General features: G+C 44.7%; 2 protein-coding genes across 2 annotated transcripts; both read right to left on the bottom strand.

Moving 5' to 3' along the window:
- Window positions 1–18,093: 18,093 nt before the first annotated feature.
- On the bottom strand, window positions 18,094–35,735 carry LOC123941567 (zinc finger protein with KRAB and SCAN domains 8-like). Its single transcript, XM_046004875.1, is given in 7 exon segments — window positions 18,094–19,526; window positions 24,703–24,796; window positions 26,200–27,273; window positions 27,570–28,163; window positions 33,523–33,577; window positions 33,912–34,059; window positions 35,401–35,735. A coding segment is annotated over 1 exon segment (810 nt). The 5' UTR covers window positions 27,216–27,273; window positions 27,570–28,163; window positions 33,523–33,577; window positions 33,912–34,059; window positions 35,401–35,735; the 3' UTR covers window positions 18,094–19,526; window positions 24,703–24,796; window positions 26,200–26,405.
- A 2,123-nt stretch (window positions 35,736–37,858) lies between these two features.
- On the bottom strand, window positions 37,859–54,543 carry ZKSCAN8 (zinc finger with KRAB and SCAN domains 8). The gene is made up of 6 exons (XM_046004865.1): window positions 54,358–54,543; window positions 47,653–48,173; window positions 46,905–47,043; window positions 44,689–44,780; window positions 44,261–44,384; window positions 37,859–43,736 (listed from the first exon to the last, which is right to left on the bottom strand). The coding sequence occupies exons 2-6, from the start codon at window positions 48,067–48,069 to the stop codon at window positions 42,775–42,777; spliced, it is 1,734 nt and encodes a 577-aa protein (XP_045860821.1). The 5' UTR covers window positions 48,070–48,173; window positions 54,358–54,543; the 3' UTR covers window positions 37,859–42,774.
- Window positions 54,544–68,363: the final 13,820 nt, after the last annotated feature.

Raw genomic sequence — 68,363 nt, 5'->3', positions numbered from 1 at the left:
GTAGACACACATTTCAGATTTTCTGGAAAATGATAATGAAAACACTACATTTGAAGACATTTGGAGTTCATCTAAGTCAGTGTTGAATGAAATATTCACAGCATCAAATACTTTTTTAGTAAATAGGAGAACCAAAATATATAAATCAATCCAGCTCACAAGTTAGGGGGAAAATGGGGTGCCTGGGTGACTCAGTTGGCTAAGCAGAGACTGACTCTTGATCTCAGCTCAGGTTTTGATCTCAGGGTCATGAGTTCAAACCCAGCGATGGGCTCCAGGCTGGGTGGGCGTGGAGCCTACTTAAAACAAAAAAACACAAAAACTAAAACCAAGGTAGCCTGCTCATTTATGCACTTATTGGCTTTTCTCCTTTTAGTGCCTCAATTCCCACTGCTTGTGCTTTTTTGGGGATCACCTTTGCTACAAAATGTTAAAACCAGAAGTAGATGAGTGAGTGAATAAACCAACCAACCAACCAAAGGAGAACACAAGAAAGCAATGTTAAAAAATGAAGAAACTGAATACAATTAGGCAGTGATGGAACGCAATGGTAAAGCAGAATGAATACATCAATATAAATTCATGTTTGTTAGGAAAAAAATGTCTATCCAGCTCTGGCCATGGAATGTCCTAGAAACAGTGTTACCCACGTGATGAAGAACACCCCTAACACCCAGATTTTATTCTCCAACAGCATTTGCTATTAACAAGATCCAAGGTTCCTTCAGGAATGGTTGATCCCAAATCTGGGTATAGGGAAGGTACAAGGTAAGCCTGAAACAAGTTATTTTGTTCTCAAAGCAAAAGCGAGCAGTCAAAATGAACAGAGCCATTATTAATAGAGCAAAACAGAGTTAGAAGCAAGACCAAAGACATTCACACAAGCCAAAGATGTGTGGAATAAGGGGTGGATTTTTAATGTGGGACTGAAATACACATACTCAATGAAAAACCGAAGTCCAGGGCACCGGGGGGCTCAGTCGGTTAAGCGTCTGTCCTTGGCTCAGGTCATGATCCCAGGATTCTGGGACGGAGCCCCATGACAGGCTCCCCACTCACCAGGAGGTCTGCTTCTCCTCTGCCCTCCCCCCTCATGCTCTCTCAGTCAAGTAAATAAATAAAAGCTTTAAAAAAACAAATTTCTAAGTTCATAATTATACCAACACAGAAAAAGTCTTAAAATCTCAAGTTGCCATTTAAGGTAAGCAATAAACTGCTTCTTCAGTTTGAAGATTGGTAAATAAAGGAGGAAAACAGTATCAATCATGACTACCTAGAAGGAAGTGACCAAATAGACAGACGTGATGAAGGAGAGCTTTAGCACGAAGAATGCCAGTTACTTACATAGAAGGAATAAAGAGTTATAAAATCATTTTGTAACCCTTAATAAAATGGTTGACCCACACAAGATTATCAAACAGCTGTCATTTGTTGATGGGAAACCATTTGCATAGTGCCAACGTGACACCACAAAGTTAGCTACAAGGGGAAAAATTAGCCATTCAGTGAAGGTATCACACTGTCATCAGGCCAAACCAGTGGTGTTTTTTTTTCCCCCCCAAACCAGTGATTTAATACTGGGCCACCAGGTATTAATGTCTCCTATTATCTAATACTAATTCTAGCCAAAAATGTTTAACTTGAATCCTTCAAGCCTTGAGATCTATTTCCAGTTTATAGGAAATACAAGGTACATGGACAGCAAAGTAAACGATACCATGTGGAAGCAATCAGAAAACTCCAAAGGGTGGGAAACTGGCCTGGGCGCATCAGAAAGTCTGGGGAAAAAATGGGAGAAGGGAACTGCTCTACAGTAGAAAAGAATTAAGAGGCATAATGACGATGAATCATGTCCCTCTGAATTGAACAAATAAGCTTTAAATACATTTTAGAGGGGCACCTGGGTGGCTCAGTCAGTGACCTTTGGCTCAGGCCATGATCTTAGGGTCCTGGGATCCCTAGCCTGCTCCATGGTCAGCCAGGAGTCTGCATCTCCATCTTCCCACCCCACTGGTGCTGTCTTTCTAACACCCTCACTGGTGCTCTCATATAAATACAATAAAAAAAAAGATTTTGGAAAAAATGAGACTATCTAAATTTAGACTGCATTTAGATAACATGAAAACGTACTGATAGAGGAAAGATCATTAACGCAACAAAATATGTGGTTATAAAATAGCACAGAGTATGATCTCTTTTTGGTAAAAGGTACATATATGCATGTAAATACATATGTACATAAAAGATACACAGATATAGAACAAAAAATCATCAATTATAATCTCTGGGTGACAATATCATGCTTTATTTTATGTTGCTATTATGTATTTTCTAACTCTGTACGATGAATATATACTTCTCTGGAAATATTAAAGGGTAACTTTCAGAAAAGTCAGTATAGTTTTATATATTATAGTGTTATATATTTATATATTATATATTTTTATATAGTTTTTATATTATAGTGTTAATATTCTATGTGTTTCTACTGAAGGATCTAAGCATCAAAATACTTGAAATAACATTTGCTACTAGACCATATGTAGAAAATTCAAATACGGGTATTTAAAATCCACCATACTACTGAGGCTGCTCTGAAACAACTTATCACCTTCTAATCATTATTAGTGCAAATGTCACCTTTGTCATGTTCTTTAAAAACCCTTGTCACAAGGAATTAATGTGTCACACTCCACAAAAAAATCCAACTCAGAGGTCATTTCAGTCCAAATTCCCTAGAGAAATTCTTGCCTCACCTCCTTTCTGTGATGGTTGGGGCTCAGGTCCTGTGCCCTTGAACTGGATCGCTGGGGGCTTAACCCATGTGTATAAAGACTCTTCATCTAGTGTCTGAAGGGTCACTGCGTGCAAAAGGATTTCTTGTTCCAGAACATGGGCGGAAACCTAAAGACTAGCAAGTCATTAAGCTTTAAGGATATCAAGCACTTAACAGACATTAAACCCCTGGAGGAGTGCACAAGAAATAGTCTCCCAGAGACTATGAAAAAGAAGTGAGAAACCAGGGCCTTATTTCCCATCCGGGGCACTGAGAAGCCGTCAGAAAGGTAAGCTAAGCAAAGTCTGATCAGGTCTTGTTTCTGTCATGTGTGTCCTGGGCCAGTCTACCCAACGTCTCTGAACTTAGTTTCCACGTATGCAAATTGGGAATGATTTCACCTACTTCTTTGTTGCTGTGAGAGTCAAGTGACCTGTAACGTACGGAGCATGATGCTGCTCGTTCTATCTGAAATGCAGAATGACTTCAGTATCTCTGCTCACCACCCCAGAATCTGCTGTTCCCCCCTCTCCCTCTTTACCCGGCTGGCTTAGCAAGAAGCTCAGTTCCCTGCTGAAACTGGGTTTTCCCAGTGTTCTCTGAATTCCACTATAGAGAAAGTTTTGTTCCCAGCTTCCCACGACCACATTATACCAGCGTCTTCCTACTTGTGCATTTCTGTCTTTCCAGATCCTCCAGCATGGTGACCGCCTGCTCCCTGCTCTCCGGGTGCAGCGCTCGGCAGGATGGTCAGGAACGGCTCCAGCACCAGCAGCTCCAGGGCCAGACGGCGTACAAGGGAACCCGGGTAGCAGAAGTGTCTGAACTGTTGCCTGAAGATCTCCTAAGCAGGGGGCTGGTTCTCTGGAAAGCTGACAGCCTGATCCACGGGGTAGTCCTCCCATTCCATCTTCACCATCGCACGCCCCTGCCAACCCCATCTGGCTTGGAATGACCGGCCAGCGGACTTTCTCGTGCGCACGGCCATCCTGCCTGGCTTCTGCTGGATGCCAGCTGGAGGCTTCTGAGAGCATTCTAGGGAATGGAATCGAAGGGGATAAACGGCAAAAGCTGTGAAGAACCCACACAAGAAGGAAGACCCGTAACCAGAGTGACTAATTTTATTCATTCATTAAATCCACAAATACTGATTAACAGAGGCCTCCCTTGTGCAGGAACTGCTCTAGGTGTTCGTGACCAAAGCAAAGCCCCTGCCATGCTGGAACGTCCGCTGCACTCCGGGCGATCAGCAGACACAAGGACGACCGGTACGCCCGAGGTCAGGGGTGCTACGTTGCTGCCGGTGGGAACGGGAGTTGCGGGGAAGACGAGGAAACCAGCTGCGCGGGAGAAGCCCGCAAATCCCGCAGGAACTCCACCAGCGAAGTCCCAGCCCAACGCAAAACTTACAAGCTTGTCCGTGGGCGCCGGGTCTTCCGTACTCGAGTCCGTCCGTCGCAACTCCTGGGAGAGAAGCCGTGAGGAATCCCCGTCAGCAAACCCGCGCCATTTTCTCACGCGAATCTGGCAAACGGAGGGCGCAGTCGCCCTCTGGCTCGCACACGCCCGCGGCCCGGCTCGGCCACTCCGGGCCGGGTCCTGCGCGGGCCGCCCTGAGGCCAGGCCTCCGCGCCCGGTCCCCCTCGCCACCAGGCTTGTCGGAACCCCCGCCCCTGGGCGCCGAGGGCGAACGCAGCACCGCAGCGCGAGGCAGAGGCCCAACTCCCGGAAGCGGCTGGCGGCTCTTGGAGGCCACGCCCCCGCACGCCACTTCCGGCGCCTCCCGGAACACACGGAACAGACTGCGGAAGCACGCTACGTCGTCGAAAATACGAAGTCGGTGGGCCTAAGCTTCTCTGTCCGTTGTCTCAAATGCTAGAGAATAAGTAGAACCCAGCATCGAGACAAGAAGACTGGCCTTCCGAGAATGTCCTGGGTGGAGGAGGGAAGCTGATTCGATTGTTTAGCCCGCCTGTCTGCTAACAACAGGTTACTCTTGTTGTGTGATCTGTGATTGACCGAAATCAAATGACAGGAACAAACGCCTGGCCTCGCCACGTGGAGACACCTTCTCATCAGCTGATGCACTCTGCGGGTGGTTAGCTTACTTCCAGCGCATGCACTCCTCCCTGTAGCAGAAACAACCTCTTTCTTGGGATGTGCAGACTGCTGGCCTTGAGCAGTGAAGGGCCCGGCTCTCCCGGAGGAAGGCCTGACTGCATTAGGGAGCAGCAGTTCAGGGGGTCCAGTCCAGTCCAGACCCCATCAGGGTCAGGTCCAGTAAGAATAACAGCGCGGTCCAGTAAGAATAACCCTGCTTCTCCCACGTGCAGCCCCTCCCTTTCCCCGTGCCTTCCCTTTACAGCCCTCCGGCTCGCCCTGGGTGGGGACGATGGTGCATCACCAGTAGCTCCGGCATCTGCTCCTTTGTGTGCACATCTGGCTTCAGCCACTGACGGCAACGAACCTGGGGCCTGCCTGGAAATTTGTGGGCTCCAAGGGCCTCCTGGTAGCAGAACCGCCTGAAATCCTAGTGAGTTTCCGGAGTGGAGGCACATTCCCAGTCTAGACTGCTCCCAAACATGTTCTTCTCTTCCAGATTCCCTACGTGCAAAGGAGTTGCACGTTTGAACGACAGGAGTCAGGGAGTTTGAACGACAGGAGTCAGGGTCACAGGCAGCGACGGCTCAAGGGAAAACTCACTGGACTCGCGGTGGAGTCGGGGTGAAGTCTCTGGGCTCTGGGGGGTCAGGACGTATGTAAACAGAATAACGTGGGCAGCGAACTTAGCTAAGACCGTTACTTTTCCAAGACGGCAGCGGTAAACCGAGCCACGCGGTTTAGGGACGAGTCGTTGCCAAGGCTACGGATGCAAGTCTCTGCCGGGCGCCAGGAGCCGGAGAAATCCCGCGCGCCTGGCCCGCGCGGCTACAAGAACGCGGGGCTCTGGTCTGCGGGGTGAGGCGCCCGCGGCAGCCCGGCCGGCGGAGTAGAGGGCCGCCCCACATCCCTCGCCTCCACTCCGGCGCCCGCCCTCTGTCGGGGATGCCCTCCGGAGCGCCGGGTCTTCGCCCGGAGCCTGAGAGCAGAGCCGGCGGCGCCGCAGGCCCAGCGGACGCGTGCGCGCCCCTAGACGCCGTCGGTCGCCGAGGAACCGGGTCCACGAGAGGCTACTCTTGTGTAGGAACCGGAGGTTTGGGCTTGTCTACGATCTGCGCTCTCCGCCCGCGCGGTCGCTGTCCCCACGCCTGCCTCCGGTTCTCGGAGCCGCTCCCGGCCGCCTGCCCTGCCCCGCCACCCTCGCCGCCACCTGCTCGACGTGCACCCGGTCTTTCCTAGAGGCAGGCTCACGCCGGGCCTGTGCCCCCCAACCCCCGACCCAGCATTACTCACCGGCTCTGCTCGGCCCCTTCCCCCGCGCTCCTCCGCGGGATGCGCACGGAAGCAGGGACCATATCACTTTGATGCGAGCAGCCCGGAGAAACACTCTTTGGTAGACCTTGCTGCGCGCCAACGCGCTCGGAACGCAGAGCGTGGGCCGCCAGTGGGCAGCGCCGCTTAGACCAATCGCGTAGACGACGTTCTTGGCCTCTCCCGGTGCGTGCACCGCCGCCGCTACAAGCTCGGATTTGGCGTGGCGTGGCGCTTGTGGTGTGGGCAGAGGTGGACGTTGCCGCGACGTGGTAGGTGGGACTAACAGCTGGGATCCGTGGATTGGGCACACTGGTGGGTGGGCCTCACCCAACCAGCTGAAGGCCTTAAGAGGAAAGAACCTGTATCTATCCCCAAGAAGGCATTTATGCCCAAAAACTGTAACATGGAAATCCTACCTGAGTTCACAGTCTGCCAGCCTGCTTAGCAGGTTTCAGACTTAGCAACTCCCACAATTGCCTGAGCCAATTACTTTAAAAAAATACCATATTCTATTTTTCTGGAGTACATTTACTGATAAAATTCATCCTTAAAGTCCTAAAAATGCCCATACCCCTTTTCTTCATATACCTTCCCAGTTCTTACTTTTTGTATGTACCCTTAAAATGCATGACATATATGTATGCAGTGACCATTCTGTAAACACATATCTTCAGAAATCTGTACTAGCCAAGTCACCATGCAGAGAGCTGTTCTCTCTACTTTTGAAAATGTTTGGCCACAGAGGTCAAATTATTGACATTTACAGTATGTGTTTATTATTTTCACTTAAGCTAAATCAAGAAATAATCCTACTTTTAAAATCCTCAATTAACGGTTTCCCATGTTTTGCAAACAACCTATCAAAAAGGCCAAATGTAGGGCGCCTGGGTGGCTCAGTCTGTTAAGCCTCTGAGTCTTGGTTTCCGCTCAGGTCTCAATCCCAGTGGTAGTGAGATGCAGCCCCACAATGGGATCCACATTCAGCCAAAGATTCTCTCCCTCTGCCCCTCCCTAACGTGTGCTCTGGTTCAATCTCTCAAATCTTTTTAAAAAAGGTAATAGTTGACTTCTTCTTGTTTCTATTTTCTCTGCCATTAAACATAAACCTCTTCTGAAGCAGTCATTCTCCAGATAAGCAAATTCACATCTCCAGGGCCCAGTCACATAATGAGCTGGAGGGCAATGATGCCAATGAGGTGTGCCCCAATGATGCAGATCTTCATTTTTCAAAATAAAATGGAACTCCCGTTTTTTACATAAAAACCTCTAGATTTTTTAAGTTGGCAACAAATTCAATTCTTAAAAACAATGAATGAGCTACACAAGTGTCCGCAAAACGTATCAACTTTTGACTGCCAGTTTTCATCTCTGGCATAAAATTCATACTGCCAGAAAGTAGTGCATCCGCACATTTCATGGGAGAATTCCTCCAGTTGTTTGAAAATTCCTCAAATATACAGGTCTTCTGTGAAAGCCTATATTTTAAATTTCAAAGTGCCTAACTCCCGGGAGATTTATCCACTTCTGTCTTATTTTTATCCTAATTATCAACTTCCCTCTGGCCTACAGACTTCCACCTCCCAAGTATTTCGTATCTCAGCCTAGAAACAGGGCTGAACAGGGAAAGCACTCTGATGGCACTAAGCATAAACAATTAGCACCAGAGTTTCCCTGGTTGGTATTTATTCACACCATCCCCCCAAAATAGGAATATAGTGAAACACCCAATTCTTATATATTTTCTAATTTATAAGCTTTCTAATTTCTCAAGTCCTAATAGTGAAAAGCATATTTCATTGAAAGTAGAAGACAACACCAATGCTTCTCAGACAGTTTATCCAAGGCTGAAAAGACAAACTAAAGCATAATGAGGACATAAGCATCCAGATGATTGGAGTGGAGAGCGCAGGAGCTGAGCTTGAAACATCTGTTGGTTTTTAGCATAAGAAAGTCACAGGGAGGCAGGAGAAGCATTACAGACTGTGACAGACTGATGTCTCTTCAATCCCACTAGACCAAGTCCAGCTGTAGTGCTGGATGGCCAAAGGTAATTCTGGGATTTTTTTTCTCCCCAGAGATAAACTAGAGGAGAAATATGCATCACTGAGATTTAAAAAGACAAAAAGAGGACACGTGAATAAAGTACAGAGTTGAGGATACAAATATACATAACTCTTTGCCAAAATCTGGGCCTTTCCCCTAAGCTGACAAAGTGCACAGCAAGGACTACAGTTGTGTGTACTGCTTTGGTATCTTCGAGCCTTGTGGGGACCCAAAGGCTTGACCATGGGTTCTCCTGCTCTCGCTAGGTGTGCCCACCCAGCAGGAAGTGCTCCCCCTTGACTAGTTCCACATCAACTAGACTAGCTGTAACCCACCCCATCCTCAACCTAAGAGATCTCACTTCCTTATCTGCACAGAAAATCATTCAGATGACATCCTCCCAAGAATACCAGGGGTCACATCATCCTCGTTTCTACAAACCCTGAATCCCAAAGCCCCTGTTTGTTCACTGTGCTCCCAAGTGGCCCTGAATTGTGTGCTGTCCTTCTGCCCCGGGCTGTGAGTGTGATTGATAAATGGCTGTGAAGCCCATCTCTCCAGCGTCAGGTATCCTGTGTTTGGCCATCATCAGAATACTGGGGTGAGCTACCCCCTCACCACCAGGGTGAAGGAGAGACAAACAAAAAGGGCAAGCTATAGTCATTTTGTTTTGTATTTCTTTTTAAAGGTGTTATTTATTTATTTATTTATTTATTTTAGAGAAAGGGAGAGGACATGCAGGGAAAGGGGCAGAGGGAGAGGTACAAGCAGACTGTGTGGTGAGCAGAGAGTCCAACATGGGGCTCAGTCCCATGACCCCCCAGATCATGACCTGAGTCGAAATCAAGAGTCCAATGATCAACCAACTGAGCTGCCCAATAGTCATTTTAAAACCCACTTTCTGGGGTGCCTAGGTGGCTCACTGGGTTAGGGCCTCTGCCTTTGGCTCAGGTCATGGTCCCGGGGTCCTGGAATTCTGCATTGGGCTTTCTGCTCAGTGTAGGGGACTGGTTAGCCTGAGGAACTTATTTGTAAACCCGGGATACAGGGGCCGGCCAGGCCAGATAGCCATATCCAATCAGTGGGGCCTGCATATATTAACTGTGGTGAGTTGAAATCTCATTGGCCACCTGTGTGTGGGCCGGGCTCAACCACCTCTAGAAAGGTTAGTCTGTGAGGCTGGAGGAGAGAGTAGTAGGAGGAGTTAGAGTAGCCCTTGGGATAGCAGTTAGGGTAGTCCTCCGAGTAATAGTCTTCAGGCGGTAGCAGCACTGCTGCAAGCGGCCTCGCTGCCGGAGCCATGGCACTGTCAGGAGCGGCCTCGTGGGGAGGGGCCTTGTCGGAGTGGCGTCATGGGGAGCAGAGTCTGTGTCTTGGGGTTGTCGTCCTTGTCGCCTCTTCGTTGTCGGGAGCGGCCTCGTCTGGGGAGCTGCCTCGTCCAGGAAGCGGCCTGGTCGGGGTCGACCTCGCTGACTCTTCGTGAGAAACGGCCTCTACCAGTCGGTTTGATTTTCAATGCTTGGCACGAAATAAAGCTCTGCTTGACTTTCGTTTTGCATCAGTCTCGTTCCTTTGATCACGGACCCTAACACTCAGCAGGGAGCCTGCTTCCTCCTCTCTCTCTGCCTGCTTGTGATCCTTGTCTGTCAGGTGAATGAATGGAATCTTAAAAAACAAAAACAAAAACAAAAACAAACACCCAATTCCTGGGACACATGGCTGAATCAGTTGGATGAATAGGTGACTCTTGATTTTGGGTCATGAGTTTGAGTCCCATGTTGGGTTTAGAGAGTGCTTAAATAAAAACTAAAAATAAAACAAAACTAGCTTCTTACCTTACCCTCACAAGACTTTATAAACATCCTATGCCCCACTCATCCTAAGTTCTCCTTTGCAGAGCATGCGTACCAACGGTCTCAGTGGTCCTGTCTAAAACATGGGAGCCACTGTATCATCAAGATACTCAGGGTGTGATGACAGCGACTTGGAGAAGTGCCAACAGACCACAAAGGAGGAGCCTGGAAGACCAGGAGAAAAAGAAGCGTTCACAGCAGACACCAGCACGATGCGGCAGTCTGCTCCCGTGATGTCACCAGCTTCTTCAATGATATCACAATGATATGATGTCACTCTCTATTCCAATATGACTGCCTAGAACAAGAATGGAATGGATTTACCACATTCCTGATTTCTTGAATTTACTACAGAGTGATAGGGTCTGTATTTCTCACAGGTCTCTGAAGTGTTCAGTAAGACCTGATTTATGATTAAAGACTCTCTTACAATTAGGATAGACACACAGACTTCTGTCCTCTGTGGATTATCCGATGACGAACAAGGCTTGACCTCAGAATGAAGGCTCGTCCACACTCCTCACATTGGTGGGGCTTCTCCCCGGTGTGGATCCTCAGGTGCTGAGTAAGGCTGGTGCTCGCTCAGAAAGCCTTCTCACATTCCTTCCATGCTTCTCCTCAGTGTGGCTTCTCTGATGTTCCATGAGTCCCGACCTCTGACTGAAGGCCCTCCTACACTCATTCACTTAGAGGGCTTCTCCCTGTTAGGGTCCGTGATCAAAGGAACGAGACTGACACAAAGCGAAAATCAAGCAAATCTTTATTTCGCGCCATGCATCAGAAATCAAACCAACCAGTGGGGGCCGTCTCTTACAAAGAGGCGACGACGACCAAGACACTGACCCCAATTACTTCCCTTACCCCATGATTCCCCCTACGCCACGATTCCCCCTACCCCACGATTCCCGCTACCTGATGACTCCCGCTACTCGACAATGGCTGCTACCCCATGGCTCCCCTACCCGACTACGGCACTCCTGGTGGCACCGCTCCCTGATGGGGCCACTTCCAGATGATGGCGAGGCCGCTTCCCGATGATGATGCTCTGGCAGCGTTGCTCCCTGGCGAGAGGCCGCTGCCCGGCTGGCAAGGCCGCTTCCCAGCGACACTCATGACGCTTGGGCAGCGCTGCCCCCCGCAGCGAGGCCACTCCCAATGGCGAGGCCGCTCCCCAGCTGGGGAGGGGACCGCTGCTGCTGCTCCTCGAGGTGGCGAGGCCGCTAGCAGTGGCGTTGCTGCTGCTGGTGCTACTTCTCCAGGCGGCAAGGCCTCGAGCTGCTACTGCTGCTGCTCCCAATGGCTCCCCTACCGGTTACTCTGACTCCTGCTATATATCTCTCCTGCAGCCTCACAGACCAGCTTTTATAGAGGTGGTTGAGCCCCGCCCAGACACAGGTGGCCAATGGGATTGCAATACACAGAGAAAACTGCACAGTCATGCTAGTTCTGCCACACACAGAAAAAAACTGCTAGGTAACAAAGAGGTGGCCAATTGAATTTCAGTTTACCCTAGTAGATATATGTGCTCCCCACTGATTGGATGTCTTCACCTGGCCTGACCCGCCCTTGTATCTAGGCTTTGCAAGTAAGTTCCTCTGGGAGGGGTGGGGTCAATCTAAGTTCACTACATAAACACAAAATGACTCCCTCTGGCCAACCAGGCCCTTACACTCCCCAGTGTGGATCCTCACGTGTCCAGTAAGGTGTGAGCTTTGGCTAAGGGATTTACCGCACTCTTTACACCCATAGGATCTCTTCCCAGTATGAATTCTCCGATGAAGAACCAGGCCTATGTTTTGACTGAAGGCTTTCTCACATTTGTTACGTTGATAGCGTTTTATTTCATTGCGAATTTCCTGGTGTGAATGAAGGGCTGATTTATAACTCACAGTTTTCCCACATGGATTACATTGATAAGGTTTCTCCCCAGTGTGGATTCTCCTGTGTCAAACAAGCCCTGAGCTCTGAGCGAAGGTCTTCTCGTACTCCTTACATTTGTGTTGTTTTACTCTTGTGGGGTTGACCTTTTGCTGTGCTGATTTGATTTACCCTCATATTGAAAAGTTTCTCCGCACCTTGCATCCTAGAAAACACCCAACGGATTCATCTCTGCAGAAATCCACTTTGGAGCTGATTCCCTAGTCATATAGTCCTGGTTTTACCTCCTGCTGGAAGAGCAAGTCAATTACTTAAATGCCACATGCCCCATATAAGGGTTTTGGTGAAAGATTAGGGTAAATAATCAAGAACCATCATCTTAATGGTTTTTGACACTCACTGCACCCATGAGTCACAGAGAATACAAATAAATAAAAAAATAAAAGCATTCTGGTCCCTCAGTAGGATCTAAAAACTCAAAATGGCAGGAAAGAAATGAGAATTTCCCGAGAATCTTCAAAAGGTCCCTTCCAGTATTCATCCCCTGTGTAGGGGATCTAGGCTGGCCTCTGACCGACCTCATTCAACAAAACGTGGTGGAAGAAAACCCGTGTCAGCTCAAGGACAGAGACTTTACACAGGTGCACATGCGTCTCTGCGACCCCTGAGCTACCGTGGGAGAAGCATGGACACTCTGCTAGAGAGACTGGCGGAGGAGCGAATGAGAACCTGAGGCCTAGCCGCCCCAGAGTCTCGCTAAGCCCAGTTTTCTGGCCGTCTCCTGCTACGGTATGAGCCAAGGGGGTGAAGTATTTGGGCCTCACAGTCCAGGAAGTCCGGCTAACGGCAGCTCACACTGGGATCTACGCAGCAGAGAATGTGGGAGAAAATATACTGGTTTTCCCTTCAGCCAGCTTTTGGTGACAGGGCAACATCACGAGCAGGGTCATGGTATAGAAACCGAAACTAAGACTTAAATGCGTGGCCTGCGATGGCGTGGCACATGAGCAGTCAGGTGTGGCCTGGAGCACAGGTCTGGGGGAATCCAAAGCTTGCGTTTTGTTTACTACAAAGGAACAGATGCTCCTGGTAAAAATGTCAACAGTACAAAAGGTATGAAAGTGCATAGAGCACTGGGTGTGGTGCAGAAACAATGAATACTGTTATGCTGAAAAGAAATAAAAAATATATATATATAAAAAAAAGGTATGAAAGTAAAAAGTCCAAATCCTCATTCGCCTTTCTCCGTCACCCCGTGTCCCCCTTCCCTCAGCCGTAATCACAGTGGCCTCGCAGCCTGTTTGACGGCGCATCTCCTGCTCTTCCGTCAGCAGCTGTCATTCTGTGGCTGCATTTATAGGCACTTTTCTCTCCCAGTATTTTCACACAAGTGCCAAAGATTTTCACATAGAGACACACATGGAAGCATCATTTATTCTAACAAAAATACTCGCAACTGCTTAAATCTACAACAGGAGAAGACTAGGAAGTTAGTCAGAATGTACGTATGCGACACAAAACTCAAGACCCACTAAAAGATAAAGTATTCTGTGGATAAGAGCAGTATTGTTTCTTCAGGTGGTGTCCAGGCCACACACACCCACCGCAAATGAGCGAAGGAACTAGGACCGTGGCATCCACTGGTTTAACTACAATGTGAGGACAGGACAGCAGAGACGGGTCACCTTGCGCACCACTGTTGCTGCAGGGCTCACCGTGGGCTGGACACACAGTCAATGCTCAGCGGATGTTGGCTGCAAGAATGAATAATGTCTTGAATATTCTCATTAGGTTAAAAAAAAAGGAAAATACAATGTGATGCACGTGTGTGTTAAAATATACCCAGGATTGGGGCGCCTGGGTGCTTCCAGTGGGTTAAGTCTCTGCCTTCGGCTCAGGTCATGATCTCATGGTCCTGGGATCGAGTCCCGCATCGGGCTCTTTGCTCAGCAGGAGCCTGCTTCCCTTCCTCTCTCTCTGCCTACTTGTGATCTCTGTCAAATAAATAAATAAAATCTTAAAAAAAATAAAATTTACCCAGGATTTGTGTTAATCAGGGACTCATGGAATGCACTATTCTGAAGAAAGAAGCTTTTTACTCTCACAGACCCCAGCAACAGCTGTGATACGTCATGCAGGCCACGCAGGAAAGCATGAAGGTCAGTCGGGAGACAGAAGGGGAGAATGGGAGAGGAGAGCATGGTCTAGAGCCTTACTGGAGTACCCCCCCCCCCCCCCCCCGCCAAGAAGGAATAGGGAAAGTAGGGTAGGTATGCCGGGTAAGTTTAGGATTGGATGGGTTTAATAATTTTGGCAGGCTCTGGGCTGTAGGGATGTTCTCTAATGGTCTGCTACCTGACCCTGGGGAGGGTGGTTTACAGCAGGAGAAATAGGGACTTGGTATGTGAGAGTTTGATTAGGGAGATGGCTGGGCATGGGCCCTGGATTGTTTGGTTCGTATATGAAAGGGGTGCTTGCAGGAGGTTCTCTGCTGTCTCTAGGACTCAGCTAGCCCTGGGAAGGGCAGTATCACCAGGACCAAGGCCCCAAATGCCAGAGCGTCAAGAATATAGAAAATAAGAAAATAAAGTCAACACAGCATAATACCATATGACCTAAAAGAGGGACAGGGGCTTGAAAACACATAGATTTTAGAAGTATATATTAGAGGTGCCTCGGTGGCTCAGTGGGTTAAGCCTCTGCCTTCAGCCCAGGTCATGCTCTCAGGGTCCTGGGCAGGTCTTGAGCCCTGCATCGGGCTCTCTGCTAGGCGGAGAGCCTGCTTCCCTCCTCCCCCATCTCTGCCTGCCTCTCTGCCTACTTGTGATCTCTGTCAAATAAATAAAAATCTTAAAAAAGAAGTATATATTAAAGAATGTTAACAGTGGTTAACTCATGGAAATGGAACTTTTATTTTCATTTTATGTCATTCTCTATTACTAGAATTTTTAAAATATAAACTACTAGTATTGTTCTATAATAATAGCACTTTTAATAACTAATTTAAAAATATAATACTAGGATCCACTGTAGTAACTCTGGTAGATCTGGGCATCTCTCTCTCTCTCTCTCTTTCTACATATATATATTTTATTTATTTGACACAGAGAGAGAGAGATCAAACGCAGGTGGAGCAGCAGAAGGAGAGGGAGAAGCAGGTTTCCCGCTGAGCAGGGAGCCCAATGCAGGACTCTGTCCCGGACCCTGGGATCCTGACCTGAGCCAAAGGCAGACGCTTAACCAACTGAGCCACCCAGGGGACCCCCAGATGTGTTTCTACTAGCAATTGCTTCTCTTGGATTTTCTCTGTGTCATTCGTTTTCTCATTTACCTAGTTTTTAAATCGGTTTTTAAAAATTGCTTGTAAAAATAATTTGAGAGCTAAGAGAGCATCATGTCCTTTTAGAGAGGATTTCCTGGTACCTGAGGCCACTGGGGAATCACTCCGTATAGATTAAGATTCAGAGCAGAGCAGCAGCCTGGTGTGTGGTTATAATTTAAGTGCAGTCTCTGGGGTCCCGCACACAAGAGTGAGCACATTTACCAGCACTAACCCCCACCTTGGCAGTCTCCAGAATCCATTTTTTTCCCCTCTGTGAACCTATCAAAATTATGACTCACCCTCTTAGGTACCCCTTCTAGAATCAAAAGATGACCAAGAAGAGATAATCTCCTTCAATACACATTTTCTTCTTGTCCATAATTTTACTCTTGAATTAGTTCTTTGGTGTTTGCCCAGCATTCCCACTTCTCAGTGGGAGAATAGGTCTATATTACTTTATTGCCATTATTGGAAGCAGAATTCTGGATGCATGTTTTTGCAGGGTGAATAGTTATTAGGTGATTTCTGTTCCAACTCCTATTTTAACATTCTTACTTAGGAGGACATTTACATATAACTGATTTGATTAATTCTTCTTCCAAAAGTTGAGACTATACCGCAGGTACTGTTTCCTAAGAAACCGTGGACTTGGAGGTTAGAACTGATCTGTCATAACACTCAGAGGCTGGTAGTTTATCTCATGCTGTAGGTTTAAGTCAGACAACTTCAGCATGTCATTCAGCAGTGTAAGTCTACATCTTTCCTAAAATGTGAGTGAGAAAATACTGCTTTAAGTCCTCAGTCTTTAAGAGTTCTGGGTGGAGGGAGAGGGGAACTGCCTATCACAAAACGCTTTCATCTGGGGCTCAGCCAGGTGTGGCTGGAGGACGCTCTGGGCTGAGAGGCAGACTGTGCCGAGAATGTTCCTTCTTTTTTCTCAAACATCGAAATTTCTGGGAGGTACTAGTATATACCCCAAGCTTAACTTGTTCAAAAATTAATTGGTAATTAATTACTCACCACTAAGACCACTCCATTCTTCTAGTTATTCAATGCCATTTCTCATTCTTGCCTTTTCCTACTCCCTTGATTTTATTCGTTTTCTCATCGAAAGTCATTGGCATGGCCTCCAATGTGTAACCAGGACCCATCACTTCTCATCACCTCTGCTTATCACCTTTGTCCAAGTCACTGTAAGTTTCTGCCTAGATTACCGTGATAGCACCTAACTGTTCCAGTTTCCACTCCTGTGCCTGTATACTCTTCACAAGGCAGCTAGAAGAATCCTTTCAAAGCCTAAGACAGATCATGCCGCATCTTTGCTCAAATTCCTGCAATAAGCTTTCAATTTCACTCAGGGTAAAAACCAAGGTCTCTAAATTGGCCTACAAGCTCACTGCTATAGGCCCTCCCCCTTTATCTCTGCCCTTGTCTCCTCCTGCTCTTTCTCATCGGCTGAACTGTTCCTCCAATATGTCAGCACCTTTGCATCTGTTACACTCCCTTTCTGGGATGTTCTTAGAAAAGATTTTATTTCCCCTTTACCCATAGCATGGTCTAGTATGTAGCTCTTATGATGACACTGCATTTTAAGTAGCAGAATCAAGTTTTGCATCATCAGATCCTGATAAATCAAGTCTTATTTTTGAAGTTGAAGTTTCATTTTACTCCTATCTTAGAGCTCTGCCTAACCCCAAGCTGCCACCCGATAAGAAGGTGCCTACCTGGTTTGGAAGTCTGCAGCTCTTGAAAACCCATGTGGAAAAGGTGACGTCACAATCAGATTAAATTGCCAGATGGGGGGTGCCTCGGTGGCTCAGGCATTAAGCATCTGCCTTCTGCTCAGATCATGATCCCAGGGTCCTGGGATCGAGTCCCACATCAGGCTCCCTGCTCTGTGGGAAACCTGCTTCTCCGTCTCCCACTCCCCCTGCTTGTGTTCCCTCTCTTACTGTGTCTCTCTGTCAAATAAAATCTTACATATATTTAAAAAAAAGATGCCAGAAAAGTCCCTTTGTTCATAAGGAACAGGAACCATTACATGCTTGTGAGATTTACACTGTGCATAACCTGTGGCCCAGCAATTTCACTCCTATGTTCCCCAGAAAAACACTCCCAAAGGTGTTCAGAGCAAAAGTTGGTTAAAACCCTAAACAGCTTTCATTAAAAGAATGAACAAGTGAGTAAGTAAGCACTAAGCAGTTAAAGGATTGGACCTGAATATATTAATGGATTCATAATTAAGTGATTTCTAAAAGCAGAATCACACAGAATGAGACAGAACACACCAGTTTTTAAAGTAAGAGTGCCTGCAGGAGATTGGGATGGGGGTAGAGATAAAGGTAAAGAAAAATGTATAAAAACAAAAGTAAGGCCACACACAGACCAATGATTATGATGCACCATGAACTGAGCTCATAACAAATCCACAATGAGTACCCAAGCTAATTTGTGGACCAGGCCTGAGAAGGGGGCACATCCTATGACAAACTATTAGAGCTCCCTTTTCAGGCTGACTTGATAACAACCCACACACGCAACCCTCAAAGCAGGGTTGCTCCAATGAGCATCCGTTCCAAGCCTTCTATCCACATATCAGACACATAAAAGCAAACAAAGTAAATATGGTCGTTTAGCAAATCACAAGTTCACATGGCCCACCGACGCTTCTATTTTTCTCTTCCCAAAGGGACAGAAAATTCTGCGAAATGATTTACCTAACCACAGGTATTTGCAGCATTTCCCAGATCTATGAACACTATAAAAATAAAACTTGTTGCATCAGAGGAATCAATGTCAAAATCACTTGTAGAAAAACTATTTTAATTAGCATCATGAATTCCAAACTAAAAAATGTAATAAATGATTCAATCACCAAAGATTGTGAATAGTTACAAAGACTTCTTCCCATTCTCTACATTTACTACAGAAAACAAAAGCTAACTGTGCCAAAAAGAGTTAAGTACCCATGGAGATCTGTCATGGATATGTTATCAGTTCAACTTTGCCCACGCAGTGACCTGACAAAGTCTCTAATAACACTTGTCTTCAATTCCATAAAATAATGCTAAAGTGACTGATGCAATTGGGTCAATTCTCTCTTTTTTAGTGATTTCTACACCCAGTGTGGGACTTGAACTCACAACCCTGAGATCAAGAGTCAAACGCTCTTCCAACTGAGCCAGCCAGGTGCCCCAGTTGGGTTTTTTCTTAATGGTGATGTTTTATGTTAAAAAAAAATCCTGTGCCTTTACCACATTATTTCACAATTGACATTTATATTTGTTTTGTATTCTCTGATGTCTGGTAAGAGACAAGTTCATTGAAAGGTTTTCCCACACTCGTCCCACGCATAAGGCTCCTCTCTAATGCAGACCAGTATTTGATAAGATCTGAACTATGAAGGCTTTTCCGTATCACTTACACTCACAGAACTTTTCTCTGTATGGCATCTTTGATACACTTTAAGAATTGAGCTAACGCTGAAAGTGTCCCCAGAGCAGTCGTACATCAGGGTTTTGCTCCGGTGTGGATTTACCAGTACATAAGACTGATTTTGGTGAAGGCCTTCCCACATTTTTATATTTATGGGTTTTGTGGTAACAAGCACTCTTTCCAAATGAAGAGCTCCCTACTTGCTCCTGTCCAAAGTGAACTTATATTTAATGAGATTTGTGCTCACATGGGACGTTTACAAACTGAAGGTATCCCCAACAGTTCTCTTGTATCTGACAAGGCCAGTCCGGTACCTGAAGTCTTTGCCACATTCTTTACTCTGCTGGGACTCTTCTCTGGGATGGCTTCTCTGTTGTGTAGTGAAATCAGACTTGGGTTTACACTGAAGGCCTTTCCAGATTGAGACGGCTTGTAGGGTCTCCTCAGATCTGGACACGCTGGTACTTGCATACAGACTGCTGGTGTTCCAGGGTTTGTATTATTAGGGACAGACACCTGAGATCACTCATTTTACTGAGCGGCTGCTTCTTTTATTAGTTTATTACAAGTTGAACTTGCGCAAGGTGAAGGGAGAATTTCCCACTCCCAGAGCAGGGACAGAAGTGAACTTCAGGGCAAATTCTCCCAAGTGCCTTAGGTCTCTTCCTCAGAGAGATACTCTGCTTGGCTTGAAGCAGTGTATGTAACCTGTGATTCTTCAAAGAGGCTCCTCCCTCACTTGACGATGAACTTCTGCAAAACTCTGCTTTGAAATGGAACCTTGTTTACAGCCAGAAGTTACCGTCTGAAAGAACAGGTTGACATTGAAATTAGCATCTTTTTCCCTAGAGGCTGAAAGAAGTCAAACATAACAAATGAGAGTAGCCTACAGAGAGAAATCACCTGAAACATGGCTTTTTAATATGTGGAAGGTCTAAGTAAGGATATATACTTGCTTTTTCATTAATTTCTGCTCTTTAGTATTTTCTTCTTTTTCCTTTGGGTGATTTTCCTGTGTGTGTTTTATTTTTTAAAGTAATCTGTACACCCAAGACGGGGCTCTAAGATCAAGGGTCACATGCTCCTCTGAGCCACCAGGAGCAACTTTTCCCCTGTTTTGTTTGTTTTTGGCTTTCAACAAAAGATAATTATTCTCTCACAGTTCTGGAGGCTAGAAGTCCCTTTCTCCCTGTTTTAAAAGTTCTCAAATGTTTAGAGCATTTTCTTCAGCTTTTCTTTTCTGTAGCATCTGTATTTTTTAAAAAAAGACTTTATTTATTTACTTGACAGAGAGAGACACAGCGAGAGAGGGAACACAAGCAGGGGGAGTGGAAGAGGGAGAAGCAAGCCTCCTGCTGAGCAGAGAGCCAGATGTGGGGCTCGATCCCAGGACCCTGGGATTATGATCTGAGCTGAAGGCAGATGCCCAACGACTGAGCCACCCAGGCACCCCAGCATCTGTATTTTTTTTTTTTAAAGATTTTATGTATTTATTTGAGAGAGACAGTGAGAGAGAGCATGAGAGGGGAGATCAGAGGGAGAAACAGACTCCCCGTGGAGCTGGGAGCCTGATGTGGGACTTGATCCCGGGACTCCAGGATCATGACCTGAGCCAAAGGCCGTTGCTTAACCAACTGAGCCACCCAGGTGCCCAACCTGCATCTGTATTTTTAAATAATTAACCTAAGGGACTTGAAAAAGCACCTGGCACAGACTAGGTCTCAATAAATGGAAGCTACTACTATGAGTACATCACTTGTGTAAAGCAGGAGAAGTAGAATAAGAGAAAGTACTGGGAAGGAGACATATTTACTCAAGATCTCCTGTGAACATAACACATAAAACAGATTAAAGGGGCCATCACATCTACGAAGGATTTTACTCTCTAGAGAGATTATAAAAATCTCAAAGCTGCAAGGAATATTAGAGAATATTTGGCCCGTCTCCTTTATTTTTATTTATTTATTTTTAAAGATTTTATTTATTTATTTGACAGACAGAGATCACAAGTAGGCAGAGAGGCAGGCAGAGAGAGAGAGGAGGAAGCAGGCTCCCTGCTGAGCAGAAAGCCCGATGCAGGGCTCGATCCCAGGACCTTGGGATCATGACCTGAGCCGAAGGCAGAAGCTTTAACCCACTGAGCCACCCAGGCACCCCTCGTCTCCTTTATTTTTAAGGATGCAGACACTGAGGCCCAGCTAGGTGGTATGAGTCTAGTCTAATAGAGTTACTTAGAGGTTAAAAACATGTTGAAACCAAGGGCTCTTGGATCTCATGGGGCTCTTGGATCTCACCTTTAAAGATTTTACCAGTGTACTACACTGGCTCTTAGAGGCCCCTGTGGTACATAAACAACCTTCATATTAAAACTCATATTACAGTTAGCTGTTAAGAGAACAGATTGTCAGGTTAGACTTCTGGTTTCAATTCCTGGTTTGATCATTTCCTAGCTGAATGACCAAGTTTTTTAATGTCTCTGTTCCTCATTTTCTTCAGCTGTAAAATGGGAGTATAGTAGTATATATCTCATATCATTGTTTTTTGTTGAGAAAAAAATATACATCAGGCACTCAGAAAAAGCCCTGGCATAGACAGCATTCCATAAACACTGGCCATCATGGTAGATATACTATCTCCATGGTAAATTACATTATTTTTTTCTTAGTTACTCATTGTCATCTTTGTAAGGAGTTTTCCCCCACCATAGAGTTAAGAAGGCTGGTCATTTGACCTGCTTGGGCTAATGAACTCTAAGTGGAAACCACATACCCTCCTCCTGAGTATATGCTGTAGAAGCCAGCGTGTGACCCAACCATTGCTTTTCTTTTCCTTCTCAAGCCTGGATCCTGAAGTGGAGAGACTATCACGAAGCTGCCACTGACCCACAGCCAATGCATAACATAAACAAGAATATGTTCTGTACTGTAAGCAACTGAGATTTGGGGCAGTAGCAGAGCGGGGCGGGGGAGGGAGGCGGGGTTGGTTACATAATACAAATCTAGTTGGTCGTGAGTAGCCCAAGCCAACTTGTACAATCTCACAGGCTTCAGCCCGCCAGCCGCCGGGTATGGCCGTGGTCGGTTAACACAGGCAAACAGGAACGTTAACAGCTAAGCCTTTCATGCTTACACACTGGCGTCAGCAGGACGTTGGACAAGAGAAAGTGCCGGCGGCTGCAGTGTTCCCGTCTACTCACCAACAGTGCTAGGCGAGGGTTAGGTGGATCAGCACAGGCGTGGGACCGTGTGATTGCCAAGAGAGCACTAAACGAAAGGGTCCAGTCATTTTATGGACCTGGGGGCCAGAAGGAAGAAGAGGAGGAAAGGCTGGGAGTGGAAAAGTAGCGAGTACTGAGTTAGAGTGGGAAAGTGTCTTCAAGTTCCCTCTACCCCAAGAAGGGAGTCTTGGCAGAGCTGCTTGAGCAAGGCCCCAGGGACAGGCCTCCAGATGGAGCTGCCTGGGCTAGCAGGACAGAGATGCCCAAGAGCACCACTGCCCAGGCAGTCCCGAATCCTTGTGTGCAACTCAGACTGCATGCACCAGCTGTGCCTCTGAGTCTAGTGCGGGACGGCAGCTTACCCCTACAAGGGGCAAAGCATTTCTAATCGCCTATAATGAGGTCTAAAAAATCACGCACAGAAATGGGGCCAGACTCCTCAGGTAAGATGATTGGTTCCACCGAATACCTAAGCATAATGTAAAGGTACAGTAATTAGGAAAAAGTGGTACTCATGCAAGGAAAGGCAAACAAACCAATGGAACATAACAGAGAACCAGAAACAGATCTATGCATATACAGACTATTGATAGATGACAAATGGGCACTGTACCACACAGTGGGGAAAAGACAGTCTTTCCTGTAAGTGATGCAAGATAAACCGGATATTCACGTGGGAAAAGAATGAAATTTAACTACCTCATTCATACATAAAATCGATTACAGCTGAATCACTGTACTGTACACCTGGAACAAATATTACACTGTATGTTACCTACAATGTGATTAAAATTTTTTAAAATCAATTTTAAATGGATTATAGATATAAATGGAAAGGCAAAACTGTATGACTTTTTTAAAGAATTTTATTTATTTACTTGACACAGAGAGAGAGATCACAAGTAGGCAGAAAGACAGGCAGAGAGGGGGGAAGCAGGCTCCCCGCCCAGCAGAGAGCTCAATGTGGGCCTCGATCCCAGGACCCTGAGATCATGACCTCAGCCAAAGGCAAAGACTTAACCCACTGAGCCACCCCGGCGCCCTGAATGACTTTTTTGAAAAAGATTTTATTTATTTGAGGGGAAGAGAGCGAGAGAAAGAGCACGAGTTGAGGGGAGGGGCAGAGGAAGAAGCAGACTCCCTACTGACCAGGGAGCCTGATGCAGGACTACATCCCAGGACCCTGAGATCATGACCTGAGCCAAAGGCAGACGCTTATTTGGCTGAGCCACCCAATGCCCCAAAACTGTAAGACTTTTAAAGAGTAGCGGCGCTGGGTGGCTCAGTGGGTTAAGCCTCTGCCTTCGGCTCGGGTCACGATCTTGGGGTCCTGGGATCGGGCCCCACCATCGGGCTCTCTCCTCGGCGGGGAGCCTGCTTCCCCCCCTCTGCCTATCTTTCTGCCTACTTGTGATCTCTCTCCGTCAAATAAATAAAATAAAATCTTAAAAAAAAAAAGTAAATATAGATTACCCTCATGAACTCAAGGCAGAGAAAGAATTCTTCAAAAGACGTACCAAACAAAAGGACACAAAGAAAAAGATAGGTAAATGGGACTATATTTAAGAAACTAATGCTCATCAAAAGGCATGATTATTAAGAAAATTGAAAGGCAAGCCACAGAGTTGGAGAGGGTATTTGCATCTTCTGTGAAAGGGACTCATATTAATAATATGTAAATAATTCCTACAACATATGCAGGAATCTATACACGAACCTTCCATAAAGAACCCAAACAACCAACAGGCACACAGTGAGCTTGTCTACTCTGTGTCCAAGAGATGGGACCTCATCTCCCAAGACTTGCAGGGGCATAAACAACACAAACAAGTGGCCTGCGTCAGAGTGTGGCCCGGGTAGAGCAGGACATGCAGGAGTGCGAGAGGCCCAACGAGGGCTGTCTCCCAACAATGGCAGAGTCACAAGGTAAAACGCACTTCTCACTGCATTTCAACACTAGCCCAGAGAGGCTGTTTCACACTTTTCAAGCATACATAACAAGGAATCTCATAGTCTGGCCCCCAGCTGTCTCCAGTGTGATCTGTCACTATTTCCCTATGGCATTCTATAACCAGGGGAAACCTCCCTCATTTCCCCCAGACACATACTTTTCTTTTTTTAAAAGATTATATTTATTTATTTGAGAGAGAGAGAGAGAGAGCACATGAGCGGGGGAGGAGCAGAGGGAAAGGGAGAAGCAGATTCCCTGTTGATCAGGGAGACCAATGCGGGGACTTGGTCCCAGGGCCCCAGGATCATGACCTGAGCCGAAGGCAGATGCTCAACCGACTGAGCCACCCAGGCGCCCCCAGACACATACCTTTTAGCATGTGATTCCCAGTATACCTTCCTTCATCCCTTTTCCTGTGGCTGAAGAACTCACTCTTCCTCCAACATTTCTTCCTTCTCTGAGACCTTACCAGCCCTCCCACAAGTGGCTGTTACATCTTCAGTGCCAAGCCCTTTGTACAAACCTAGTGGCTTTATCACTGCAATTACTGTTTTCTATCTTCTCTCTTCTCCCTGTCCCCAAATGGACTTTAAGCCCCAGGAGAGTAGGGAGCTTTTTTCGTTTATCTTCGTATTCCTAGTGCCTGGCAGAAGGCCCAGCCCACAAGAGATGATCATTAATACCTTAATTTGAGCTCATAAGAAGTAACCATGTTACAGGAATCCTGATCTCCTAACACTATGCTCGTCAGTAAAACAATTTTTTTTTTCCCCTCCAGAATGTCTGTCCCTTCAAAGTCTTCAGAATACTCACCGCTTAGTGTTTGGGACTCAGCTGTGCTAGTTTGGGGTGGGATATGGCATCTCTTCAGTGCTGATCCAGAAGAGTCTGTCTGCAAAGCTCCATCCTAGGGACAAACCAAGACAGCTGGGACCAAAGAGGTAAACACTAAAAACACGGATAACAATACAGAAACAGGATGGCAGGGAACTCTCCCTAGGGCACAGCAAGGAACAACCAGTCTCCTTCAACTGTCAAAAGGCAGCAAGAAGAAGGGCAGAGGAATTCACACTCTCAATCCAGTATAGCAAAGACAATTTCCTAGGGTTTTGCTAAGGCCCTCAATTTCTGCCTCTAAGTATATACCTTACTCCCTCTTGCGTGCCCCATGCCGCCGTGAGGTCCTTCTCCTCAATTTGAGCACAATAACCATGACCTCCTCTGTGTTCAGCCCCCGTGTCCATGCCTACAGCTACCTGAGCAGGAGGGTAAGCACCACCTCAGTATCGGAGACTCCATGACATGCTTTTCCATTTGCATCTCGGACTTCAGTGCTTGGCAGCACAAGCTGGTACAAAGCTTCATGGAACCCAGCATGTCCATGGGCTGCCTGGCTGGAAGGGCTGATGAGAAATTCTGGAAACTGAGCATTCCTGTACAGCACAGGCATCCTACTCTGAGGAGTGAACACCATTTCGCCTTCCCAGATAATGCTTCCTCCTGCCTGTCTACACTGTGGACCAAAGCAACCTGCAACTTCTATTCATTTGGTGTTCATCTTCAACTGCACGTGATTTAGCTTCAAGAATCAAAAGAATTTCAGGCCTGTTACCCAGGAGTTAGAAATCACTTCCTACCACTTCTCGAGTCCACCACACTCCGCGTTGTTAGCAGGCATCAAGCTTCAAGGAGTCACTCAAACAGATCCTTGAAAGTCATCCTAAGCCAACTCAGCTCAACAACAGTTCCCAAGTCTGCCCCATCCTCACACCTCCTGAACCTGCAGGTGCCGTACCGTGCTTTGAGAAACACCACAAATAAGGGTTCGGGGCACCTGACGCTTCCAGAGGCTTTTTAGTTCTGTTTTGTTTGTTTTGGTTCAGGAAACTCAGTCAAGTTTAGGTGGTTTATTGGATTAGTAAGTCAAAAGGCCTGGGACTTTGTTGGTGAAGAATGACCTTGAAGAATTATGGACAGGATTCCTACCTAAAAAGAGGCAGTCTATCTTCTGCCAAGGAAGTTACTAACATAATATCTAATTACTCCCGAGAGAACATAGGTACATCTAAGGCAAAGGAAGAAGAATCGACTGGTTAGTATTTCCAAACACAACGAGAATATGTGGTTCCTGTCCCACTAATCAACACAACTTCCAATTTCAAAACTAACTCGGTTTTACCCATGATACTAGTAGCAACAAGAACAAAAGGCTTGTACATGAGAAAAACAAAGACAGTGGTTGAATTACTGACGTCTGCTCTTACTAAGCCAAAGTAAACTACATTATGGTATATGTTTAATTGGCTTTACCTTATGAGTTGTAAAGTGGCAATCTCAGAAGTAGATGTGATTTTAGAACTTTGGCTACCATTCTGGAGTCATTTTCACTGACTTCTCACTTCTTCAAGATTCTGAGGGACCAAGTATCAGTTATAATTTTTACTACACCCTTCTTTTGGTGTTAACTTCTGATTAAAAAAAAAAAAAAGGCCTTTGGAATATCTTCACCGTATAAATCACTGCAGACCCTTTCCTTTGGCATGTATTTTCTGGTGTTTAGTAAGATTAGAACTCCCACGGAAGGCTTTCCCACACTCCTCACACTCATACGGCTTCTCTCCAGTGTGGATTCTCTGGTGATGGATGAGGGTGGAGATTTGGCTGAAGGCTTTCCTGCATTCTCCACACTCATAGGGCTTTTCTCCGGAGTGAATCCTCTGATGATTGATAAGGGCGGAGTTCACGTAGAAGGCCTTCCCACACTCCTCACACTCATACGGCTTCTCTCCTGTGTGGATTCTCTGATGCTTGATGAGGGCTGAGCTCACGCTGAAGGCTTTCCCACACTCGACACACTCATAGGGCTTTTCACCAGAATGAATCCTCTGATGCTTGATAAGGTCTGAGCTCACACTAAAGGCTTTGCCACACTCATTACACTCATAGGGTTTCTCCCCATTGTGGATTCTCTGGTGGATGATCAGGTGTGCCCTCACACTGAAGCCTTTCCTGCACTCGTTACAAGTATAGGGCTTCTCGCCCGTGTGGGTTCTTTCATGCACTGTGAGGGTTGAGCGCACACTGAAGGCTTTTCCGCAATGATTACACTCATAGGGTTTCTCTCCAGTGTGGATTCTCCGATGCCGAACAAGGCCTGAGCTCTGAGCAAACTTCTTTCCACATTCACTACATGTGTGCCGTCTTTCTTCTGAGGGCCTGTCCTCATGCTTTTGTACCTGGTTCGTACACTGGGAAGTTTTTTCTTACTCGGGAATCCGTAACGTATCCCTATCATATATGTTGGCGATCTGTTCGTGTGGGTCCATCCTTACAACAATCTTCCCTTCGGAATTGCCACCTTATTCATACCACTGGCCTTGATTCCTGAAATAATAACAAACAGACTTTCAAATAGTATTTATTCCCTGCTGCTAAAGCAGTAAGACAGGATACAGACATACCTAGAACTCTCAAACATGTTTGATAAACCCAGGACACATCACTTGTATGACAGTCAGATCAGATGTTTTATTTAGTCTGTACGCCGTAACATATCACAAAACTAACAGAATGAACATCTGACTCAGACGTCTATTTAAATTCTACCCTTTATAAAGGTACCTAAAGCACAGAATCTGCAATATAAGTGAATACAAAAATAATACATAGTTCCTACTTACAGAGACTTTTGATCATATTTAACTAAATTGGGACACAAGACAGGAATTGAAGAGATTTGTAGACAGTAGAGCAGATGAAGAAGTATTCAAAGAGAGCAGGCGAAAGAAGCGGAAATCCCACCGACAGTTAAGTTCGGGAAAGGGACAGTACCGTCACTGGCAGCTGAGTTTTCACTCACGAAGTCCACGTGATCCGGGCTGTAAGAGAAACACGGGGTAAAAGCAGCTCTGCCTCTTGCTACGCTGCTGCTGGAGCTGCTGCTGCTGGGACAGCACGTCCCGTGGAACTGTGACAGAACAGACCCCTCATCTCTCCGCAGAATGGGGGCTCCTTCAGCCCTTTCCATCTTGACAGCTCAGACCAAGGTGCGGAATACTAGTGGATTGTCACCAGTCTCTTATCCCCGGGAACAAACCCAATTCTGTCTCCAAACTTGGGAGACGTTTTGCCGCAAACTCAAATTACACATATTATTTCCTCTCTGCCTCTTTCCATTTTACAAATTGTTTTACGTCTCAACAGTAATAAGTGGACAGCATATGCCCTTGATGATGAGAATGACACTTCATCTTTGGGGTCTTCCTCTCCCAAACCTGTAACATCAGTAAAATAATGAGAAACACCAGTCAAATCCCAAATGAGTGGCATTCTACAAAAAAAGTGGACTCCACAAAACTGTCAAGATCCTCAAAGACAAGTCAAGTCTGAGAAACTGTCACACCCATGAAGAGCCTGAGGAGATGTGAGGTGTGACGATTAAAAATAATATAGATCCTATATGGGATCCTAGAACAGAAAAAGGACAGTAGGTAAAAAAATGACTAAAATGTGAATAAAGTATGGATTTTAATAATAATCAACAATGGTTCAATATTTCCCCTTTATTAATGTAAAGCATTAATCGATCCCGATTTGGGCAGAACGCTCGTGAGAATTGGCCGGAAACGCATTAATGCTTTACATTAATTATAATTAATTATAATTAATGCTTTACATTAATAATAGGGGAAACTGAGTGTGGCGTATATAGGAACTCTCTGTACTATCTTCGCAATCTTTCTGTAACTCCAAAATGTCTAGAGTGTCCAGAAACTATTCTGAAAATTTTATTTAAAAATCTGTCTATAGGGGCACCTGGTGGGTGGCTCCCCTGGTGACTCAGTGGGTTAAAGCCTCTGCCTTCGGCTCAGGTCATGATCCCAGGGTCCTGGGATCGAGCCCCACATCGGGCTCTCTGCTCCGCGGGGAGCCTGCTTCCTCCTCTCTCTCTGCCTACTTGTGATCTCTCTCTCTGTCAAATGAATAAATAAAATCTTTAAAAATAAAAAAATAAAAATAAAAATAAACTTCAAAAAATTTGTCTCTGCATAAGGAATAACACGGAGGACATTAGGAGAAGGAAAGGATAAGTGAACTGGGGGAAATCAGAGTGGAGACGAACCATGTGAGACTGTGGACTCTCAGGAACAAACTGAGGGTTTTGGAGGGGAGGGGAGTGGAGGTTAGGTCAGCCTGGTGGTGGGTATTAAGGAGGGCACGGATTGCATAGAGCACTGGGTGTGGTGCATAAAAAATTAATCTTGGAACAATAAAAAAAATAAAAAAATTAAATTTAATTTAAAAAATTTGTCTATGGGGCACCTGGGTGGCTCAGTTGCTAGCATCTGCCTTTGGCTCAGGTCATAATCCGAGGGTCCTAGGATTGAGCCCCACATCAGGCTCCTTGCTCTACGGGGAGCCTGCTTCTCCCCTGCCTGCAGCTCCTCCTGTTTGTGCTTACTGTCTCCCTCCCTCTCTCTCTGTGTCAAATAAATAAATAAAATCTTTAAAAACAATTGTCTATGCAACCCAAAGAAATGGAAAGATATTCCCTGCCCATGGATTCGAAGAACAAATATTGTTAAAATGTCTAGACTACAGGGGCGCTTGGGTAGCTCAGTCGGTTAAGCATCTGCCTCTGGCTCAGGTCATGAATCCAGGGGCCTGGAACTGAGCCCCACGTCAGGCTCCCTGCTTGGAGGGCAGCCTGCTTCTCCCTCTCCCTCTGCCATTACCTACCCGCCCTACCAACCCCCCCCCCCCCGCCCCCAGCTTGTTTCTCTGGCTCTTTCTGTCAAATAAATAAAATCTTAAAAAAAAAAAAGTCTATACTGCCCAAAGCAATCTACACCTTTTTTTTTTTTTTTAAAGTATCTATTTATTTGACAGAGAGCGCTCACAAGTAGGCAGAGAGGCAGGCAGGAGGTGGGGTGAGGGGAAGCAGGCTCCCCGCTGAGCAGAGAGCCCAATGTGGGGCTCGATCCCAGGACCCTGGGATCATGACCTGAGCCGAAGGCAGAGGCTTAACCCACTGAGCCACCGGGGCGCCCCCAATCTACACATTTAATGCAGTCCCTATCAAAAAACCAACTGCATTTCCACAGAAATAGATCAAACTATTCTTAAGTTTGTATGGGACCACAAAAGACCCCCAACGCTAAAAGCAATCTTGAAAAGCAAAGCAAAGCTGGCGGCGTCACAATTCCAGGCTTCAAGTTATATCACAGAGCTGTAATCATCAAGAAAATAGACACATGGTCAATGAAACAGAATAGAAAATCCAGAAATGGACCCATACCTATACGGACAACTAATCTTTGACACAGCAGGAAAGAATATCCAGTGGGAAAAGACAATCTCTTCAACAAATGATGTTGGGAAAATTGGAGAGCCACATGCAAAAGAATGAAACTGGACCACCTCCTTACACTGCACACAAAAATAAATTCAAAATGGACGAAAGCCCTAAATGTGGGATAGGAAACCGTCAAAAGCCTAGAGGAGAACACAGGCAATAACTTCTTTGACATTGGCGGTAACAACTTCTTACTAGATATGTCTCCTGAGGCAAGGGAAACAAAAGCAAAAATAAACTATTGGGACTACATCAAAACAAAAAGCTTCTGCACAGCAAAAGAAGCAATCTACAAAGCTAAAAGGCAAGCTATGAAATGGGAGAATATATTTGCAAATGCCATATCAGATAAACAGCTAGTAACCAAAATCTTTCGAGAACTTACACAACAGCAACAAAATAATCCAATTTAAAAAATGGACAGAAGACATGAACAGACATTTTTTTTTTTTTAAAGATTTTATTTATTTATTTGATAGACAGAGATTGTAACTAGTCAGAGAGACAGGCAGGGAGAGAGAGGAGGAAGCAGGCTCCCCGCTGAGCAGAGAACCCGATGTGGGGCTCGATCCCAGGACCCTGGGATCATGACCTGAGCCGAAGGCAGAGGCTTTAACCCACTGAGCCACCCAGGCGCCCCACGAACAGACATTTGTCCAAAGATATGCATGTGGCCTCGGGGTGCTTGGGTGGCTCAGTGGGTTATGCATCTGCCTTTGGCTCAGGTCATGATCTCAGGGTCCTGGGGTTAAGCCCTGCATCAGGCGCCCAGCTCAGTGGGAAGTCTCCTGCACCCTCTCCCTTTGCCTGCCCCCACCCCAGTTCCTGCTCTCTCCCTCAAATACATAAAATCTTAAAAAAATAAAAAATTAGAACTGAAAAAAAAATACATATGTGGCCAACAGACACATGAAAAGATGCTCAAGGGGCTCTGGGGTGGCGCAGTCAGTTAAGGGTATGACTCTTGGTTTTGGTTCAGGTCCTGATCTCAGTGTCATAATATTGAGCCTTGGATTGGGCTCCTGGCTCTGCGTGGATTTTGCTTGAGATTCTCTCTCCTGCTGCCCCTCCTCCTTGTGCTCTCGTTCTAAAATAAACAAATAAATCTTAAAAAGAAAAAAAAAGTGCTCAACATCACTCATCATCAGGGAAACGCAAGTCAAAACCACAATGAGATACTACCTCACACCAGTCAGACCGGCTAAAATTAACAAGTCAGGAAACAACAAAGGTTAACGAGGATGCAGAGAAAGGGGAACGCTCCTACACTGTTGGTGGGAATGCAAGCTGGTGCAGCTACTCTGGAAAACAGCATGGAGGTTCCTCACAAAGTTGAAAATAGAGCTACCCTATGACCCAGCAATCGCACTGCAGGGTATTTACCTGGAGAATACAAAAACATTGAGTCAAAGAGATACATGCACCCCGATGTTTACAGCAGCATCATCTCCCACAGCCAGAGTATGGAGCCCAAATGGCTACTGACTGATGAATGGGTAAAGAAGAAACGGTGTGTATATATACACAATGGAATATTACTCAACCAGAAGATGAACAAAATCTTGCCAATTGCAACTTAATGGATGCAACTATAGAGTGTACTATACTAAGTGGAGAGAAAGACAAATACTGTATGATTTCACTCATATGTGGAAGTTAAGAAATATAAAACAAAGGGAAAATAAGAGAAAGAGACAAATCGAGAAACAGACTCTTTATTACAGAGAAAACAATGATGGTTACCAGAGGAGGGGGTGGGGAGATGGGTCAAACAGGTGATGGGGATTAAAGAGTGCATTTGTCATGATGAGCACCTGAGGAGGTATAGAATCGTGGAATCACTCTTATACACCTGAAACTATTATAATACTGTATGTTAATTAGCTGGAATTAAAAAAAAATAAAAATCAAAAAATGAGTGTGTTTTTGAATGGGCTAGTATACCCACTGGAAAGTCAAAATGCTCTAAAAAGACAATTAGAAAGTCTTGTTTCCCCCACGATCCTCCTCAGTTTACCACCCCAGCAGTAAGCACTTTTATTAGTTTGTTATGTCTTTGAATGTTTCTTTATACAAACATGTATTTTTTTTAAAGATTTTATTTATTTATTTGACAGAGAGAGACACAGCGAGAGAGGGAACACAAGCAGGGGAAGTGGGAGAAGGAGAAGCAGGCTCCCCACTGAGCAGGGAGCCCAATTCGGGGCTCGATCCCCGGATCCTGGGATCATGACTTGAGCTGAAGGCAGACGCTCAACAACTGAGCCACCCAGGTGCCCCCAAATGTGTATTTTTTAAAGCATCTGGCTGCCTTGTTCCTGTTGTGCAGTGGTATGGAGGATTCCACACAAGTCTGACACAGGTTTGTTGTCAGGTGGACACTACCCTTTGTGGCTTAGGAGCTGAACCATCTCTCACTGACACTGTTGTATCATGTTCCTCTAAGTTACAGCTCCCTCGTACACACCTCTTATCTCCTTTAATCCCACAAAGATGACGTTACAGTCCTTCTCTCACATATAAGAAAACTTAGAAGTAGACAGATTTTTCGAGGTTGGACAACTAATCAAACAGCAGAGATGAAATTTGAACCTATATCTATTGCAGTCCCAAATCCTTCCACTCGGCACTCAAAAACTACTTCTTAATTTATAAACACTATTCCAATAAAAATACCAACTTTTTTAGAAGTAGATTTTAACGTTCACATAGATAAGTAAATAAGCAAGACTCCCTGGAAAAACTGTGAAAAAGGAGGGCAATTGGGGCGCCTGGGTGGCTCAGTGTGTTAAAGCCTCTGCCTTTGCCTCATGTCATCATCCCAGGGTCCTGGGATCAAGCCCCACATCGGGATCTTTGCTCTGTGGGGAGCCTGCTTCTTCCTCTCTCTCTGCCTGCCTCTCTGCCGACTTGTGATCTGTCTGTCAAATAAATAAATAAAATCTTAAAAAAAAAAAAGGAGGGCAATGAAGGAACACTTGTTCTAAATTATCATAAACAGATTATAAAGCCTCAGTGGGAGAGTGTCATACTGGTGAGTGAGACAAATGGCACAGAATAGAAAGTCCAGAAATAGATGGAATCAGAAGCAGAAATTTAGCACTGAACAAAGGTACTAAACCAGTAAGAAAAACATGAGTAGAGCACTCAATAAATGTATGGCAAGAACAAGGTAATCAACTGGAAAAATGTTAAACTGATTCCTTCCTTGGTCTATACACAGGCAAATATTCCAAATAAATTGAAGTTGTGTTACAAATGTAAAGTATAAAAAGTACCATAGGAAAATGGGGCACCTGGTATATATCTCTTCCATACAGAGAACCAAAATTCCTGCAAGGTAAAAGAAACAAAACCACCTTAAGCAGACTCAAAGGTAAGTAAAAAATGGGAAACATATATACAACTTATGGCTCAGACAAGAGGCAGCAAACATGGAACTCTTGAACAATAACATACTGTGGAAATGGTAGCTGTGAGCTGGGCGCCCTCTCGCTCCACGCTCACTTTGAATCAGATTCTGCTGAGAATTCATAACAACACACTTATCCTGATCTTGTTAAATAAGTAAAAACAAACAAACAAACAAACAAAAAACAAAACTCCCCAGGTCCCTCACTTCCAGAGCCTTCAGAAGACCACAGAATGTCAAAGTTTTAACACTTACAACCCTCCTGTGGGATAAAGGATCCCTATAGTTGATACTTCAATGGTGTATTCTTGGGTAGGCGCTGGAGAGACAGTGATTCTTCCTTTGCTCCTAGAGCTGATATTTCTTGCAACATTACTTCTTCAATGTGTGTAAGACCTGGGACCTGGAAAAAAATTAAACACATGAAATTTGAATGAATCATTGTATAAACAAATGAATCAAGAGAGCAGGCCCATCCCAGGGAGTTACAGAGAAAAATAATGACAACCAATATCTAGATGCTACTTCTGTCCCTATAATCTTGATAACAATTCTAGGCAGGTGCTTTTATCATCCTCATTTACATTTGAGCAAATGGACGCACAGAGAGATTAAGTGATTTGGCCACAATCACGGGTTTAGATATACATGCTCAAAAATAGAAGAAAAATAAAAAAGACATGCCTCAGAGACTAAAAGTTTTATGAGGATTTAATGAATACCTCTCCCTTCCCCTGCTGTCTGGGTTCATCCAACACAGCCACTTTCTCAACCACCCTTTGCCCCTCTGCTGGTTCCTCTCCCAGACCGGCCTGGCACACCTCAGTCCTGAGGGTCAGAAACCGGCTTCAGCAACTGTCAACCAAGCTGCTGGAACCAGCTCAGAGACAAGAGTTTTCTGGTAACAGAATTCTTGAAACCAGCAAAAAAAAAAAAAAAAAAAAAAAAAAAAAAAACCCAAAAAAAACCAAAAACAAAACAAAAAAAAACTCTGCTTCTGCCACACAGTTTTGGAGTCTGCAATTTGGTAATATTCTTTTTTTTTTTTAAATTAAGATTTTATTTATTTATTTGACAGAACAGGAGAGCACAAGGGGGGCGGGGCACGGGAGCAGCAGAGGGAGAGGGAGAAGCAGGCTCCCCAGGACCCTAGGTTCATGACCTGAGCCAAAGGCAGAGGCTTAACCATCTGAGCCACTCAGGTGCCCCTGGTAAGATTCCTCTTACGGGCCTCTTTTTTCGTTACCCTTCTTCTGTAAAAGAAACACTATTTTACTCACAGAAAAAGCAAAGACTGCCATAGCTGCTACACTAACTACCGAGGGAATGGAGAAAATAACTCAAATTGGGGACTAATTTGCTAAGAAAGACTGTCACATCGCCTGCTGGGGTAGCCCGCATGGCCTGTGCCACGGACTCTGCCCCGCCGTCGTCGCAGAGCACTCCCGGGCCCGGAGAGAACAGCAGCACGGTGGCTGCGAGGCGGTTGAGCGCGGGAGTGCATGGAAAAGCGGCTGCTTTCGGGGACGGGCGATTATCTCCCGCCAAGCCAAAGCAGAGGTGTGCTCTGCTTTCAAGAGAAACGTCCTGGCAGAAGTGGAAAGCGAAGCCTCTCCTAAATACTCCTTTCGAGTCATCCGCCGTGTCCCCCTTTCCTTTGGAAAGGCGAGCGGAGGGTCTACGAAGAGGGCACGGTATTGGGACTCCATAAACCTCGGGAGGTCGTAGGAAAGCCCAGGCTTACCCCAAGATGGAGCAGCCCCGAAACGCGAGAAAACCGCTCTGGCCAGGCCGCACCTGGGCGTCAACCAGCGGCCGGAGGGACGTACGTCCTGGCCCCCGCGGACTCCGCCCGGGAGAGGTAGGCTATACCTTCAGGCACCGCCGAGCAACGCCCGCCATTTCGCCGCACGCGGACCGGAAGTCCCGGCACTTCCGGGGCGGCCCCTCCGAAAAGTCCGGCTGGCCCTCTAGCGGCCCGGAGCGCCTGTGCCACACCTCCCGTGAAGGTGCTTTCTGCTTCCTGATTTTGCCAGTATAGCATGGACCGACCCTTGAATTTTGGAACATCTCCAGGTGGGCCCTACAGGATCCCTAAAACCGACACGCGGGACTGCAGGAGCTCGGAAAGCCAGAGCTGCAGATTCTCTGTGGTTTTAAGATTAGGGACCAGGTCCTGGAGAGCTGGGTTTTTAAAACTTGACTGTGATAATACAGCAAACACCCTCAAACTATTTCCGTAAGAATTTAACTCAAGACACCAGTCAGTATACTTGTATGGACATACAAGCTGATAAAAGGAGTAGTTCCTAAAATGAAACATTAGAGTTGTAGGCATTAAGTATGAATCCATTCCATGGCAGAGTACAAATTAAGAACATACTGCAAAGGTCAGACTTGAGGGTATAACCAGCTGGAAAAGAAATGCGCAAAGCAGCAGGTCTCTTTCTACCTATACCACCAACTTTAACGGTTGACCCAATGCAAGCCACATGGCCCCTCTGGACCTCCACTTACAGAATGGGTTAGAAAATGACCTCAAACATCACTTCCCAGACTAGCATTCTATGGACTATGAATAATTAAACACCAGAGAAATGCAGTCATTTTTTCGGTGTGTTTACACACTGAAACCAATTGTCTAACTTTAAGCTGATCCTTTCCAAATCTGCTTAGGTGCCAAAGGGCTGCAAAAGATTAATGTTCTTAAAAAAACCTTTTTAGGGGTGTCTGGGTGGCTCAGTGGATTAAAGCCTCTGCGTTCGGCTCAGGTCATGAACACAGGGTCCTGGGATCGAGCCCCACATTGGGCTCTTCTAGGCAGGGAGCCTGCTTCTCCCCCTCTCTCTGCCTACTTGGGATCTCTGTCAAAAAATAAATAAAATTAAAAAAAAAAAAACCCTTTTTAACTAGGAAATCACATTTTCTCCTTTGTATCTGCCTTCCTATGTAAGATTGTCTGTTAAAAACTTTACTGAAGTGGGTATTTTACTTGGCAAACTCTTTTAACATTCTGACTTGTGGCTTCCTTGGAGTAGTTAATCCTGTTTAGAGGGATTGCCAGAGGGACCGTTGAAGGTTATGTGTTGTCCCCAAAGCTAAATAGTTTATAAGTTAGAGGCCCCCTGCTGAAGTTTTATCTTTGATTCTATGTAATGAGCCAAGATAGGGAAGGCTAGCACTAGATTTGTAGTCCTAGAACACCTCCTTGGTAGAATGATGGATGCAGATCTGATGCTGAAAGCAACCTTAGAACACCATCCTCAACTATTTTATGATTTACCATCACCCCAACATGTATAATGCTGTGAACTTCCATCATTTAAAGCTTTTTCTTTTCTAATCTTACATACTATAAAATATATACACAAGATTCTTTTAAAGCTTGCCATAGTTAATTTTTCTAACTGCAGTGCTTGTATTCATCTCTCTTCTTTCTCCTATATATCTTAAATATATCTAGACCAGGGTTTCTCATGGCACTACTAAACATACAGAGCTAGATCAAACAGATCAAACATACAGAGCTAGATCATCTGCATGCAGGATGTTTGGGCACGCAGGATGTTAAGCAGTACCCCTAGCCTCTATCTCCTAGATGCCAGTAGCATCACAACTGTCCACTGATGGTACAACCAAAAATATCTTGACATTGCCAATTTTCTCCACTTGAGAACCACTGGATATAACCTCAGATATAAAAGCCTATTCTCAAGCACTTTTGCAATGATAGCTTTAACACAGTAATCTCTAGTTTCTTATTTCTTCCTCAATGAACAAATAAGTTTGGCTAAACAAATGGAGAGCTTCATATTTCAGTTTTTGCATATATTCTCCTAAAGTTGAGATTTTTTTTAAGGTTTTACTTATTGGAGGGAGAGAGCCTGAGGGGGAAGGGGCAAAAAAGGAGAGGGAAAGGGAGACACAGACTCCCCACTGAGCAAAGAGCACTGATGATGCTGCAATGGATGCAGGACTTGATCCCATGGATGCTGAGATCATGACCTGGGCCAAAGTCAGACATTTAACCAACTGAGCCACCCAGGTGCCCCTGAAGTTGATTTTTTTAGTCTTAGTCTGAGGAATAGGCAGTTATAGATGTACTACAGAAACAGATGTACGTACAAAGTGGTAAGAGAGACATATAACCTTGAAAACAGCTTAAAAATTTCTGTAGAGAACTCCATAAATAATCCACACAATGATTTGACAAGCATTTATTAAACACCTACTGTGTGCTCAGCACTGTACTAGGCACTAGGGGGTGCAGAGATACAAATGTAAAAGTCATTATTCCTGCCCTCAAGGAGCTTACAATTTAATTTTGGAAATAAATACAAATGTGAACTACAATACAGAGTGCTAGAAAATAATTACAAAGCAACATATTAGTAGTGCATGGACCACAGTACAAACTCAAAGGATAAGTGCTGAGGCAGCACAGAACAAGGGGGGTCTCAGTGTGAGGAGAAGTCAGGGAGCGCTCACTCAGAAGGTACAAAGAAGCCAGGCTTGAAGGGAATGATGAACAAGAGCTGGGGCCAAAAACAATCTCAACAAAAGACACTGCATGAGAAAGGCACAGAGGCAAGGGCTTGTAAGACAACAGTGTGAACCAGATGAGTCGAGGTGAATATGCCAGAAAATGAGGCAGAGGCAGATTAAGCATGAAGGGCAAAATAATGGTAGAACTTGGAACACCAGTGCTCTGGTAAGAATTATCTGCCCAGTGTTCTGGACTAAAAATGGATTCTGAGGAGAATCAGCTTAGAAGCATGGGGAGGGGGATCTTGAAAGCAATGAAATCTTGAAGTTTCTTGAAACTTCTCGAAATCTTGGAAGAACGAAATTACAATCACCTGGGCATCAGAATATATGGATGTGCAGATGCTACAAGGCGATGGGAGAAATGTGAAAGATCCAGCCTCACGGAGAAAACGAAGAACTGGAATGTGGAGTGGAGAGCAGAAAAAGACAAAGACAACACTAAGATGGTGATAAGAAATAGGAAAGACAGGGCACCTGGCTGCCTCAGTCAGTACAGCACAGGACACGATATCGCGGTCGTGAGTTTGAGCCCCACAATGGGCAACCACTTTTTAAGTAGTTAAAAAGAACAAACAGACATACATGAAGGCAGTGAGTCTATTCAGGATAAAGAAGCTAAGCAATAATGCCTATTTAAAAGGAAAATGGGAGCTGGGGGATAAACATGATGAGGTCTGTTTTCAAATACCAAGTTCTGTAGGTATCTGCCCCACAGGGTGGAAAATATTAAGTTACTGAAATGAAATACAGAAGATTAAGTGTAAACAATCAAAATAGATAAGTACAAGTGAATACAGAAAAGATACTGGATAAAATCAAGACACGAGGGTTATTTTCTGTGGAGAGGAGAAATAAGACCAATAAAGAAAAGCTAGAAATTGGGGAAAATGATCAAAAAGGACCCCACAGGCCAAAGGAGAGAATTCCTGGGTTGCAGGGTAAACTAAGAATGTGAAATATAGATCAAGGAGGACAAGAACTCAGAAAAGGCATTGATATTTATCCATGGGACACTTAAGTGGAACACAGTACAAAAGCCAGTAAGAAGTTTCAAGGGTATAGTAATGAGAAAATGGGGTTGAGCGATGGATGGTACATTTGAAAAACTGTGAGTGATAGAAGAAAAACAGAATGGCAGTTGGACATGGACAGTGAGTGGAAGGTTTTCTCCACTTCACGCTGTAGGTAAATTTTACTGTCATCCCAAATGACCATATGCCTGGCCTGGCATGGCACATGGATATTTCATTTCCCTCCACAATTCTAGTTCCCTGGGGCAGTTTAGGGAGAAATATACTTGAATCTGTACATTACTGCTTAATATTCTGAGTTACTCTTTTAAACATGTTTTATGTGTACCATTTAACTTTCTAGTACTAACCATCAAAAGTATCAATCAAAATAACATTTTTCAACCAATTTTCCAGTAATTGCAATGGATCTGTACTGTACGATACTCTACATTCCCTTCCCCAGTAGCTCTTATGGTCAGGGATACCGAATTTTCAGATGGCTGGCCAGGGTCAGGGTGTTCATGAGAGACATGGTAGCAAAGTGGTCAACAGCACAGGCTCGAGAATCTGACCCTGTAGGGCAGAATCCCTGCTCTGTCACTTCCCAGCTCTATAACCTAGGTCTACTCACTCACCCTTCTAAGCCTATTTCCTCATCTGTAAAATGTGGGATATACTATCTATCAGAACCATGAGAAATGCTTAGCATATGGCTTGGCACACTGTAAGTGCTTAATAAATGTCAGCTATTACTATTTAGAGGCGCAGGACCAAGAGTAAAGCTAACTGCTCTGTATGGGAATCACCCACCACATTCTAGCGCTGCCATCTTGCTCAATGGCAGAAATCTTTGAAACCTAAGACACGTCTTCTAGGACTAAGTTGAATGGCTGCAGAATTACAGAAGAACCACTTTATCATGCTGGGCCCTAAAATGTGATCATGATGGGAGAAGAAAGTATTGGTGAACAGCTCATCTCAGATTAAGAGCATAAAAATAGAATCTGCGGGATATAAAGGAACTTAGCACACACACATCACTCAGTCAGGAGCTCAAGATAAGGTCATAAAGATGGATCGAAAACATTCCAGTACAAAGACTGAGAAGTGGAGACCAAGAATGGACTTCTGCGCGTGCCCCCAAAGAAACAACAGCCTTTTCTACCTTCTTACACTATGCAGCCATTTCTCTATGTGGGCTAAACCAACCTTGATAGTTCCTTCAAGTCACAGTCTTTCCTTATTCATCCCAGCATCACACTAATCTTTCTAGGCATATTTTCTTTTCTCTGAATTCCTGCCAGATGCTCAGTAATTATAGATTTAAGTAGCATGACTACACATTACTGTGAGTAGAGAGATGTTAGCTGGTATGCTTACAGGCATTTCAGTATATTGTTCTGAGAGCTTTTACCGGAACAGAAGACAAGTGCTCCTCGGAACTACGTGGGAGGACTGTGTGGATGCGTGCACATATTATCCCTCTGACGATGCACCCTTCCTAAACAGTATCTGCACACGGGCAGCACTGGCAGAACTGGTATCTTACAGAGGGTAAAGGCACAATTGAAGCAGAGAGCAAGGATCTAGAAACCACCAGATTTGTTTCTGGTTTCTTGAATTTTCAAGTACAAGGGAATGAGGAATGGAATTCCCTTCAAGTGCAAGGGAACCTATAGCCAAAAGAAAAAGAAAAAGGAGAATAAGAAAACAAAGGATAACGGAAAGCACTGTTCTGAGAAAGTTAACAAAGGAAGCCACGATAACAAAGGACAGATGGGTATCACTCACTCAGTGAAACAGGGGTGATGTTCTTAGTGATCAGGGTGGGCCACAGTGGGTCAGAGAAGGGGTTTAATAGAGAAGGAATTCATGATCCAAAAGGCAGACCTTTATGATGAAAGATTTTATGACCTTTTGAAAAACATCAATACATGTTAGTAAGTGTTGTTCCTGTTTAGAACAGTCAGTGTGAAGTCATGTAACTTCTCTTGGCATGCATCGTGCATCCTATTCTGAATAGGATTAGTGGAATCAATTCCAATTCTGAAAGCTGATTTGGGAAAAAAGCCAAAAGTTAACTCCAGTCCAAATGTGATGAACAAGAGGGTAATGGTAAAAAATGAGACATTACTCAGGGGTCCAAGTCTTCCAAATATCTGGAGGAGCGGGAGCGCTACCGAACTAAGCAGAAGTGCCGAATGTAAAGGACAAACCATGTCTGGATGCATAGATTCTGGTGTGTTATTTAACCCAACCTTGTCACTTTACCCAATATCCTTTGGTACACTGAAAGCCTCCAAGAAAGATAGTGCTTGGTGAAGATGAGTTAAGATACTGTGTCCGCTGGAGTACACATGGAGTCCACCAGAATTCAGAAGACGAGGAGCTGTGAGGGGAAGTATTCGACAGATCGCCACGCGGACACACAGTGCTAATGGCAAGAAACAGATGGAGAATGAAGGGTGAGGGGCTAAGGCCGTCTGACGAGGTGGGAGCAGGATGATGACAGGAGTGACAGACCGCCCTGTCAGGGGTTTGTGCAGACTGGTAAAACCTGAGAGGGCAGTACTGTAAAGGGCCAGGCGAGCTGTGTGTACATTCTTTGTAAGGATGTTTAGGTCTTTTTCAAGCACCTCTGTCTCTCCTTTCTCCCACGTGATGCAGTAACTAGGGTGGTGTCACCCCTCTGTGCACCACAGTGCAGCGTGGGAAGGTGGAAAGGAGAGCCACAAGTCAGCAAAAGGTGCAACCAGCCGGGCTCAAGAGCAGCCAGGCTGAGTCTCCACTCACCTCTTTCTCTGCTTCATTCCCACAACCATCACCTCCTTTGCTGACACACGTACGGGGGCTGGGGGTGGTGAAGGATATGTACGGATGCTCAGTGACTCACTGGAGTCAGGGAAGGTGAGATATGAAGGAAAATGCTGCAGTGCTGTTAAAAATATAGCGTTCTGAGTTTGCGTGGGTACACGGTTTTCCCCTATCAGGAACATCAGAATAAAACAAAATGCACACTTACGCATAAATACATTAAGTGTCTGTAAAAATTTCCCTAGAACTAGGTTCTTAGGAAGCTAAATACAAAATAAATTTCACACAGAGGCTGCTTCGAACTCTAAAGTGGCTTCTCAGATCAGATTTGCAGCACGAGTGCACCTCGGGGAGGTAAATGGGGGAAGGGGTCACAGGAGATGGGAAGAAGCAGAGGAGCCAGGAGTAGCCTCTCTCAAAACCTACAACCACTCCGAGAAAGACAAAATTAAGTGCCTCCAAGACAAGCAACTTGCTCTAATGCTATTTTGTTTCTAAAGGACACATTAGGCCATCAGGAGCTCCACTCCCTCAGACCTCCCTGGACAGTCAAGCTAACCCACCTCATCAAGGCACTGGCCCAGACTACTGAAGAGCTACTCTAATCCGCCACCACGATCCGTTCTGACCCTGTTGAGGTTGCAGTGATGACAAACTTTCTTTTTACTACACGGAAAGAGCCCTCACCAGCATGTGGTTTCTCTAATGTGGAATAATGCCCAAACTACGACTGTGCTTTGTTCCTAAACTCCTATGGATTCAGATTTTTCTCCACTGTGGATTCTCTGATGCCGAATGAGACTTGACCTCTGAATAAAGGCTTTCCCACACTCATTACACTGATAGGGCTTCTCCCCTGTGTGAATTCTCAGATGCTGTATGAGGCCCGTGTTCCCATTGAAAGCTTTCCCACATTCTTTACATTTATAGGGTCTTTCTCCAGTGTGGATTCTCTGATGTTCAATAAGGCCTGACTTCTGACTGAAGGCCCTCCCACACTCATTGCATTTGTAGGGTTTTTCCCCAGTGTGGCTTCTCTGATGGCCAATAAGATGTGAGCTCCGCCTGAAGGTTTTCCCACACTCATCACACTCATAGGGTTTCTCCCCAGTGTGGATTCTCTGATGTCCAATGAGGTGAGAGCTATGACTGAAAGCTTTCCCACACTCATTACATTCATAGGGTCTCTCCCCACTGTGGATTCTCTGGTGCAGAATAAGACCCGCACTCTGACTGAAAGCCTTCCCACACTGATTGCACTGATATGGCTTCTCCCCAGTATGGATTCTCTGGTGCAGGATCAGGCCTGTGTTTTGACTGAAGGCTTTACCACACTCCTTACAGTGATAGCGCTTTACTTTGTTGTGGATATCCTGATGGGAAAGAAGGGCTGACCTGTAACTGAAGGCTTTCCCGCACACATTACATTGATACGGTTTCTCCCCAGTGTGGATTCTCCAGTGGCGAACAAGGCCTGAGCTCTGAGCAAAGCTCTTCCCACATTCATCACATTTATGTCGTCTCTCCTGGGTGGGATTTCCCCGCTGCCTCTCTAATCTGCCCAGAACATCTTGGGCTTCTCCATGCTCAAGACCCCCGATAACATCCCCGTTGCATTTGGCAGCTGTCTCTCCATGTGGTTGGATTCCAGCAGATATTACCTGTTTCGAAGATAATTCCCTGTTCTCATTCCTGGTCTCACCACCTGAAATTAAAATGTGGGAAACATCAAGCCAGTGTCACTTTCTATTCTCTCTGTTATAAAGGAAATCGAACATCAGGGAAATATACATGGAAAACTGGCAGGACACACAAAGCTGCCACCTGCCTCCAAACGCTGTCACAATACAGAAGGAGACGAAAGCAGGGTCAAACACAAGTACCACAGGCCAAATGGGGAAGAAGTGCCAGGAACGAAGGGGGGTTTGAGGGGACAGAAATGGAAAAAAGCCGCAGTCACTGAAAGGGTGGAGCACAACGAGCTTAACAGGGTGAAATCCAGGTAAAGATTTCATGGGACTGGGAGCAGAAGCAGTGAGTCCCACTGCACAGAATAATAGCCAAGGTACATTCTGGCTCAGAGAGCTGAAGTCCACTTTATAGCGCTGTTTCTCTCTGTTAGTTCCTGAGTTTGAACTCAACAATGTCTTTCAGAAAGCTCACAACTACCATCACATAACAAAGAAACAAAACACCTTAACTGATAACAATAACCAGCGCTCTCCTTACCCAGGGAGAACATGTTTCGGTAATTCTCTGGCCTATTATCTCTACTGGGATCCTTCTGGGATGGATCAAGAAGCCACTCCTCTCGAATTAGGGACACAGCCATGTCTTCGATCTTCTCTAAAGTCTGAAACAAAACAAAATCCCCATGTGGGACTGGCACTGTTCCATAGCGCCAGCCCAGAGCATGGGAGATCCACCGGGGTTGGAGAGGATCAAGAGGTGGGAACGTACCATGTAAAGGGATCTCCAGAAGCTGGGAAGAGTAGGGAAATGCACCAGATTTACTGGGGTTAGGGAAAATCGAGAAACATGCAAAAAGAATTTGCGGCAATTCCTGGTCAGTACTGGTAGAGTCTAGACAGAAGGCAGATGCCGCCCACGCTGTCAAGCAGAGCTACCGGGTTTCAGGGAGAAGGGGTACAACTCACCTGGAACCCTGCTGTGAGAAGTGTTGCTGTCATCTCCTGGTCTCCAGGACTTCCCTTCTGGGAAGGGGTAGGACTCTGAGAAGTAGAGAGGGCTAAGAGAGGAGAAAGGAGCTGAGTGAGACCAGCCCTGTCCCACAGCTGCGGCAGCCAGCCCTAACCCATTCCAAAGATGCCCGTATTTCAGAACATGTGCTTGTCACAGATTTTGCACATAAAATGCTGAAGTGCCCCGGGCTGGCTCAGTAGGAGCATGCAGGTCTGCATCTCAGGGCCGTAAGCTGAAATCCCATGCTAGGTACAGAGGTTCCTTAAATAAACTTTTAAAAAAAATCTTAAAAAAATATAAAATAGAATGTTTATATCTTGGGCTCTGGGTCTACACCTATGGCTGCACACAAGACAGAACTTTGATGTCCCACTCAGCCTGAAGTTACATGTCAAAAATAGAGTACTGGTTTACTTTTTTAAATTTTTATTATTTTTTAAATTTATTTTATTTGTGAGAGAGAGAGCAAGAGCAGGGGGAAGAGGGAGAAGCAGACTCCCCGCTGAACAGAGAGCCGATCCCAGGACCCTGAGATCATGACCCGACCTGAAGGCAGATGCTTAACTGACTGAGCCGCCCAGGTGCCCCTGACTACTGGTTTCCTAACAGGAACTGCTTTAGAGTTTCTTCTCTATCACCAAAGCTACTTTCTATCCTTGTGCCTCTGTACAGTGTTTCTTCAGGTTCTGATCTCATTGGCAAATGGAATATGAGAACCAATTTATCTCTGTTAACTCTATTACCTTTCTGCAATGTCTACCATGACTGCCGCTATCTGCTTCCTACAGACGTCCGACATTGCAATACCAAAATTAACAGACTACTGCGTCTTGGGCAATAAGCTTTAGAACTTTAGACAACACCCATATACTAACTCGAATATTAAAAATCAGTTTACATGGAACAAACTACTATAAATCACATAAATGAAAAAAAGAAAAAGGAATGCGGAGCAAGTATGAAAGGAGACTAGAACATCATGTTCTGCAAGAAGGCAAGAAGTTCTCAAAAAATGTTGGGGAAATTTCAAAAGGATGGAGGAGCCAGACTGAAGGGGTCTCCTCTGACCAAATCTGAGACAATTTAAGCATCAAAATAAAGACGGTGACAAAATAAAGACAGATATAGGTATTTATTTCTGGAATAAAATTAAGACCTTATGAGTCCATACTAACTAATTAATGAATAAAATAAAATAGGGAGGAGGAAACACTCTCTATTACAACACATAAATGCAGAAGGCATGACACAGAAAATCATCATTTTGTAAGTCTTAGTAATCACTGATTCATTTGAGCAGCATCAATGAAAATTAAACTTGTGTTTTAGCAACAAAAGTTTGATGAGGACCAGATACTTAAACATACTCAAGAGTATCTTTCCACAAATTACTTACTAATTATAAAGGGAAAAAATAGTAACTTTACAGTGATTAACCTAGCAAGAATAATTTTAACCAAGTCACTAAAGATACCAACACGAGTAACAGGACAAATTCCTGTGGTATGGCGGCAAAGACGACAACGGCCCTGCCAGGATGCTCCAGTCACACACATGCAACTGGAATTTACGTGTAAGCAAACATCACACAAACCCAAACTGCAGCCACTCTATAAAATAACAGACCAGTATTCATCAAGAACGTGAAAGTCATGAAAGGCAAAGAAAGGCTGAGGAACTATTCCAAATTAAAGTTGTCTAAAGAGGCACAGTAACTGCCTGCAAAAGGTAATCTAGGACTGGACTCCAGAAGACCATTACTGGGACGACTGGCAACAGAAATATGAGCTGTGGACCCGATTAGTACTGGATCAGCATTATATCTCCTAACTGTGATGCATTTATTGTGGCTATCCAAGACAATGTTTTAGTGTGAAAGCAGTTACAAAGAAAGTGGCATGACTCCAGCAAAACCTCAAAAACGCCTATGTTGTTACTACACTGGGATAAAGAAATGTGTGAAGATATAAAAATCCCCGAGTTCTCTTTAATTTGTTCATGAATTTACCAACGGGACCGACAGTCTGTCTTTGAAGCCTAGATAAACATTCAAATCCAGAACTTAGGACTGGTCTGTAAACAAGAAATTTCACTTCCTGGTTCTCTAGGAACTCAACAGGCACTTTCTTTTCTACTCCTCCCTCCTCGTCTATGAAATCTGGCCCCTCACCTCTCTCTTGAAGCCCTTGGGGCACTGGAGATTTGTGCTGGGTTGCCACAGATAGGAGCGGAGCATCTGGAAGCTCTGGTGCAGACTCTGAATGCACCACCTCTTCCCAGAGTCCATGTCCATGTGCACGGGCTGGGACCTGAGGACAATGGGACAGCTGCATTACAAGAAATTCCTTCATGAAAGAAAGCGAACAACATTATGAGGACCAAGAGCACAACTATAGGGCTATGTGCTTGTTAAAAGGAAGAAGAATTTCGTCTACTTCCTAGGGCAGCGAGAACACAAACTTATCAGTTAGCACCGAAAGGCATCATTTCTGCTGATGCCCTTCCTGCCTTTTGCACTTGCAAGGTATGGGAAGAGTGATAAATGGAAACTTAAAGCAGGGCTATTAGATAGAAAAATCTTTTGGTAACACCAAGGAAACCTGAGGTCTGGTCTCAGATCTGCCTTTATGAGCGCCCAGAGAAATTCAAGTAATTGAAGTTCTCTGTGTACCAGTTTCCCACCTGGCAAACAGAACAATCATAGTTGCAAGGATGTTATGAGGATAAAATATGTACACACAGCCTTCGCAAAAATAAAAAGAACTCTACAGATACAAGCCATGCTGTGCTAGAGCTGCGTCCATCCTCCTGCAACGGAAATGGGACACCCGGCATTTATTCTCCCGCTGCGGTGCTCACGTCCCTCCAGGCCACTTCCAGACCTCCCAGTTCTAGCGCGCACGCCTCCTTTTACTTACCGGCCGTCCTAATATGTCAATCTGCCTTTCCAAATCCTCCAGTAGGGTCACCACCTCCTCTCCGTTCTCCAGCTGATGTTCCTTCACCAGCGTCTGGAGCTCCTCAGGCAGGATGGTCAGGAACTGCTCTAGCACGAGCAACTCCAAGATCTGCTCCTTGGTGTTCAAATCTGGCCTTAGCCACTGATGGCAAAGTGCACGGAGTTGGATCAGAGCTTCTCGGGGTCCTAATGTCTCCTGGTAGCATAACTTCCTGAAGCGCAGGCGGAACAGCTCTTGGCCGGGAGGATTATTTTCATGCAGACTAGATGCCTGGTCCCAGCCATGATCTTCCTCTACCTTGACGATGACAAGGTCTTCCTCAGGAGCTTGGTCAGATGGGAATGGGGCTAATGACTTTCTTGATTCTGCTGCCATTTAGGGCTGGAGAAGCTCAGGAGGCTCGTCCCCACTACCTTCTTTATCTTCTCAAGAACCTTCCAAGGAGCTCTTCAGTAAGGGCAATACTTGGGGTAGAGAAACTGCCAAACGATATTAAAGCGAGACAAATTTACCAAGACACCTTAACCAGCTCCTTACCACAGCATGTCCCTCATGGCTCAGTCATTTAAGTGATCCTCTCCGCTGTTCCAGAAGTAACTCCTTACCTCCTTAGCTTTCTGCCACACCAAACACCCATCTGGGCAATATTCCCTTCCTTCTTTGCTTCCTCTCTTCGGGGATGTGGAATACAGCAAAGTCAGGAAACCATGCACACTGGGCCTAACTGAAGATCTGCACTTAACCTCAGCTGGTCCTCAAGTGATGCTGATGAACTTTCAGCATTTGCTACACCAGCGATACCATTTCCACCCATTTCAGCTCTCAACTTAGCCCTCACACTCAACAGGAGACGAATCTCTGTATAATCTAGCTCAGGGTATTGTCCAGAACCGTCCTAACACCATAGGCTCTTTTCCACTTAAGTCATTGTCCTACCGTGCTCTCCATCCTCCCTCCTGTCTCAAGGCTAACTACTTCCACTGTGGACCTTATCTCCCTCTACAACTCTCTTTGGAGCACTGGTCCTGCCTCTCCAAGGAACCTAAATGCCCTAACACACCTGTGACCCAAAAGTCTAGTCCCACACACTAATGACCTTCCAGTGTTTTATAAATAAAAGCATATAGTAGGTAGTCTTTTGAGTCCGGCATCTTTCACTTAGCATAATACGTATGAGGTCATCAATGCTATAGAATGTACCAGTTTATTCCTTATATGGATGTATGTTCATCCATTCTGACTTGAGAGATAACCTCAAGACATTTTCAAGTTTTGATTACAAGCAAAGCCACTATGAGTATCTACTATGAGTTTTTGTGTGAACATGTTTTCATTTCACCCGGGTAAATATCTAAAAGTAAAACTGCTGGGTCATATAGTAGGCATATGTGTAACTTTATAAGAAACTGCAAAACTGTTTTCTAAAGTGGCTGTAACACTTTGCATTTCACCATCAGTATGTGAGAACTGCTGTTGCTTCATATCCTGACAAGCATTTGGTATTGTTTTATTTTTAACTTTAGGTATCTGAGTGTGTAATGGTATCTCACTATGGTTTTAATCTGCATCTTCCTTCTGACCAATAATGCCATCCGTAGATCTCTGGTGAAGTGTCTGCTCAAAACTTTTGCCTGTTTTCAAATTAGTTCTCTTTTGAGTCTGAGGATTCCTTACATATTCTGGATACAAGGCCTTTATAAGATATATGATTTGGAAGTATTTCCTCCTCTTCATACCTTCAACAGTGCCTTTCGAAGAACAGAAATTCGTAACTTTTTGAAGTCAAACTGGTCAATTTTTTTCTTTTAGGGATTGTGCTTTTGGGGTCATATCTAAGAAACCTTTGCTTAATCCATGGTCACAAAGATTTCCTCCTGTTTCCTTCTAAAAGTTTTATAGCTTTAAGTTTTACCTTAGGTCTATGATCCATTTTGAGGGTTTTTTTGGAGGTTTGCTTTTTTTTTTTTAAAGGTTTTATTTATTCATTTGACAGACAGAAATCAGAAGTAGGTGGAGAGGCAGACAGAGAGAGGAGGAAGCAGGCTCCCTGCCGAGCAGAGAGCCCAATGTGGGGCTCAATCTCAGGACCCTGGGATCATGACCCGAGCTGAAGGCAGAGGCTTTAACCCACTGAGCCACCCAGGTGCCCCTTGGGGTTTGCTTTTTTAAGTAAAATCTACACCCAGCCTGAGGATCAAACTCATGATCCCGAGATCAAGAGACACACACTCCACCTGCAGAGTATGAGTCAGGCAGGCGCCCCAAATTCTGAGTTAATTCTTACATAGACAGAGTTTGAAGTGTGAACAGCACACAGATACCGGATTGTTCCAGCACCATTTGCAGAAAAGATTACTCTTACCCACTGAATTATCTTTGCCCATCTTTGTCAAAAATCAATTAGTCATGTAGGTGTGGATCTATTTCTGGAATCTCTGTTCTGTTCCACTGACCTACACCTTTATCCTTTCACCAAACCAAAGCTGTCTTGATTACTGTGGCTTTCAAAAATCTTGAAATCAAGTATTAAAGTCCTTCAACTTTATTGTGTATTTTCAAAATTGTCTTAATTTTTTTTAAAGATTTTATTTATTTGACAGAGAGACATGGCGAGAGATGGAACACAAGCAGGGGGAGTGGGAGAGAGAGAAGCAGGCCTCTCGCTGAGAAGAGAGCCTGATGTGGGGCCAGATCCCAGGACCCTGGGATCATGACCCGAGCTGAAGGCAGCCACTCAAAGACTGAGCCACCTAGGCGCCCATTTTCATTCTTCTAATTCCATTGACTTCTGATATAAATTCCTACAAAAAGAAATCCTGGACTAGGATTTGCGCTGAATCTATAGCTCACTGACATTTTAATCTCCATTCTGTAAACACAGTCTGTCTCTCCATTTATTGAAGTCTTCTCTGATTGCTTTTGTTAGTGTACAGACTACATATTCTTAAAGGATGAAATAAAATGTTTTCTCCTTTAATATCCTTTCTTGGAGTGCCTGGCTGGCTCAGTTGGAAGAGCATGTGACTCTCGATGTCAGGTCTGTGAGTTCATGCACGATAATGGGCATAGAGCTTACTTAAAAAAAAAAAAAAAGGAAAAAAAAATCAAGTAAAATCCTTTCTTGATGACTCCAATTGGAATGGACTACCCTCCTCCCCTAACTTGTTGCACAAATGTTTATCCTTTTACTTTATTTGTGATGGTCAAGTGATTTTTATTTTAGGAATATGTTAATACAAAATTGGAAAATGTATTCTCTCACTCATCATATTCATAGAATTCATAACTTGTTTTTTTAATGTTACTTTTCTTGTAGTTACGTATTATTAGTTGCAAGAAGTTTTGACTTCCTAACTTAATTGTATATTCCCAATGAGTACAGATCTGTATCTTTTATTTTACTGATAAAATGGAAGAACATGCAAAAGCTATTATTTACAATACCTAACACAGAATATATCTGTATTTGCTGAAAAGCAAGGTTTAGATATGAACCTGGAGGTCCAAAGCGTTCACTAATAGGGTCCTATTTCTTTGTGGGATATGTCCTATGGCCTTTATCTTTGGTAACAGACATCACCTCTCACCGGCACTTACAGTGGTTAAGTGGTCTTCCTGCCTTTTGGTTATTCTTTTATCCCATTAGTGTTCCACACTGCTGCCTGCTGTGAGTTGAACTGCGTCCTCCCAACAGATTACGCTGAGGTCCTAACCCCTGATTCCTGTGAATGTCACCTTATTTATAAGTAGGGTCTTTGCAGATGTAATCAGGTTAAGATGAGGTTATACTAGAGTAGAGAAGGGCTTTATACAGTATGACTGGTATACTTTTAGGAAGAGAAGAGACACAGAGATTGAGACATACAAAGAGAAGGCCATGTGAACACAGACACAGAAGAAAGCTATGTGACTACAGAGGCAGAGATCAGGAGTTAGGCAGGCACAAGCCAAGAAATGCCAGTAACAATCAGAAGCTAGAAGAGTGTAGCTCTACCAACCCCTTGAATTTGGACTTTTGGCATCCATTAACTGTGAGAGAATAGATTTCTGCTGTGTTAAGCCACTCAACTTGTGATACTTTGTTATAGTTATGTTACCCTATGAAATTAATACTATGCTAGAGAGACTGTTTTAACAAATAGGTAATACAACTCATGACTTTAAAATCTTTCAGCAAAGAACCCAACTCTTCAGCCCAATACCCAAGCCCCTTTATGGTATGTATACCTGCCTACCTTTATCTCCTATAAGCCTACCTTCATATAGCTTTTTCCAAATGTGCCTTTCTTTCCTTTTTTAAAGGATTTTATTTATTTTTTAAATTTTATTTATTTATTTGACAGACAGAGATCACAAATAGGCAGAGAGAGAGGAAGGGAAGCAGGCTGACACAGAGAGAGAGATCACTAGTAGCCAGAGAGGCGGGGTAGGGGGGGTGGCTGGGGGAGAGGAAGCAGGCTCCCTGCTGAGAAGAGAGCCCAATGCGGGGTTCGATCCCAGGACCCTGAGATCATGACCCCAGCTGAAGGCAGAGGCTTAACCCACTGAACCACCCAGGCGTCCCCCTTACATCCTCTTTTAAGAATACCAGGTCAAGGGGCGCCTGGGTGGCTCAGTCAGTTAAGCATGGGACTCTTGGTTTCGGCTCAAGTCTTAATCTCTGGGTGGTGAGATGGAGCCTGGGGAGGGCTCTGCACTCAGCACGGAGTCTGCCTGAGATTCTCTCCCTCTGTCCCTCCTCCCTGAGCTCGCTCACTCTCTCAAATAAATAAACAGGGGCACCTGGGTGCCCAGTCAGTTGAACATCTGCCTTCAGCTCAGGATCCTGTGATCACAGGAGTCCCCTTCTCTCTCTCCCTGTGTCCCTCCCCCCTGCTTGTATGCGAGCACATGTACAATCTCTCTCAAATAAATAAATAAAATCTTTATAAATAAGTAAATCTCTTTTTAAAAATACCTAGTCAAGTTTATTTATTTAGGAAGTTAAACTAGTCAATCTGTAAAGACTTCTAATCTCAAATGCTATAATCCTGTCAACTACCAAAGGTACAACTCAGATTTTATTTCACTATTATTTTTTTAAACATTATTTTGTCAGCGTTTTGGGTGGGGTGAAACGATTTATTTCAGAGAGAGAGAAAGCAGGGGAAGAGGGAGAGAATCTCAAGCAGTCTCCCTGCTGAGCTCAATCATGGGGTTCCATCTTGGGACCCTGAGATGACCTGAGCCCAAATCAAGAGTCAGAAGCTTGGGACATATGGGTGGCTCAGTCAGTTAAGCATTTGCTTTCGGCTCAGGTCATGATCCCAGGGTCCTGGGATCCAGTCTGCATTCAGCTCCCTGCTCAGTGGGGAGGCTGCTTCTCCCTCTGCCTGCTGCTCCCCTTACTTGTGGGCTCTCTCTCTCTGGCAAATAAATTAATTAAAGCTTAAAAAAAAAAAAAAAAGATTCTGCAGCTTACCCTACTGAGCCACCCAGATGCCCCAGAACTCATTTTTTTTTTTAAGACTTTATTTATTTGTGTGACAGACAGAGATCACAAGTAGGCAGAGAGGCAGGCAGAGAGAGAGGAGGAAGCAGGCTCCCCGCTGAGCAGGGAGCCCGATGCGGGGCTCGATCCCAGCACCCTGGGATCATGACCTGAGCTGAAGACAGAGGCTTTAACCCCCTGGGCCACCCAGGTGCCCCCAGAACTCATATTTTAAAGCATTATTTTTTTAAGAGGTGAGAAGAATATTTCCTTCCTTCGGACTAAGTCAGTTTACTTTGGGAAGTCTGGGAACTGAATATAAAATAAAACGAGAAAGAGATTTTTCAGGCTTTAAAGGTCAAGAAAAAATAAGTGGAGCAAAAACTGCTTTAGAGTTATCTCCAACGGCAGAAGCCGGTTTTAATACCGACCACATGTCACACCACCCACAGCACTAATTCAAAACACTTAGGCATCTGTTAAATCAACGATTACTGCATAAATACTCTTAACTGGACCAAACGACAGAAATCTGGATTGTTCTTAGAACGGAAGCGGCAGTCTTCGTGTTGCCTGACAGAATGACTCGTGCGCGGGATGGGGCTCCTGCAGAAGAGCTCCCAGGCGTCCACTTCAGCGACCCTTGATAAACGAGCTAAGTGTTTCGAGTAAGGCCGTATTCCAGACGTGAAAAATGTGTCTTCTGTACAAATACCGGGGCAACACACCACCATTTTCTGAATACACCACAAAGAGCAGAGTAACAGCAAAAATACGTTTCCAAGGATAATTAGGGTTTCCAAAAGCAAAATATTGAGGCAAAAAAAGGGGGGGGGGTAGGTGGGGATCGTACTGTGAAGGAAATGCAAATCACTGCGAAGTAAAACCAATTCAGACGGTGGACGCGGCCGGAAAAGATAACGTGCGGGCGGTTTCCCGTTTTCAGACAGGTAACATCACGAAAAGAGGGGCGGGATGAAGAAAGAGACCCCCCAGGATAGGGTCCCTGTCAGAGAGTCTGGGGCCGCGCGGCCTAGCCTGCGCCCGCAGGGGACCAGCCCCCGAGCCCCCTGCAGCCCCGGGCGCCCCCAGCGTCTGGGCCCCTCCCCAGACCCTCAGGTCCGTCCCCAGCGGCGGCCTCGTCTGCCACAAAGCGCTCCCCTCCTCCACCTGGAGCCCGAGCCGTTACTCACCGCGAGCAACAGGGGCGGCCCGGGGCGGGGAAGGGGGGCTGCAGAGGACCCACGGACCCGGAGGAGCGGCAGGGAGGAACCCGGGAGAAAGCTGCAACCGGACCAGGGCCCTCCGGCCCGTAACTTCCAAACCGCGGAGGAACGACATCGACCAACGCGCATCTTGTCTCGAGGCACTTCCGGAAGCTCTCTAGGAACCCGGGAGGTCTGGAAGCTCTATGGTCGGCCGGCGGAGCGCTTCGGCTCGCCTGCGCCTGCGCGCCGCTCGGTCGCGGGTGGGAGGGTGAAGGTCCGCGTATGCTCGGGTCCTGCAAGCCCTTAGAGACCTGCCGGCTGCTTGAGGAATTCCTGCCCGCCACAGTGCATAGCCTTTGGGTTCCCCTTTGGCACCGAGTACATCTTAGAGTGTCATGTTCAAAAAATCATGGTGATTGAGTATAAATTCCCGACGAATCTTCACAGGCGTCCGGCCGTTTCCTAGCGGGCTGAACTGTCATCTCACAAAACCTGCTTCGCAGATGAGCGTCTGAAATGCTCGGTTTGCGAGGGACGCTTCACTAGGAGACCCTAGTTCTCACGCCACAAAGTTAGGGAAGCAGATCTACGTTCACATCCGCGTTCATTCTCTCGTTGCCTGAAAGAAGCCCGTCTCAGCAGGTTACTGAGGACTGCGGCCAGGGAGACAGTGGTTCAGGCTGCTCCGAGGAACTGCTCCCGAGCGAGCTCCCTTACAGGGGATATTGTGCAGACACGGGAAGTTCTTGACTCTCCAGATTCTTGACTCAACGTATAATCTGCTCGGTTGTAAAAGTTAAGATTTACTGATTTCCACAGAGACATAAATCTTAATGTACACGTCAGGAATTCCTCAAGCAACTGGCAGGTCTCTAAGGGTTTGCAGGACCCGAGCCTACGCCGACCTTAATGGTGCATGATGCTTCTAGCATATTTGATTGTTCAAAACTAGCGCCTGCGGGCCTGTGCGTTACTGGTTTTCCCGTTCTTCCTGTTTGGGGATCTCCTTGAGGTCACTGGGGATGATCACAGAAGGCTGACATGAGCTCCTGCTGCAGTTAGTGCACACTTCATATATCCGTTGTATGAAAGTTTTAACTGTTCAGACTAAATAGGATTTGGGGGGCGGGGATTGAAGAAAATGTCTTATTTGTGTTGTTTTGCGCCCCCTCCTCCACTTTTATTCCTTCGCCACCTTTCCTAGCTGCCCACTTATTTTCTCAGATGTCCTTCCAATTTTCACCTTAATTTTCCCTCTTTTTCTGTTCCTGCTGATAGCTGATGTGGAGAACAAAAGCAAAAGAAAAAAAAATTAAACTTCCTTACAACTTATAGCCCATTGACAAGTGCCTGAGATGGGTAGAGTGACCTTCCTCTAGGAGCTTAGCTGCCACAATGTTAATACTTTGCTAGCAGCAAAAGACAGCCTTAGCTTGACATTAGCCTGACTTCCAGGAACCTATAAAAAATCCTTTGGAAACTTCCTTCCTCTCTATCCCCTAAAATACATGTCAGCAATCATACCCCAAGCATAGGGCCCACTGATTCACATCTGAAGGGTCTCATGACTAAGGATTTAGATAAACAGTAATGAAATACCTTTCCTAACAATAGCAAACCCCTCTACGTCCTGGAAACCCTGCTTCCAAACTTCCTCAGAGGGGCACCTGGGTGGCTCATTGGTAAAGGGTCTGCCTTTGGCTCAGGTCATGATCCAGGGTCCTGGGATCAAGTTCCACTTCAGGATCCCTGCCTAGCAGGGGAGTCTGCTCCGCGCCCACCCCCCCCCCCAGGCTCATGCTCTCTCTCTCTCTTTTCTAAATAAATAAATAAATAAAATCTTAAAAAAAAAAGATTTAAAAAATTTTTAAAATTTTTTAAATTAAAAAAAGATTTTTAAATAAAATCTTTTTTAAAAAAAGATTTTAAAAAATATTTTATTTATTTGACAGAGACAGTGAGAGAGTGAACACAAGCAGGGGGAATGAGAGAGGGAGAAGCAGGTTTTCCACTGAGGAGGGAGCCCAAAGTGGGGGTCTATCCCAGGACCCGGGGATCATGACCTGAGCTGAAGGCAGATGCTTAATGACTGAGCCACCTAGCCGCCCCTCAAATAAATAAATAAAATCTTAAAAAACAAAACAAAACAAAATTCCTTAGAGACTTACGCTATCCCTAACCCCCTTCCAACTTGAAAGTATATAATGGGTCACTCCTCGGGACCCCATGACCTCATGACCAAAGACATTTCAAGAATTCTTTATTGACTGTTCATTCCCAAACCCCAAAATTTTCACATCAATAGTGTTTCTATCTAGTTCCCAACCCAAACTCGAAAATATTTTGTCCACCCATCAGGACCAAATCTCAGTAGTTTTGATCTGTTTTTAGGTTTTTAAATCCAATCATTACAATGAAACAAATAACACTAAACACCGAGAAGTTACAGTGTTTCCAGACTCCCTCAAAACACTTATCTTTGCTCCTTATTTTATAGCTCTTGCTTCCCAGACGGGATGGTAACTGGACATAGCTGGCAACAGATTAGAAATCTGCCCTCAGTTTCTTTTTTTTCATTAAAAAATAATTTTAAAAAACCCACAAAGTTATAGGGGCACCTGGGTGGCTCAGTGGGATAAAGCCTCTGCCTTTGGCTCAGGTCATGATCCCAGGGTCCTGGGATCGAGCCCCGCATCGGGCTCTCTGCTCAGCGGGGAGCCTGCTTCCCCCTTTCTCCCTGCCTGCTTGTGATCTCTGTCTGTCAAATAAATAAATACAATCTTAGAAAAAATAAATAAATAAAAACCAAAGTTATACACATAGGTAGTTTAGAAGTAAAATAGTGTCATGACCAAAGGAAAGATTTCTCAAAAGGCACTAATGATAACAGATAAAATTGCTAAATTTGACTTCATCAAGATTTAAATCTGCTGCTCAATAAAAAACACCTTAAAGAAAGTGAAAAGAGAAGCTACAGACTGGAAAATATTTGGACTATGTATTTCTGATAACAGGTATGTAGAATATGTAAAGAACACTCACAACTCAATCATAAGAAGGCAAACCAACATAAGGAGGCAGAAGAGGTGAACACATACTTTACAAAAGAAAATATTTGAATGACCATTGGCCATAAAAAGCACATGAAAAAGTACTCAATATCATATAAGGAAATATAACATTAAAATCACAAAAAGACATTAAAACCACTACATATCCATTAGAATGGCTAAAATTAAAATGACTGATGGGGCGCCTGGGTGGCTAAGTGGGTTAAAGCCTCTGCCTTCAGCTTGGGTCATGATCCCAGGGTCCTGGGATAGAGCCCTGCATCGGGCTCTCTGCTCAGCAGGGAGCCTGCTTCCTCCCCTCTCTCTGCCTGCCTCTCTGCCTAGTTGTGATCTCTGTCAAATGGGTAAATAAAATCTTTTAAAAAATTAAATTAAATTAAAATGACGGACAGCACCCAGTGCTGGTGATTATATGAAGCAACTGGAACTCTTATTCACGGCTAGTGTGAATGTAAAACGGTATGCTAGTTTCAACAACTGGGAATTTTTAATGAAGTTAAATAATGCCTGCATTATGTCCCAGCAATCTCACTTCTAGGCATTTACCTAAGAGATATGAAAACGTAAGTCCACAGCACCTCTATTTGTAATAGGCCCAAACGGGAAAAACCCACATGTTCAACAGGAGAATAGAGAATCAAATAGTGTTATATTCCTACAATGTATACTACTCAGAAATAAAAAGAAGCTACTGATAGATGAATAATGTGAATGAATGTTAAAAATATTATGTTGGGGCGCATGGTTGGCTTAGTTGGTAGAACGTGTGACTCTTGATATTGGGGTGGTGATTCCAAGCTCCAGATTGGGTGTAGAGATTACTAAAAAAATTTTTTTAAAATATTAAGTTAAGAGGAGTCTGGGTGACTCAGTCAGTTAAGTGCCTGCCTTCGGCTCAGGCCCTGGGATCCGGACCTACATTGGGCTCCCTGCCCAGCGGGCACTCTGCTTCTCCCTCTCCCTCTGCCCTTCCCTCCCATTCGTGCTCACTTTCTCTTTCTCTCTCAAGTGAATAAAAGAAATATTATGTTGAGTAAACGTAGCCTCATTTGAACATATGTTTAAGGAAAGTAAGTATGTAAGTATGTATGTAAGTAAAAGTAATCTGTGCTGACAGAAGGCAAAAAACTTGCATTGGGATTATGGTTACGTGATTGCATACATATGTGAAAACTGAGCTGCACACCTGACTTGTGCAGTTTACTAATAAAAATAAAATTTTAAAAAGTTAATAAAATTAGGGGTGCCCGGCTGGCTCAATCTGTAGAACACGTGACTCTTCATCTCAGGTTGGTGCGTTCAATCCCCATGTTGGGCATAGAGCCTACCGAAAAAAAGAAATTAATAAAATTAAATAGTACTCTCAGTTTTATGATGTGAAAAACACCAGGCCTCACTCCTCTGTTCCCTACTGATATCTACTCCCCAGAGACAGTCATCTTAACTTGTTCCTCTTGCTTTTCATATTAACCTCCATATTTATAATGTACTAACATTTCTTGACTTTTCATGGATAGATATTCTATAATATGTACTGACTTCCTACTATGGAAAATAGAATTTACTTTTTTATGCCTCTACCAGAACTAGCCACACCAGGGATTAGAAGGCACATAAACTTCCCGAGTTGTTAGGTCTGACAACAATAGCAGCCCTGCCAAGGCACAAAATTATTAGACTCTGCCCAGCGGGAAGTCTGCTTCTCCCTTTGACACCCCACCCATGCGCTCGTGCTCTCTCTCTCTTTCTCTCATTATCTCTCAAATAAATAAATAAAATCTTTTTAAAAATTCAATTATGCATGCAAACACCACAGGATCTTATTAACAGTATCATCAATTTCCAATGTATGCCATCTTTTTTCTTTTTTAAAGATTTTATTTATTTATTTGACAGACAGAGATCACAAGTAGGCAGAGAGGCAGGCAGAGAGAGAGGAGGAAGCAGGCTCCCTGCCAAGAAGAGAGCCCGATGCGGGGACCCTGGGATCATGACCTGAGCCAAAGGCAGATGCTTTAACCCACTGAGCCACCCAGGCGCCCCCAATGTATGCCATCTTGAGAGGCTTCCTTGATTTACCCAGATGAAATGCAGAGTGTAAAGTAAAAATCTTCAGAGTCAGCAGATTTCTCCTTTGAAAGTTTGCTCTTTTCCATGACCATAATCATCATTCTCAGTTCTAGTTCTCTCACACCTAAATGACTGCAGCCCTGAGATAGTCTTCATACCTCTAGTCCCTCTCAGATATGGTCATAGATTCATGTTCCTTAATTATCATTATCAATCCCCCAATCCCTGACCACTCTCACTAAAACAACTTTAAACTTCTTTGTCTTTTGTTTTTTATTATATTTTGAAAGATTTAAGTAACAAAATATAATAAAAATTAGAATCTACATGTATATGAAGTAAAAAAAAAAAAAAAAGCTGACATCTGTACCTCCAAATGCCATTACCTGGAATGTTGGGAGACAATTCTCCAAGGATTTCTTCTGACAAATTTTCTTTTAGATTGTCTTTTCAAAGTTGTAACTCCTTTTGGATCAGATCTACTTCCCGACCAGGATAATAAAGAGAATGCCTCATTCTGGGACAGGATTGGGCAGCGACTGGGTTTTCCCAAGCTTGGGGTTCCTCTGCTAGGATGCAAACCCAATGTGTGAGCAGCATGCACCTGGGCCCCTCCACTTCCTCCCTGTGGGCTGAGCACAAGGGAAACATGAAGGGCCTGAGTTTGTGTCATTAAATAAAATCCTTTGTTTCTGTCACAGGAGTCTAGTGACTTCTACCAGGGTCCATAAATCTGGCATGTGAAATTGTTAGCTTGCAAATACTGCAGAGTTTCTACAATTCTTTTTTTTTTAAATAAACATATAATGTATTTTTATCCCCAGGGGTACAGGTCTGTGAATCGCCAGGTTTACACACTTCACAGCACTCACCATAGCACAAACCCTCCCCAATGTCCATAACCCCACTCCCCCTCTACCAACCCCCAACCCTCCAGCAACCTTCAGTTTGTTTTGTGAGATTAAGAGTCACTTATGGTTTGTCTCCCTCCCAATCCCATCTTGTTTCATTTATTCTTCTCCTACTCACCTAACCCCCCATGTTGCATCTCCACATCCTCATATCAGGGAGATCATATGATAGTTGTCTTTCTCCGATTGACTTATTTCACTAAGCATGATACCCTCTAGTTCCATCCACGTCATCGTAAATGGCAAGATTTCATTTCTTTTGATGGCTGCATAGTATTCCATTGTGTATCTATACCACATCTTCTTTATCCATTCATCTGTTGATGGACATCTAGGTTCTTTCCATAGTTTGGCGATTGTAGACATTGCTGCTATAAACATTTGGGTGCACGTGCCCCTTCGGATCACTATGTTTGTATCTTTAGGGTAAATACCCAGTAGTGCGATTGCTGGGTCATAGGGTAGTTCTATTTTCAACATTTTGAGGAACCTCCATGCTGTTTTCCAGAGTGGTTGCACCAGCTTGCATTCCCACCAACAGTGTAGGAGGGTTCCCCTTTCTCCGCACCCTCGCCAGCATCTGTCATTTCCTGACTTGTTAATTTTAGCCATTCTGACTCGTGTGAGGTGATATCTCATTGTGGTTTTGATTTGTATTTCCCTGATGCCAAGTGATGTGGAGCACTTTTTAATGTGTCTGTTGGCCATCTGGATGTCTTCTTTGCAGAAATGTCTGTTCATGTCCTCTGCCTATTTCTTGATTGGATTATTTGTTCTTTGGGTGTTGAGTTTGCTAAGTTCCTTATAGATTTTGGATACTAGCCCTTTATCTGATATGTCGTTTGCAAATATCTTCTCCCATTCTGTCAGTTGTCTTTTGGTTTTGTGAACTGTTTCCTTTGCTGTGCAAAAGCTTTTGATCTTGATGAAATCCCAATAGTTCATTTTTGCCCTTGCTTCCCTTGCCTTTGGTGATATTCCTAAGAAGATGTTGCTGCGGCTGAGGTCAAAGAGGCTGCTGCCTTTGTTCCCCTCAAGGATTTTGATGGATTCCTTTCTCACATTGAAGTCCTTCATCCATTTTGAGTCTATTTTCATGTGTGGTGTAAGGAACTGGTCCAATTTCATTTTTCTGCATGTGGCTGTCCAATTTTCCCAGCAGCATTTATTGAAGAGGCTGTCATTTTTCCATTGGACCTTCTTTCCTGCTTTGTCGAAGATTAGTTGACCATAGAGTTGAGGGTCTATATATGGGCTCTCTATTCTGTTCCATGGATCTATGTGTCTGTTTTTGTGCCAGTACCATGCTGTCTTGATGATGACAGCTTTGTAATAGAGCTTGAAGTCCGGAATTGTGATGCCACCAACTTTGGCTTTCTTTTTCAATATTCCTTTGGCTATTCGAGGTCTTTTCTCATTCCATATAAATTTTAGGATTATTTGTTCCATTTCTTTGAAAAAAAAAAAAAGGATGGTATTTTGATAGGGATTGCATTAAATGTGTAGATTGCTTTAGGTAGCATAGACATTTTCACAATATTTATTCTTCCAGTCCATGAGCATGGAACATTTTTCCGTTTCTTTGTGTCTTCCTCAATTTCTTTCATGAGTACTTTACAGTTTTCTGCGTATAGATTCTTAGCCTCTTTGGTTAGGTTTATTCCTAGGTTTCTTATAGTTTTGTGTGCAGTTGTAAATGGGATTGACTCCTTAATTTCTCTTTCTTCTGTCTTTTGTTGGTGTAGAGAAATGCAACTGATTTCTATACATTGATTTTATATCCGGACACTTTACTGAATTCCTGTACAAGTTCTAGCAGTTTGGGAGTGGAGTCTTTTGGGTTTTCCACATATAGTATCATATCATCTGCGAAGAGTGATAGTTTGACTTCTTCTTTGCCGATTTGGATGCCTTTAATTTCTTTTGTTGTCTGATTGCTGAGGCTAGGACTTCTAGTACTATGTTGAATAGCAGTGGTGATAATGGACATCCCTGCCGTGTTCCTGACCTTAGCGGAAAAGCTTTCAGTTTTTCTCCATTGAGAATGATATTTGCAGGCGAACCATAAGAGACTATGGACTCTGAAAAACAACCTGAGGGTTTTGAAGGGTCAGAGGTGGGAGGTTGGGGGAACAGGTGGTGGGTGATGGGGAGGGCACGTTTTGCATGGAGCACTGGGTGTTGTGCAAAAAGAATGAATACTGTTACGCTGAAAAAATTAATAAAAATGGAAAAAAAAAGAGAATGATATTTGCAGTGGGTTTTTCATAGATGGTTTTGATAATATTGAGGTATGTGCCCTCTATCCCTACACTTTGAAGAGTTTTGATCAGGAAGGGATGCTGTACTTTGTCAAATGCTTTTTCAGCATCTATTGAGAGTATCATATGGTTTTTGTTCTTTCTTTTATTAATAGATTGTATCACATTGATTGATTTGTGGATGTTGAGCCAACCTTGCAGCCCATGAATAAATCCCACTTGGTCATGGCGAATAATCCTTTTAATGTACAGTTGAATCCTATTGGCTAGTATTTTGGTAAGAACTTTCGCAACTGTGTTCATCAAGGATATTGGTCTGTAGTTCTCTTTTTTGGTGGGATCCTTGTCTGGTTTTGGGATCAAGGTGATGCTGGCCTCATAAAATGAGTTTGGAAGTTTTCCTTCCATTTCTATTTTTTGGAACAGTTTCCGGAGAATAGGAATTAGTTCTTCTTTAAATGTTTGGTAGAATTCCCCTGGGAAGCCATCTGGCCCTGGACTTTTGTTTGTTTGGAGATTTTTGATGACTGTTTCAATCTCCTTTCTGGTTTTGGGCCTGTTCATGTTTTCTATTTCTTCCTGGTTCATTTGTGGTAATTTATGTGTCTCTAGGAACGCACCCATTTCTTCCAGATTTTCAAATTTGTTGGCGTAGAGTTGCTCATAGTATGTTCTTATAATTGTCTGTATTTCTTTGGTGTTAGTTGTGATCTCTCCTCTTTCATTCATGATTTTATTTATGTGGGTCCTTTTTCTTTTCTTTTTGATAAGTCTGGCCGGGGCTTATCAATCTTATTAATTCTTTCAAAGAACCAGCTCCTAGTTTCATTGATTTGTTCTATTGTTTTTTTGGTTTCTATTTCATTGATTTCTGCTCTGATCTTTATGATTTCTCTTCTGCTGGGTTTAGGGTTTCTTTCTTGTTCTTTCTCCAGCTCCTTTAGGTGTAGGGTTAGGCTGTGTACTTGAGACCTTTCTTGAGTTTCTACAATTCTTAACATGAGGGAATTACTGTTCAGGTTGGAGTACATCCTTTTCTTTTAGGTTCACAAGCACAGCACATAATTACATATATAGTTTTCTTCCAAGAAATATGGAATATGTATTGTTCTGACATTGTTTTTTCCAATGATAATTTGTCATTTTAAATGCTGAATAGTGTTTTATTTTACTAAAAAAAAGATTTTACTTATTTATTTGAGAGACAGTGAGAGTGAGAGAGAGCTCGAGCAGGGGGAGGAAGAGAAGGAGAGGGAGAGTCAGGGAAAGGAGCCTGACACAGGGCTCAATCCTAGGACCCCCAGGACCTCCAGGACCCCTGGATCATGACTTGAGTCCAAGGCAAACACTTAACTGACTGAGCCACCCAGGCAACCTCTGAATGGTATTTTATAATATGATATGGCATATGTAATTATCCCCCGATTTATAGATATGCAGATTTTTTTCCTTTCTCACATTAGCAATCCTGTCTGTGTTTACTGCCCTGTAGAATGTCCCTGTCCTTACGCCCATAATCACTGTAACGTTTCCCCAGTACTCTGAAGTCAAGGATTTGTCTCACTCTTTCCTAATCATTTTAAATACTGATCTGTTAATCGAATAACATGTCTCTCTTCCAGGATTTTATCAATCTACTTACTGCATTGTTTTATATTACCTACTATTATTGCTTGCTCTTTAAATAGAGTGTAAACTTCTTCCTCTAATATTTATTCTGCGATCTCTCTTCCACTTCCAGTATATAGTGACCTTTAAAATACGCAGACGTGTCATACATTTCAGACAGGAAAAAATGGTTTGATTTGTTTTGTCAATTAGTGAAATTTAGTCGATCTGATTCACCTTCCCCTTTTCTATTAATACCTTCCACTGAGATCTGTTCTTATTCATCCAAGTAACTATTTTTCAAGAGCCTACCTGCGCCACATGCCAAGTTCAGAGAGAGTGCTGAGATGAGCACGTGCATGAAGCTCACAATGACCACAACCTTTTCCATTCTTCATGGTTTGTCTCCTAGTCCTCCACTTTACTTTAATGAGGGAGACAAAATAACTTCCCCTCTACCCTTCTAGGTTTTTGGCTGAGATCCCCCCAACACCCAATAAAAAGACAGGTTAACAGGAGAAAAACCGTTTAATGACAGGTGTACCTCCTGTACACATGGGGAGATCCTTGAATGGCCCAAGCCACCACCTGAAATATAATGTCTGCCTATCAGCAAATGAAGATCTTTGAGTTTGGGGAGCCCCAGACGGCGGGGGGTGGGGGAGGTTGCCAGGTGAAGCACTGTAAAGAACGATGACGTTGTTATGCAGACTTGTTGTTACCCTCTCAATAACAAGGAGCTTCTGGAAATGTGGAGTCCTTCGTCCTCTTCCTGGGGAGACACCGTTACAAATGGAGATTTTCCTTGCAAATGTAAATGTTTCTAACAAAGGGGTAACTATTACATGTTTCTCAGAGCTCCTGTCCCATTTGTTAAAAAAAAACAAACAACCAGCCTAAACTATCCTTATGTCAAAGAGGCGCATTTGGGGCGGTATATTTTGCTCCCCTTCACTTTTTTTCCGGATGAGAGGTTGCGGGGCGCAGAGGCCTGTCCCCACAGTCACTCTCGGGCGTCCTGTGGACCCCTGGAGGTTCGCCCAGCCTCGCGGTCGAGGCACTTTACAGGAGCCCTGCCGCTTGAGAGAACCTCCGGGGGACCCCAAACCCACCTTCCCCGCTTGCTCTTGGGACCCCCGGCCTCTTTCAGGCGGGTACCCCATGTTTCGGGTTTCGCGGAAGACCGGACCCCTTGCCAGGCGCTCTCACGACAGGAGGCACTTCCGGTTGCCTCTCGTTATCGGTTCCGGAGTAGCTGGCTGGAAGGACTGGCGCCCGGTGGGCGTGTCTCCCGGAGAGCTGCGGGAGAGAGGGCCTGGCGGTGAGTGGCGGGGCGGGGCGGGGGCGGTCTCCGTCGCTGGGCGGACGCCGTGGCCAGGTAGGGACCGTGCGGAGGTTTTCAGGGAGTAGTGAGCGTGGAGAGCGGCTGTGGAGCACGCACAGCGGCCATGGCGCCGCGAAGCCGTGGAGATGGGATGCCCCTGAGCTGATGGACGCGGCTCTGACGGCAGAGGGCTGGCCGCGACCCCGCGGTGGCGGCCGGTTACCCACAGGGCGCTCAGCCGGGGCGGGTCACGACCCGCTTCTTCCAGGCTTTTGAGAGTCTCTTTGCGGAGACCACCCGGCGGGGTTCCCGGTGCCCGGCGGGGTCTCGTGCTGCGGGGCTTCGCAGGGCTGGACCGGGGCTGGCCGCGGGCATGGCCCTCCCCAGGAGCGCCGACGGCCGGGAGTGCTCACCGGTCCCTCGGTGTCTTTTCCATTCCTGTTTGCTCTGCGAGCCCTTGGCTGTAGGACAGGCTTGGAAGAACAGACGTCGTCTTTGTTGTGGAACGCGTTTCCAGGCACCACCTCCAGCGCCTGGGAATCTGTATTTCTGTCCCCGATGTTGTTCTGGAGCAGTCAGCCTGGCCCTGCTTTCCTGCCCAGGTGTCTTGGGTATTACTAGTTGGAGCTAAAGAGGCTGACTGTTCCTGTTAATTATTGATTCATGAGATCTTCTCAATATGTATGTGTCTCTGTGAGCACCTGTGTGGTTGGCTTCTTTAGGTTTTTGACCTCCTTCAACCCATGCCTGCCCTCCCTCTTCTTTTTTCTACATCTACGTGGTTTTTTTTTTTTTTTTTTTTCAGAGTCCGCATATAAGAGAGAGACCATATAGTTTTTTTGTTTGTTTGTTTGCTTGTGTTTTAAGTAATCTTTACAGCCAACGAGGGGCTGGAACTCGCGACCCAGAGATCAAGATTTGCAGGCTTCTTTGAGCCAGCCAGGCACTCCAAGAGAGATCATACAGTATTTGTCTTTCTCTGACTTATTTTTGCTTAGCATAATGCCCTCAAGTTCAGCCATGTTGTCACAAATGGCAAGATTTCATTTTTTTTTTAAAGATTTATTTATTTGACAGAGAGAGATCACAAGTAGGCAGAGAGGCAGGCGGAGAGAGAGGAGGACGCAGGCTCCCCGCAGAGCAGAGAGCCCGATGCGGGGCTCGATCCCAGGACCCTGAGATCATGACCTGAGCCGAAGGCAGCGGCTTAATCCACCGAGCCACCCAGGCGCCCCAAGATTTCATTTTTTAAAAAAAGAGCTGAGTAACATTCCATTTCTTTTATACATGCATCCATCCATGGACACTTAGGTCGTTTCCATATCTTGGCTGTCATAAATAATGTAGCAGTGAACATGGGGGCACATAATATCTTTCTCAGTGGTTTTTTCTTTTCCTTGAATAAATACCCAGAATGAAATTGCAGGATCATATACTTCTATTTTTAGTTTTTTGAGGAACCTCATACAGATTTCCACAGTGGCACCACTTTCCCACCAGCAGTGCATGAGGGCTTCCTTTTCTCCACATCCTCATCAACACTTGTTATTTCTTGTCTTTTTGATAATAGCCATTCTAACTGCTGTGAGGGTATCTCCCTTTACTGTAACATAGGCTTATAAGGGCAGAAATCTTATCTCGTTCTGCACTGTGTCCTCAGTACCTAGAATAGGGGCTTGGCGCTGAAGGGGAAGAGAAAATTCTTCCTGTACCCTTTGTGGTCTCCCAGTTGGACTAAGAATTAAATTTAATGGAGACAGATTAACAGTAAAGACCAGATGGAAACCCAATAATGAACTTAAGACCTAAGGAAATGACCAAAGCAGGCAGTTTTTAAACTTTTCAGACAAAGAGATGATAAATCTGAGGATTTGGCAGGACAAAAACAACTTTGGGAGCTTCAGTTAGTGAGGAATTCTAAACAGAACTTGGGCTGGGGTGGTAGATTAGTAAACAGTAAACATGGGGTCTAAATTTCCTGTCTCTGGTGACAAGGATGTCTCCTTACCTCCTGGTACTGGGAGGGTACCTTTCACACGGGAGATTTCTTTCCTGCTTTCAGGGGGACACAGAGGAGGTCTCAGTGTCCTTGCACCAGCTGTCTTTTAAGTAACTTTTATTTAAAATAATCAGTCTGCCATCATGGTACATTTTGGGGCAGCCTGCCCTTGTCTCTGTAACACATAGCATTGTGCTCAGTAAGTACTTGAACAAATCAATAAGAATAGGTAAAAAGTCCTTGGCATCATAGAACTTAGTCTCACAGAATTAAAATCGTTTGAGGGATGCCTGGGTGGCTCAGTTAAGTGTCTGCCTTTGGCTCAGGTCATGATTCCATGGTCTTGGGATCTAGTCCTGCATCATCAGGCTCCTTGCTCAGGGCTCCATGTTTGGCAGGGAGCCTGCTTCTCCGCTGCCTGCCACACTCCCCCTGCTTGTGTGCACTCTCTCTGACCGCCCCCCCCAAAAAGTGGTTTGAAACATAGAGAATTGGATGTACCCTGAGGTGAGATCTTGATCAGACTGTCCAGTAAATAGGTATATAATGTGATCTGTGTAAAGTTTTCTAATAGCCACATTAAAAAAGTAAAAAGACAGGTGAAACTAATTTTAACAGCATATTTATTTTATTGGATATAGTATATCCAAAATATTAACATCTAATCAATATAAAATGAAATCTTACATTCATTTTTTATACTAAATCTTTAAAAGCTGATTTGTTTCTAGTTACTGCAACTTTCAA

This window comes from Meles meles, chromosome 5 (assembly GCF_922984935.1).
Source record: "Meles meles chromosome 5, mMelMel3.1 paternal haplotype, whole genome shotgun sequence".
Classification (NCBI taxonomy): domain Eukaryota; kingdom Metazoa; phylum Chordata; class Mammalia; order Carnivora; family Mustelidae; genus Meles; species Meles meles.
This window is presented reverse-complemented; position numbering and strand designations above follow the sequence as displayed.

What these genes read in the sequence shown, in the direction of transcription:
- ZKSCAN8 (XM_046004865.1), bottom strand. Translation starts at nt 48,069, where the DNA reads ATGGCAGCAGAATCAAGAAAGTCATTAGCCCCATTCCCATCTGACCAA. An exon ending in CCAAGGGCTTCAAGAGAGAG is followed by an intron (nt 44,781 to 46,904) that starts GTGAGGGGCCAG and finishes CTCCTCTCTTAG; the next exon opens with CCCTCTCTACTTCTCAGAGT. An exon ending in CCGAAACATGTTCTCCCTGG is followed by an intron (nt 43,737 to 44,260) that starts GTAAGGAGAGCG and finishes TTTTAATTTCAG; the next exon opens with GTGGTGAGACCAGGAATGAG.